Consider the following 72,089-nt stretch of genomic DNA (forward strand, 5'->3'; position numbering starts at 1 on the left):
GGATGAAAGACACCAAATCCCAGAATGCACTTGCTTCGCTGCTTTAGACTCCACTCCCAAGCCACGCCTACCGTTTACAGACAGACAGTGATACGGTCAACTCAATTCAATTGTGTTTTATTGTCATTTCAACCATATACATGAAACATTTCACCATGGCTCAAGTGGTGTTACACATTTAAAATATATAAAAACAACATACGAAACACATTATGTGCGCCGTAAAGTTCAGCTAACACATACTAGCACTAGCGCTTGGTAGGCTGTAAACAGAGTATAAACACAGCTGTACATTTGCGTGGAATGTAGAATGGTCTCATCTAACAGTCACAAACTCCACCAGCAGTTAGCAGTTAGTTGGATACAAGCAGCTCATTTCTGCAACAGTCCGTGTTAACACAGCCCACCTCCACTAGCTAGTCTTACCCGGTGACAGAGCAGCACTGTTGTTCAGCCATGTTTCCACAACAACAAAAACACTGCAGTCTCTGAACTCGCGTTGGGAGTTTCGTTGAAGTTGGATGTAGTCCAGTTTGTTGTCCAAAGAGACACTTCAAGCAGGATTGATGGGACAGGTGGCCGGCTAGCGTTAGCTTTCCACCTAGCTCATACTCCTGCCTATGAGCTAGGAGTATGAGCTAGGGACATCCTCCGCATTTCACCGCTGAGGATACCCCCTTACCGGTTAGTGTCATCGAGCAACACCGCAGACTGATGTGCTGGTCTCCGTAGCAGGCGAAGCCTGTCAAGTACTCCGGCTGGCAGCACCGCAGGCTGAGGTGCTCCGTAGCAGGTAAAGCCTGGCACAGGTGGCTGGCTAGCGTTTGCTTTCCACCTAGCTCCAACTCCTACCCTCGTCCCGCTTTCCGCACACCGCTGAGGATGTCAAGCAATGTATCCCGGTGGAACATGTGTGCGGTAGTTTGAATGTACATCATTTTTGTTCCAAAATTTCCTTCGGGATGAATAAATCTTTTTCTTTTCTGCTCTCTGGAAAAATGTATACCGATGACGTAAAACGACGATTTTTGCGTCACCGGTATAAATTTTTCCAGACCCACAATACAAAGATCTCCCCTCTCAGGGGGACATGAGGGAGGGAAGGACGGTCATTCAAAAATACTACCGGGTTTCTACTGATACAACACTTACTGCTAAATCGGTGAAGTATCCCTTTAATACAAAGGCAATATTAGCACAGCATGTCACAAACATTTTTATGAGTCTAATAAAAAAATAAACATTTTTCAAAGATCCAGATGCGTTATGATTCCAAGTGTAGTGCTTGCTGCAGCTGGCGGTCCGGCAGCTCTCCCTCTGTAATGGCGTGCTTCAGTGTTTGAAGCGGCGGCTCCAGACTTATGGAGGAGTGCTGTCGCCTCGTACCCAATCACTGTGAATTCATTTGGGGGAGATGGAGGAAGTCTAATCAGCCTCGCAGGATCACCCGTGGATCCTGCTCTATTCACTACAGCGCATCTGCTCCAGCTGCGTGAAGCATGGCGGCGCTCCCCACTCTCAGGGCACAATGACGAACACTATCTGTGCCCTCTCTTCCTCTCCTCCCTGTCAAACACTATGTAATTATGTTGAAAGTTGCAATTTCAGAGAACAGGCCCGTGTTTCTTTCTGTCTTTCAAGTCCCAGCTGCTCTGCTGATGCCTTGCAAAACTCATGAATTACCACCATAAATAATCCCTTAAATGATGCTTAAAGTACGCAAGACTAAGCCTTAGAAAATAGTTGCAGGCTCAAGTCCATTTTTGGTCTCAAATCTGAAATGCATTTGTTTTACTTTTATTTTTTTTGCATTTTTAGGCCTTTATTTTTGACAGGACAGCTTAGACATGAAAGGGGAGAGAGAGAGAGGAAGTAACATGCAGCAAAGGGGTGCAGGTCGGAACCAAACCCGTGGCCGCTGAGTCGGGGACTCTGTATATGGGCGCGCGCGCTACCAGGTGAGCCAAGCAGGTGCCCTGAAATGCATAGGTTTTCACATTTGAAAACCTGTATTACCTGTAATATATCTTGAATGATTTATTACCTGTAATATGTCTTTCACCTTTTAATTTATTAGGGGTCCAAGCCCGAGTCTGCAAGAACGGGCAATAGCAAAGCTATGCCGTTCTTACAGCAGGGCTGTAGAACCCTATTGTTTTTCTACTGATTATTATTCTTCTCCGCCTAAAACTCCGACTACAGCCTAAACCGTACATGGAGGGGGGTTGGCATTTTCAGGAATGTCATTTTTACTCTATGTTACTGCCATATTTGCAATGGGAACGTACCACAGACCTTGCAGCTCACACTTCTCAATATTTACTGATGTTTGCCTCCTACCGTTAGGTTTTGGTTTTCACTTTTGCGTGCTCCTCTGGTTTTTTACAATAAACAAACTTCTTAAGCCACCTGACAAAGTTTCTACAACCTTCACAGTGGACGAATGCAACTCTTTTCTCTCACTTTTTCAATCCAAAATCAACACCATTCATAGGCGCCGATGAAAATACTGAGCACCCCCGTGTGCCAGACTGCCAGTAGGCTACATTCATTTTTCAGTTAAACATTGCAGTTGGTGCTAAGTGGAGAGTCTGTCATAGTGTGATTGGTTATGTTGGTACATTGATTTTTAATTTCCCACGATCGCGGTAACGTGTCCGTTGAACTTTTCATCTCCAATCCTATCTGTATATCGTTGTTAAAGGTAGTCTGTATATGCATGGAGGTGAACTGTTGACTGCTACGTTTGCAACGGCGACATACCGCAGACGTCCCAGCCACCCGGCTTCGTGTTCCGCTTTCGCACGCTCCCCGGGGTGTCGGGGGCGACTGGTGTGGGTGGCTTGGGCCCCGTCATAACTGCTTGCAGTTCTAGTTTTTATTTTGCTTTTCTTCTCGTTTTGTCTTCGTCTGATATTCAACATGGTTAAAAGAAATGATAGCAAGCATTCTCTCCATGTTCATCTTTACAACATTGGTGGAAGGGGATTGTACTGTTTTACAATGCATCATATCTATTATATGTTCATTATAATTTATTAAAATCTGTATCTACAAAGTGGTTAGAGCTGTGTGATTTCACCACTTGTATTCATTTTATACAAATGAGTTCCAGAGCAGTCATGTATCCAGGTTTGTGCGATGCCTCTGAAGGTGAGTCTCCTGCAGGGTGAGGAGAGGAGCGAGATCATGACCCAGGCTTGATCAAACAGTTAACTGGTGTGACCAGTGTTTCCTCCAAAGAAATGTGAACTGATTCTCAGTGAAGGCCCTGCACCGAGCCCCTGGCAGCAGTGCAGCAGGTATTTGGGCACTATTAGACCACTGGCTTACATTTGATGTTAATACAGATGCAATGTGATACGGAAAATAAATGGTTGTTTTTTTGCGAAGTATTGATGTTGACATGACTCTGAAATGTTTTATCTTATTGAGTCTGTCCTTTCTTTTTCTGTATTCTTTTTCATATTCCCATGGAACCAGTATAACCATCTCTCCAAAGGTAGCACTAACAGACAATGATTGGCCTTTGTTCAGTCTCATAATTGCCATGTAGGAGATATGAATCTTGTGCTGTGTTGTGTATTATCAGGGTTTCCCCTAGAAAAGTATCTTTTTTCTAGCTGGGGCCAGTCCCAGACTGATGGCAGCATTAATGTATAGCCCAGTAGTTTCTGTGATAACAGAATCACTGAAGTAATTATGAAATTGAGAATTTAAAAAAAGCTATAAGACAGATTCCATAGGGCCCTACAGTAGATTAGGTCAGTGCTAAAAGCTAACTAGAGATTTGTAATGTACCTGTAGTTTAAAAAACGTCTTAAAAGTATATTAAAAAATAATTCCCAGTGGTTTAGGCCTGATGGGCCACCAGGCTTGCAATACACCAGGGGAAACCCTGATCATGCGTTGCATTGTGTTGGAGTGCTGTCTGCAAAGCAAATTGCCCCTTGGGGACATCCAAGTTTTGAATCTTGAATATTAACTAACAACAAGTGTTGAACAATAGTAGTGGAGAACAGGGTGCAATATTTACTTCGGAAATGTTGTGAAGAAGAAGTATAGAGTAGCATAACGTGTAATAGCTCAAAATTGTGCTTAAAGCTGCATTTGAGTTTTGAGGAAAACTCTGCAGCAAGCCTAAAATTACACACGCTTGACATATGGTGGCAAAAAAAACTTTCTGGTTGTTTGCATTTCTTTAAACCAATCACAATGGTCTTGGGTGGCGCTAAGCTCCAGACGCAGAGACAGTGGCTCTGCTAAATAATCTCAGGAAGGAACTTGTTGGTGTTGCAATAGAAAACACCACATCCAATATTAAATGAAGTCAACTGTTGACACAAAACAGTAAGGTGAGATATTTAAAAGAGCTGATACATGGTTAAACCTCATTATCTCTTACCAGTGTATCTCTGTGTGTACTTTGTCCACAGCAATCCCACCAATCAGTCCCAAAAATCTTTCCAATCATTCCCTGAAAGAACCAAGCAGGTCTGCCTTGTTACACCGTCCACATCTTCTTCTAAACTTGACATGGTCAGCGTGCAGCTCGCTAGCTACAAGGTTGTACACAGAGCTTTGCAAGGCGAGAACATCTGGCGCCGGCGGATTATCCAATCGTCGATCCATACAACTGTATATATAACAAAAAGCTGGAACAACTGAATAAGAATACATACAGTACCTTCAGCTATTATATATTACACCTCTTGTCACGCCCCGGTGACTCTCTGGGCTGGTGTGACTGTGTTTTGGTTTTATTTCCTCGTTTGGTTGCTTGCAGTTTGGCTGCTGTGTTTTTGTTTTGTCCCTTTCCCTAACGTCATTCTCCAGTGTGTGGACACGCCTCGTCCTGCTGCTTTCTCCCCGCACCTGGTTCTTATTCACTAATCAACTCACCTGCTACTCATCAGCTCATCTACCTCCTTTAAAGATCAGTGTGACCTTCTGCTCAACACCAGATTGTTACTTACCTTGAGTATGAGTTCTTTGCTGCTCTCGCTAGTTTTTTTCCTCGATCTAACTTGTCTGTTTCCATGTCCTAGAAGGAATACTCATCTTCAGCAACCACCAGATCTTGGACCTAGTCAGCTCCATTCCAGTCTCCTGCTTCTACAACCTTCATCTCCTCACCACACTCCGCTACCAGCTCCTACCACTACGGACCAGTTCGTCTCCTACCACAAGTTATTTTTGACAAATAAATACTTTTTCTTTTTTCACTACTTCAGTGTCCACGTCTGAGTTCTGTCCCCCAAACCTGACACCTCTGGTATTTTATACAGTGATTATTCAATTAAAATCTGCAAAGTATTTGTAATACTCTGATAAAATACCTCAGAATTGCACTTTAGTACAAGTCCCTGTCCACCACTGTTCATAGCGTTGTGTCCTGGATTAAACTCAGTCAAAGCCTGGACTTGTCCCCATTTGCTTATGGTCTTTGCACAGCACTCATTTTAGGCACAAAGCTATGTACACATAACTTATTTTAAACTTGATTAAATGGATTGCTTTTCTAAGATCCGCACTGCAGCACTGAAGTGTCCCCTTTGAGCAGCTTATCTAAAAAAGTTTTTTTTCTCGTTGTTTGCTGGAAAATGGATGTAGGGAGAAACTTTGACTGAGTCTGCCACTAGCACCCAGGTTAGGTGAGTAGATTTCCACCAGAATAAAATGGGCAATCATCTGGTGTGTGCCCATGATATTTTTCACAGAGATAGTGTTTTGATTGCCCAGGGGGAGGAAATGGTATTATTTACTCCAAAATTGCATTGCTTGATCCGTGTTGGGTGAACTAGCAAGCTGAGACTAAATATGTCTCCTCTCTTCTGCGTCTCGTATCCTCGACACAAGCTCCCCTGTCTGCAGTGCTGAGGAGTATATACAGCCGAAGCAGTTGTTAAAGGGCTTAGTGGGAATACTCGAACACAGCAGGGCCTGAACAACATGTCTCCTTCAATCAGTTCTTCTTATCGGGATGAGCTGGATGTCAGTGGCTCCAATTAGAACAAAAAGGAAAAAGCCTGTCTACTTTGAAACTCTCCTTCACCTTTGATGATGTCCACATGCAAAAAAAACTAGTGGACTTTCTGTTCTGCTGTTTTTCTCTTTTCTGTGGTCATCACTGGCACCAAGAAGCGGCTGCGCTCGTGTCTAGTGTGGGCAAAGTGTAAAAAATGAAGCAGTCGGATGGCAGGTGCGAGATGAATCACAGATGCTGTGAAGGCAATGAGGGAAGATAAAATTATCGCATCACACATTTCCTGGAATGAATACTTGGGCATATGCAGCAGTCTGGATGAAAAACAGAACAGAAAAGGCCTTGAGGGGCACCTGTTTAGATCACCTGGTAGAGCAGGCGCCCACATATAGAGATTTTCTCCTCGACGCAGCGGCCGCAGCCTTTTGCTGCATGTCATTCCCCCTCTCTCTCTCCCCTTTCATGTCATCAGCTGTCCAATAGAAATAAAGGCCTTAAATGCCCCAAAAAAAATCTTAAAACAAAATTAAAAAGGCCTTGAGGCAAGTTCTTGCCATCGCAGCAACCACAGCGAATACATTCCAAAAATGGATTTGACATGCTGTTTTGGATTTGGATTTCAACAGAAGTTCACTTAAAATGGCATGCGCATTGAGCTGGGAAACATCACTATAATCAAGCAGCAAAACACCCTATAAGAAGCAGTGGAGGCAGAGGTTGAGCCTTCTCGATCAGCTCAATCACTGTGCTAATCAATGGCAATAAGCTTGGGGCAATATGGGAACATCCCTGCTCCTTAACACTCTACCCTTACATATCAAATGGCAATTAATTTCTAATATGTGTTAGAAATTGTCTAATTACCGCATATGCCCGATACTCTCAGTCGCCATTTGGTTTAAACAGGGGGCGAGTGAGCTGTTAATGATGCTCAGCGCACTGTCACAGTCTGCCGCGACCCAGACACTGTTCCTAATTACAAGCCTGCACACTGTACACGCCGCCATCATTATTGCTGCGAGAGGGAGGACTCATTGGCTCCCACTGCAGCCACCATCAGCACTCTTCTGTCCACAAACCAAAAACCGCTACTACTACAAGTACTGCACACAGTTTTTTTTATTTCACTTTTTACATGTTTTGCAGATAGTCCATATGATTTGCAAAATATGTCATATTGACATGAATAGGGCCAGATTATTGCTGAGGGCAAACATTATCATTGGGCACCACATTGTAATAAGTCACCCTTAATAAAAGGTTATAAATGGCAATTAGTCTCGCAGATCACAACAATCAACAATCAGACTTAGGATTCAGAATTTCTATTCCATTTTATTTATAGTGTAAAAACTCAAACAGAAGTTATCTGAGGACACTTTATAAATAGAGTAGGTCTAGACCACACTCTAGAATAGGGATGCACCGAATCCAGATTTGTGGGGTTCGGCCGAATACCGAATCCAGTGGTTAAGATTCTGCTGAATCCGAAACCGAATACTGAATCCTACTCCCATCCTCAGTCCATTAACATAGTAGGCCCACTCTTTGTTCAGTATAGGGCTAGCAAAGCTGGTGATGGTCGTCTGGTTAACACCAGTTTTTAGCTGTGACTGTCCTTCCTTTGCCGTACCTGAAGTTGCTGCATTCTGGCTGCTGTCTGTAGATTCCTTCATGCTCAGCTCGTATTCTTCCAGATGTTTCATACCAGATGTTGTAACAGCGGTGATGTTGTGTATTGTTTAGGGTCCTCGCCACCACCAGACTAATCAGCATTGCAGATTGAACATGTAGCTGGACTTGAATGGCCTTCTTTTGACTGAAAGTACTGCCAAACAACACTTTTTCTGCTCACCAGTTCCATTTCCACTTCCTCTCAGCCTACTGCATTGAACGCTCCACCTACGTAAACACCTTCCCGTAATCAACGGCGCCGTCATTACGTCGACCAGCGTAGCGCTCGGAGTGCAAGCGTAGGGTTCGGTTCGGTGGGAAAAAATGGTTCGGCAGAAACCGAACCCCGTCAAAAAGCCGAATATTCAGCCGAATCAGAAGCCAAATCCTGGATTCGGTGCATCCCTGCTCTAGAATCTGCCCAACATCATCAAAACATCATCCATCTTTAACAGAACTCAATATCACTGACAACGGGAACTAGTAAGATATTATTCATGAGGATTTGCTTCCCTGTGATATCATTTTCACTGATCATTTAAGAGTAAAAAGAGAGGCTCATTCTTGATTGCCTTCTATGATTCAGCCAAAAGACTACTGTAAAACTACAGGAGGCTTTCCTCAGAGCTGTCACTCACTGGTGTTCTCATTAAAATGAAAATGGATTTTGAGCGTGACATTGCATGCAGGTGGCATCATAGGGCCGTTTCAAGTGAATGCGAGGTCATGTTTGGGTTCCTTTCATGTGCTGATACCAGAGGAGTGGTGAGAACCCTCTGTCTCCATCTCCACTGCTCTCCTTTCAGCTGCCTTTGTAGCTGCATAATGAAAAAGTCTCTTCACACTGTGAAATTTGAAACGTTACAAACAAAGTCGCCCCGTCTCCTTTCTTGGTACACTTTCTGCTAGCTAAAGGCAAAACAAACGATGGATTACCCTTTTTTACATCAATTTAAACAGCAGTGTTTAAACAGCGATTCTTTATATACAAACAGGAAGATGTTCTGATTTTATCTTGCCTCTTCTCGGCTCTGGCTAATGCATTTTTTCCTGTTCAAAAGCAGCTCAGGGTAGTATGTTTTTTTTTATAGAATGTCAGAAGTGGTTAAAATCCTAATAACGGCATATGTAATTTTGTGGGCGCAGGTAACCAACTATGAGAATGCTTACACATTTAGAATGAGTGTCCTCAATGATATCAGCAATGACAATCCGTTCCCTATGAGTCAGTCGGTGTTTGTTACACGCTCTGTGCATGTATCCATGTGGGACCACACAGTTAAATACATCTGAAGACATGGAAAATCACAAGGAGAGCGTGATTTAGCTTAACCTGCAAGTAATACATTCACAGACAGTGTGAAGCGGCGAGATAAATTAAGTGAGTCTGAGGTTTAAAGTCTTGGCTCAGGTCTGCAGCATGCACAAGCACCAGTGGGAGATCTCTGCTGTCGCTTATCAGTGAAGGAATCACAATTCTTTTCCAGTGATATGGTGTTTATAATAGTCATACACTATGACTCGCTGTGGGTATGGCATGTTTCGCGTAGAGATAAGCGCGTTGGTCATACCTATCTGCGCTCATGATCATGTTATCAAGTAAATACACACGCTGACACAATATGCTCGCTTCCATTCTGGGCCTCGGCGACAGAAGGCCCATTGAGACGCTGCCATTTTAATAGGCAAATCCAAACAGCTCCATGCTTGGAGAAAACACAGGCAGCAAGGCAACTTCACGTCAGAGGATGTGGCATTCAGGAAATTGTCTAACACTGATTTATGTGCTCTATGCTCCTCGACACAAGCCCTAGAATAATTAGAGGACATTTTTCTCTAAAACACAAGCGGTCTGAGAGTGTGCTGCACCGTGCAAACGCACTTGCAGGAGGGAATAATTGGACCCAGCTAGCTGTGAATTGGGCTTGGGCAAACTATGTGCAAATGTGTTGAATTTTGAGTCTGAGACTGGTGATTGATAGATATATACAGTGTGCCTTGGGCCATTGGATATATTCTATTCAGTGTATCTGGCTCCAGTAGCTATGGTTCACAACTATGTATTTAGATGCCACAGTGGGGGATGGGGGGGTGCTGCTATGCTGGTCTAGAGTCTGTCATCTGGCAGACAAAGGGAAATGATGTTGTGTGTCAGCATAAACCAAATGCTGGACCAGAGCCTTTGTTTAAATATCAGGTTCTTCCATATATGTTATATATATTTTAATTTGCCAGATTAAAAGATCAATATCAATCTCTTGCCATGTGTTACGGAGGGGGAGCCTAGAAGTGATTTGTCTAAGTTAGCATAAATACTGGAAGATGTCAAATAAACATTTTGTGGTTTTAAAGACTTACATGCAAGTAGCCTTTTTCTATATTATCAGCCCAGTATTTTGCGATCCTTCGCATCATTCGTTGATTCGTTGTTTTTTTTGGTTTTGTTTTTTTAAGAAAACCAAATGGGAACGAAGGAACAAGTCCCGCACTCTGCTCTTGCTTTAGCATCAACGTTTATTTACAAAAATATAACGTTTCGGTCCCTTTGGACCTTCATCAAAAGTATTTCAAACAACAAACAACGGGGCTTAAACACATTTCACCCCTCCCATTGTGCAGCATTTGACACTCATACAGGCAATCAACCTCCCAATTCAATTGCAGTACTACATACACCAATGTCATATACATATCAGGAATATACAGTAAATCAAAAAAATGTTTTAACTAGGGCTGTCAGTGTTAACGCGTTAATCGCGATGCAATTAAGGGCCAACGTGATGCGATACATTTTTTTTTAATCTCATTAATCGCATGTGATAACACAAGGGTGTAACAAAAGACCATGTCATTTTAACATTTTTTTTAACCCCCAAACCCAACCCTGCATTGCTCAGGAAAGGAAATAAAGACCGAGTAGTGATGGCAATTGCAGTTATAACACAACACCCAAACAAATAGTAATAATTATATGTAATGACAGTAGTATTACTAGTAACAATGATAATGCTGATACATGCATTTATTCATTTATTTTACACTTCACTGGGCTTGGCGTGGGGCCTAACAGCTACTATTTTGACCCTTTGCAGCACCGTTACTTCTCATCAAGCTGCCACTTCCTCCTAACACATCCTGCTGCTGCAGGCTGCAGCATGATGGAGAAACACAGCAGCAATAACTCTGAATGGAGCTTTCTATTTTCCAAAACTCCCAGACTGCTCGTAGACAAGTCTAAAGCCATATGCACGTTGTGTAAAGCTGAATTAAAATATCACGAAGCACGTCAAGCTGGAGCTACCAGCTACGAGCTAAGCATAGTAGTACAGTTAACGTGATGCTACCTGCTAGCATGCTACCCACTCAGGCTAAGCAGTATTTTGGAGAATGCTACTTGCTGACCTGTGGATGAAACCAAATCCAAAAAAATTACTACAGCTCTACAGCGAAATGGGTGGCAACTAACTGCAGACCTGTCAGCATGGTAGAGGACTCGGGTCTTAAAGACGTACTATGGTTGGTATGTTCTGACCCGTCTCGTTGCCGTCGAGGGGGACAGTAGTTTTCACGGATACACAGCCTGTACCACACGGAGAAAGCAGCCACACTGGAACTGCTGCAAGGTGCTGCAAACGCTGTCTCATTAACCGCTGATCACTGGACGTCAGTGAGGAATCTACATTATTTAGGAGTTACTGCACACTAGATTGACTCTAGTAAGGATAGGGATTTTTAGTTTTTAGTTAGGTACTTGTAGGAATTGTGCAATAATGACAGAGTCACACATTTTTCTTTTGTTTACAGTAAATAAATAATTACAAATCTTAAAATCAAGTTCATAAAGTAACTTTCTTTGCATTCATTTGATTCCCAGTCAATATACACTGGTAAGAATGGCTTTCAATTGTTAATATGGACTTAAAAACAGTTTGAAATGCAAAATAATAGAATTTTAATCATGTGATAAAATTCATCGTTTGACAGCCCTAGTTTTAACTTGTTGCAACTTAACCTCTAAAAATACTTGGATTCATGTTTCCATGTGTACAAATACATACATCCATTCCATTTCCCTTGCTATAATACATATTCATTTAATTTCTACATACTCACATTTGTTTCAATTACAATACATATTTAGATTTAAATCCATTAGCCTACGTAATACATCTTCAGATAAATATCCATTTCAATAACACATCTCAAATTTGTGTCAATTATTGTAATGTATAGTGGTCAGCAACATAATCTTTGCATTGCAAAGCTGTCTTCTTTTTGTACAGTGCTCTGCAACTCCTGTTGTTGCAGACTAGCCAAAATAATATTTTTTAATAATGCAGTAAAACAAGCACCGTACTCAACTTATGAAAACAAGTAAGAATATCTTAGATATACTGCATGCAGTCGGCCATGTTCTCCAGATGACTTTAGAGTTGCCCACAAGCTTCAGTTTTGTGATTGAATCGGATGAAATGAAAAATGTGATTAAAGCTGTGCAGAATTCAGGTAAAGTAAGTTTTCATTTCATTGTTTATACTATAGCGACATGCAGGAAATGAAAAAGGAGAATAAAAAAATGCTGACTTGAGCATTGGAGGCAAAATATCAAGGAAAACTCTAACTCAATAATGTTCTGCCTGTGGAGTATAAAATATACATTGACTTGGGTTGAAAGAGTTCCATGTTTAATCAGTGTAATCATATAAGGCTGACTGTGGCACCAAACTGAGATGTGGATAAGAAACAGCTGAAACATGGATAGTTGTGTCCAATGAGCCGAGAGGGAGTCACTCTGAAGAACAGATGAAGCCTCTTTCAGCTCATCAAGGAGGGAAGAATACGTTGTTGGGAAATTTCAGATTAATTATTATTGTGTGTATGAGTGTGATTTTTGTGTGTGTGTGTGTGTGTGTGTGTGTGTGTGTGTGTGTGTGTGTGTGTGTGTGTGTGTGTGTGTGTGTGTGTGTGTGTGTGTGTGTGTGTGTGTGTGTGTGTGTGTGTGTGTGTGTGTCCCGCATGCGCAGTACAACAGCGGTGGACGGGGAGTTGCTACACCAACAGAGCCCAAGCATGTCTTCGCAGTGGAGTGTCATGTCAAAAAGTGATCATCCGCTAAAAACTGATGGCTGTCTACCCTACACGTAAATGATGAAATGAATCATTCACAAACACATGTTAGATGAACGTCTACCTGGTCCCCCCGCCCGGGCCACATCGCTACCTGCATGGATGTGTACGGCTAGACGTAAAAATGAACATGCTGAAGCATGCAGCCAAGCCACGCCTGAGTGAACCGTGTGTTATGGGAGAAGCGAGCGAGAATGGCGGTGCATTGAGTGAGTGACGTCAGTGACTGTGTGCTCAAGCAAGGACAGCGAGCGGTGTCAGAGTGAGAGTAACTGTAAGTATGAGTGCAGCTGTGTAAAGGTGCGGATATACTTGCTTTTTAACAATGCGTACGCGTAGACAAGCAGCGGCGATGCAAACAGTATTATTCACATACCTGCCTGCGTACTTTGCGTGTAGCTGGAGGATTAAACGTATATCCACTAGGGGGCAGGTCAGGGCCGTGTCATCCCTGGCCGACACAGGAAGATATTCCTGGGCTGGAGTGTGGAACAGCCAAGGGGGTAAGCTTCGCTTCAGCGCTCGAACCTCCTATGGCGCCATTTTGATGCTACAAAGCCATCACCCGAGGTTAGCATCCATTGACTGCCATTCATTCTGACGTCACTTTGACAGAGAATACCTTTACATCTGAAGCGTTTAAAGACTCTATTTGTCCGTTGTTAATGTATAAAAGGCTCCGTTACCTTGTACCTCACGTTATGGCTCCGTAGCAGACGTTTTTATAACAATAGGCTAACGATTGGGTCATAACCACGAGACTTCCTGTCTCATAGTAGAGGAATTACCGTATAGTACAGGAGAAGCTCTCAGGCAGTTTGGACTTCCATTAGCTGTTTACGTTTATAAGGAAATTCTTTATTAGGAATAACCCCTTGAGATGTAGCATCTCGTTTTCAAGGGGGTCCTTAAAGGCAAACATATACAATACATTCACAATTAGACAAAACAGTTAACAAACAACTTGAGGAGACCTCAAGAAAAACATCAGACACACAGACATACTGACAAACAAAAGCAAAGCTCTCCTTCACACCAAAACCACCCATATCCTCCCCATTCAAACCATTAAATATTAGACAATATACAGTTGGAAAAAAAAAAAAATGAAGAAGAGCCATCTTAAACTGGTGAAAAGAGGAGATAGATCTAAAAGACCTAGGTAAACCATTCCAATCGGAAGACGCTTTAAATTTAAAGGCTCTCCTCCCAATTTCTTTGGATATATGTGATACAGAGAAACAAGGTGGTCAGTATCTCTTAAACTATAGGATGATTGATATAAAATCAAGTATTGTTTCAGAAAGGATGGGTAGTTTGAAAAAATGCATTTATGAACAAACTGCAACCAGTGAAATTGACATCTAGCAGTTAGTGAAAGAAGATTCAATGACTGATACATTTGACAGTGATGGGTCCTAAATGGACACCTCAGAACAAATCTGCAGAGATTTATTTATATATTTTATATTATAAATCACATTCAAAGGTTGAAGATTGATTTCGGCTGTGTTCTGATAAACAACATCCACATAATCAATTATAGGCAATAATAGTTGAGTAATCATTTTTAATCTAATCTGTTTTGTAAAACAATTAATTTATTAATTAATATATTGTATAACATTCTTAAGCTACAGTTTATTTTTTTCACAATGTAGTCAATATGAGGTCTGAATGTAAGTCGGGAGTAATGTAAGATATTTAAACTCATCAACGTTCTCTAGAGGTATACCATCCAGGAATGTAACCTCAAGAGAGTTATTTTGCTAACTAGCATTTTAGTTAGCAGTAATTAGCCTGTGCCTATGTTATCTCCTTACATATACCTACGCTCTCCGTCTCTGCTAGATTGGGAATGATTGAGATTTCTCTTGGCACAGCTACCAGAAGACTTCCAACTTTCAGACAGGTTGCTCACGTCACATCTACGTCTTCAAGCTCAGTTGGAGGCTGCTCAGTAACGCTCAGCCATCATCACTGGAAAAGTGCTTCTAATATCTTTCACTGGTCTCCGTCCAGAGACACGGGGTCTGTTGGTCCATTCTTATATACTGTCTATGGGAACAGCTTCTGACCTGCCTGTCAGACGATGTAGCCTACTGCCCACACGGTCATGTGCTGAATTGCATCTTGCAGACGCATAGCATTCATTTCTGAAGAAGTGCACAACCTACGCACCAAAGGAACGCAGGGTACGCATGGCAGCCATCTGACGTACACCAAAGCATAGTTAAAAGCAAGTATAACGGCACTTTAAGGGAAAAGCGAGAGGGAAAAGAGATAGCAAAGATAATGTAAAGTGAGTTAACAGTGAACAATAAAACAACAAGCTTCTCCAGACACGGTGGCTTCATCTGTTCTTAATACTACCAGTAACATGAAGGGTGTTACCCCAGAAAGAGAATCGGCCCTGGAGGAAACATCTCCCCTGTACTTCCTGACCCCGGTCTGGGAGCCTGAAACAGGAAAGGTTTAACACAGGCTTATAGTTGGATAAAGTTGTGGAGAAAGAAATCTGGGATCAGCCCATTCCGAACAGGCACGTGCGCCAAAGTACTGCACTAGCACTAGGGATGACCTAATCCAAAAGAGTGAAAACTACAAGCTACAGTTTACAACACAGTAAAGGGTCAGGTTTCCTATGGCGATCTGTAAAGAAAAAACACATTTTAGCTGGCATAGCAGAGATGTTTGATTGATGCTCTGTGCGCTATCAGAGTGATGTTTCTATGTTTGGCTATAGTGTATCAGCTCTTTCACCAAACTCCAAAGTAGCAAGCCCTGACAAGCTCTGGTAAAAGCGCTGATCTATTGCTTTTACATAGGAATAAGTGTCTGCTGCTGGCCATAGAGAAGACTACATCCTGTTGGAGCTGTAAAATAAGCAATTTTATACTTGGCTTAGGGCCTTCCTCCATAGGAAGCATGGTTATATATGTGACCTCTGCTTGACAGTTTTGCTGATGTGCCTGCTGAGGCCGGCATGTATAAATGAATCTCAATTTCCTTTATTAATTTCAAACGTCACTATAAATTTGCCTCTAAGTGGACCTGACCCAACGTTTCAGCTCACTACCACACAAGAAGAGGTGACTCCCATCACATCACACACACTACATTTTACAGATGACACTGAACGTTACCTTTGACTCCCCACAGTGGAAGAAAGAAACACGTGGTTCAACTGTACAGATTAGGCTGTACTGATGGTCACAAGGGGAAAAAAACTGAGTTTTTAAAAGAGACTTTAAAAAAAGAGCAGAAAAGGCCCGATCACCTTTAGTTTTGAGATTTTACCTAGCAGAGGATCTCAGGTTACCTTTAGGCTCGTATGGGGTAAGATACTGTAGATGTAGGGGGAAGAATGTAAACCCCCGAATGTAACACAAGTAGACAGTTCTTGTTTTCCGTACATGTTTTGAGTCCCCTGAACAGTTATTTTTATGTATTTTGGGGCGTGGGGCGTCTTTCATATTTTTTAAGGGGGGACAAATCTACCTCTTCTTAATATTGGGGAGGACATATCCCCTGCAACCCCCCTGACACCTATGCACACACACACACAACACACACACACACACACACACACACACACACACACACACACAATTCAGTGAATAAGATACAATGTTGGAATTTGTATGTAAACTTAGTTTGTTGGGACATATTGAATCGTTTTACCTGTGTTTGTATTTTAGTGTGTGTTGTGTGTACAGTGAACAGTAACAACAGTGTTAAAATGTAATTTCCCCTTGGAGGATTAATAAAGCGTCTTCTTCTTCTTAATTCTCAAAATATTACAACATCCCTTGAGTAATTTTGGCTTGATGACTAGCGCACACACACATTACAAACAAGGAGCGTGGAGTTTGAAAGACATGAAAAACGACCCCATAGGTCGTTTGTACAAGCAATTTCGACCCATATTTATGTTTATTATTAAGGTGCGCCCTCCAGTAGCTGTAGTAATTATGCCGGGGGCAAAGCAAGTGGTGTAACATGGTATTAAGACCCAGAAAGTCTGTGAAGGTTGGGCGGGGGGTGGGTGGATGGGTCAAACGAACACAGGACTTTTACCAAGGACTTTTACTTAAACACAAAAGTAAATTGAGAAGTAACTATGTTATGTTCTGCGTCATGTGCGTATTACGTCATATGGTTTTTGGAGCTTGACCAAACAACTAGGGGCTAAAAGCCAGGACATCTCAGCCTCTGCTGCATCGATTCTGATAATTCTTTTTAATTTAATCTGTCTCTCATGTGTTCCCCAACTGTATGGAAATGCAAAATAGCTGAAGTAGCCCTTTAAACCTTTTAAATTGTAACCTCTACAAGTCCTGCGATCTGCAGCAGTGACAGGTCTGCACTTCAGAAGCTTGGTGTTTGAATCAGCCATTGCAAAATTTGGAACACGTCTAGCTAACTGTGATACTAGGGTGTATGCTTACATTTCAATGCACGAAAATACAAAATTGGCATGAGAATGGAGAGAGTCTCCAACCACAGAAAAGTTGCTCATGTGTTAGTTTTATACAGATGGATGCATTAATGATTACTAATTAAAAACGTTAGTCATTCTAGCTTTAACATAGCTGAGTAACCTTCAACCCGTGGGAAATGTAGCTTTTCAATTAGGACTCCAAGTACACCTCCAGCCAAGACTGATTCCTATTGTTGTCTAAATCAACACAATCTGGCTCTGAGTCTCACTTTGGCCTGTTTCATCCACAGGCAGCTGGCCAAAGCGAGACAGGAGGCCAGATTCTGCATTTTCTATGAAGCTATATGTGTAGAGGCACATTTTCACACGTGTAGGTAGGGCCAAGATATTTGCTTCTCCCCCTCTGCTCAGACACAACGTGATCTCAGAATAACCCACCACGTGACAGCCACCAGCACATTGAGCCTGCCAGAGCCAGTACAGCCCGGCAGAGTAGGGGAATAACTTTATCTGAAATATGATGGCATCTGTCTCTCAAGCAGCAGACTCCTCATTATAGGCAGTTTCTTTGACTGGTTGTTCAGACATCAGCTGTCACAGTTCATCAGCCATGCCAAGGTAGGGGCAAAATAAGCAGCTGCCACAAGTCTCCTCTGCTGCTGAGGGGCCACGTGGAGATAAATGCTGGGCCACAGAGCTCTGGAAAATCTCCAAAGCCCTCAGTCACTCTGATGTCTGTGCACTGGAACTCATTTGAATTCACGTCAGAAAATGAGATGGTAACTGGAAGTTGAGAGAAGCGATGAACATAAAGTGTTTAGTGTTAATATTTCAATGGACTGCTCTTACACTATTTTGCCATGTAGCCTAATTACAGTGTATAAGAGGTGCACACAACAGAGATTTAAGCTTGGTGACTGGATGTTTTTTTTTTTTTTTTAACAAAAAGCACCTTGGGAAAGGTAGTTAACTTCTCTCCTTGCATTTTAATATAGCCTTGTCCCTTGGACCTTTTATCAACAAATCCGACACAGTTATGATTCTTACTCTCCTATTTTATGATTTCAATAATGAACACTGATGGCACCAACATTAACCCTAAAGTGTTGTTAAATGATTACCCATCACGCTATTGGTTTCAAAACATCTTCCCAAAAGACCACAGTTGACGATTAGCCAGCTGGCTAACACAGGCACATATACAGAAATGTTGATTTATGTTTTTTCTTAAATACACAATGTCTCCTAACATTGTCTGTGCAGAAAATGAACTTTCTCCTGGACACTCCCTGGTGTTGCACAGTGTGATAGTCTGTGGTGAGGCAGAGTGACGGTGCTGAGCGGTGACCATAATCCCCCTAAATCCCTGAAAGGTTGTACGCCTGACCCAGTGGCACTGAAAAGAAATGAGTTCCTTGCACTGTAACAATTTCTTATGGGGCTTCTGAGTTGAGAAGGAGTGTCTCTTAAACGCTGTCCACTTTCCCTTGCTGTTTCTTATCACCTTCAAAAGCAGTCCTGCAGATACCAGGAGGAATAATCACAACAAGAACGCCCTTGATCTCTGTCTGCCCCCCCTCTGGAGACCACCACACTCTGCTCCTCTGTGTTCTCGCCTCCATACTGACCGCCGGCTCAAGGGTACGGACATTACCTTATCCCACTCCTCCAGGCGTTCTGATGCAGACACTGATGTGCTGCTGCACTGGCAAAGGGCTCTGTCTTTATCACAGCTGCAGACTCTTGACTGGGTTAGCTGTCAGAGTACCAAAGGAGAAGAAGCCAGGAATAACTGATTGTATTAACTTGTCTCTGATGTGGAAAGCAGCTGTATGTGTAAAGTCTGCAAACCACAACAAAAAGCTGAAAAACATCTTATCTTTCAATGAGCCCTTTTGGGTGCAGTGTCGAGGACACGGGAGTATTTATCAGACACTCTGTGGGAGCAGTCGTTGCTTCATTTTAAGACTTGGCTACCAGACACTCTTTGAGATGATGCCATGGGCTATATGAGTCCTGTGATAACCTCTTATGTTTCCAATAAAAACACCAAGGTTCGAAATGAGGCGCTTCAGCTTTGAACCACTGTACCAGTGATTTATTTCCTCAATCATATACTCCAAAGCCAAAACAAATCCGCAGACAGCCCTGTCAAGCTGGTGGCTCCGGATGAAATGTACTGTTTACTGAGACAGATCCCATGGGAGCTCTTTGGAGAACTACTCTACAACTCTTGATACTATCCAACAGTTTTGCAATTTGTTTAAATATGATTGATTCCTCTTGGAAATATGTATACTGGTGCACTGAGCTAAATGCAAAAAAAACAAAGGCTTTCAAGGATGAATTGGCTGATATGGTCAATGTTGTTACATTTTTTCAGCCTCAGACACATATAAAGCTGAATGCTAGATATTCAAGAAACCATCTGTTAGTTATAGGATGTTTGTTAGATAGTAGTCTGGATGGAGAGAGCATTGCATGAAATGACACAACTAGAATGTTGGGATAGAAAGGCTAACATAATTATTGAGGGAAGTTAACTGTTTTTGGATGTTTAGCTACTAAATTGCAGATAGTTGAAGAATATTTAAAGATAAATGACAGATCTCCCAGAATTAGGTTAAACCAATCTTATTGCCAGATAAAAACACAGTTATGGGATGATTCCACAAATCCCCAGTATACGTTCATTGACTACCAGCATGTGTTTTAAATTCTTGCTTTGTAGACTATAACTCTAGTCTCCTGCAAAGTTGAACACACTACACAGGCAACAGAGCACAGGCAGATTTAGTTTTTTTAAACAGTAGGACACACACACACACATACACACACACCTGCTAAGGCACATCCACTCATACAGGGTCGCAGAGACAGCAGCATAGTCCAGTTTAGTGGGTTCTGTTTCAGTCTGTGTGTCACCACTGATGCCAGGTTTGATCTGATTCACAGTTTGTAGTCACATTAGAAAACAGAAATTGGCATTATTGGCATACATTCCTTAGGATTTGGCCCCATGCGTGTTTGCAGCACTGTGATTGGATGGGCCTGAGCTCCAAGTGCTTACGTGTATGGTGGTTACCTCTGCTCACAGCAGTATTTCATATTTACAACAGCAGAGCCCCAGAGATCCAACATGGATACTTATTCTTATTCTTTAAGGTTCTGTGGTGCCAGGAATTTAAATAAGCAACATTAGTATATAAAAAACAATCAGTAAGCAACACAACACTTTTTAAAAGTTGAGTCCTTTAATGTGTTTGCTATTTGATCTAAAGTGATTTTATTGAAAATAAATCTGAATTAATTGAAATGGTTTGTTGATGTAGTATGATGTGCCTAGTCATCTGCAGTCATGCATATTCCTCTCTGGAAGTCAATGTAAATAGATCTAGGACATTATCATTGATAATTTGTAGGTGTGTGACATAATGTCTCCCCTCTTAAAATGTCAAAAAAAACTACAAAAGAACGTCTCCATAATCTCTTAGGAGGATACTTTCAGTCCAAACCTGCATAAGTACAATATCTGTTTTAGACTAAATGCGAGCAATAATTTTACCTCATTGAATATTAGGTGAAAACATTCTAATATTATTGCACAACGTTCATGTTAATCCACCTGGCAGGTGTCTTGTCCAAGACATTAACTCCTGCTCTAAAAATCACCCAAAGGTAGCATTAGTGTTGAAAATGAAAAGGTCAGCCACTCCCCTCAGATACGCCTGAGTGGATAAATCATCCCACATGAGAAACAAGGGAGGGTTCATGGCCCTGATGTTTGTGTGTGTGTGTGGGGGGGAGTTTAGGATGGGAGGCCCCCCCACCCTGCCCTCTCAAGGCCACTTATCAAGTGTGCATTCCCCCCCAGTCAGCCTGTACAGTGCTACAGCCAGCACCAGCTGTGATGGACTGGAGCTGCTTTGTCACCTGGTGAAGGGGAGTGAAAGTAGGTTGGGGTGGCAATCTGATTCAAATCAGCTCTTCAAGGAGAACAGAGAGGCAAATAATGCATCAATTGCTACCAGGGCTTTGAGCATGCCTTGGCTGTAATAGTCCCATTGCTACAGTCTTTGCAGAGCCTTCTATAGGATTTCTCTTTCAGGTGTAGCTCTTTGATTCACACTGTGACTCTATTTGGGCATTCAGCCGTGTGCACTCTGCAGAAACTCAGACTAATATTAATTAGCCTATGGGATTATTTTTCAGGTGATGTATTTCATCTGTCAAATAAATTCAGTGTAAGTGAACGGAGCATTTAGATGAAGTTAAAATGATTTTGCATAATGACTTTGCAGTGGTCCCCAGTGTCTGCAGTGTTTACTTGGCGGTGGGGTGCAGCCGTTGCTCCACTTATAGAAAATTATTTGGGTGAATATTTGCAAACAGTGGTCTTTTTTCCCTCCACTCTAATTAAACAATGTAAGTCCTATCGAGGACAGGGATATCTATAACGCCAACCTGGAGTGTGTATGGCACTTAAAAGCCATAAACACAAGACAAATGTTCATCAGCTGCACGAGTGAACCGTAATCAATCATACGACTTAGCTGAGGAAACAGATTATTTCCTATGTAGGAGAGTGCTGATGCTGACATAAGAATATAAATGAATGCATTCTAATTGTGGGAAATTCCAGTATATAGAGGTATGCAAACAGATAAAACATACTGGTGTTATATAAGTGGAGAAAAAGAGGGGACTGTGATTGATCACTATCAGACTCATCCGAAGGAGAGGCCAGCTGTTGGAAGTACAACAGCAACACCCTGTGGCCATGGAAACACATAACACACTGATTCATCCTGTGCAGGAGACCTCATGAAGGTTTCTAGAAAGTAGGAGTTTTAGGTATATAGCACCTTTCTGGAGCAGAAATATTGATATACAATAAAAAAATAAATATAAAGCAAAGGCAAGGCTAAAATGGTAGACTTAGAGCTGCTTTTTAAAAGTGTCCACATTTCTGAAGTACAAAAGGAAAGAGCTCCAAAGATAGCAGACCTGCTGGTGATTTAGGGCTGCAGCAGTTCAGTAGTAGGGCTGCACGATATGAGGAAAATATGCTATATGCGATAATGTTGTTGAATATCGCAATGACGATATTACTTGCGATAAATAAACAGATATTTAAGTGTACTCAGTTCTGCCTTCTTTCAGTATTCTTCTAAAATACAACAAATTGCTTGTTGAATTTAAAACGAATAAAAGGAAATAATTTCCAACATTATTTTATTGAACAAAATGTACATTGAATTAAACATAAAAGCCAAGCTTAAAAAAGAATGACGGTTACATTTAAATTTGCAGTTTTCTACTGATATTTTCTTTCAACTAACACAAAAAAAATCTCATAGTGTCTATCGCGATATGTCACAGCCTTTCGCAATATGAATATTGCGCTAGTTGATATTGCAATGACGATAAAAAAACCGATATATTGTGCAGCCCTATTCAGTAGTGCAGTTAGCCTAGTTCAACTTTCAGAGGAGGAGGTACAGTTACCAACGGTGACTAAAAAACTAGCTCCTGACCGAGAGGTATATCGATATCAGTATCGTCCTCAAATATCCAGTATCGATCGGGCTATGGTACAAACTACTTCAATCCTACTGGATGCTTTAGTCTCTCAGGTTACACACTGTCAAACGCCACAGTGAGACCCCACAGTACCAGAACATTCTGTCATGGAGAACAAGGACGGTGACCTGCAGAAACCAGACTGAAATGTATCAAGAATAGTGTCAGGCAACTGTAGGCTGCTTGGCAACCACTTTGAAGACTTTCACTTTAAAAAGGCATCTTGGAATGGCTTATAAATGTCATCCTTGTGCATTCAATGTCAGGATCTCCTGAATGCATTGTACAGCCCTGATCACAGCTGTATTTGGTCCTCTCGAAGATCACATTAAACTCCATCCCCAGATGGAAAAAAGTCACTTTGGTATTGCAGGATATTACTCAGTAACCTCGTGTTGCTGCCTGATGATGCCGCACGGCTGCAAGGATGCCTCCTTTGCAAGCAGTGAAAGTCACCTGTCCAAGGTGAGCAGTCCATCAGGTCTGGTTCTTCAAAGATTTTAGGCAGCCAAGAGTAAGTAAACATGCAACTTCCTGTTGATCTTAGGTCCCAAACCATGTGTATAGTCCCAGAAAAACTGCCAGGTAAGAGCATTTTAATCACCTCTGAAATGAGCGATTAGAATAATTATTTCAGGGGAGAGGGATGGCTCCTGCTATTAACAACCCTCTGTTCAATATCACAACAAATTAGTTCATGCTCATTAGTATGAGTTGTGCTTGCCTAGTGGTTTAGAAAGCCTCCACTGGGAACGAGCTTTATTACTCCCTGTGAGTGGAGCATGCAATTAACATTCATCAAGTGCTGTGTAAGTAACATCCCTCCTCACAAATGTAATTTTGACATTACATAAGTTGCCTGATCAAGGATGGTTTGCAAGGCTAAATTCTTACATCAAATGAACTCACAGTCCGAAGACGGACGGAAATTCTCCAAACCAACAAGTTGTATTTCCCACAATGTGTAAGGCCAAAAGTTTATTGGCCTTTATCACATATTTATAGGCCCACTGAGACATGCAACAATTCTAGATGAGCCAGCCTGGGAGATTTACAATAAAAAAAAAAAAAATTTAAAAAAAAGAGCACATAAGGAAAACAAATGATCTCTCCCCTGAGGGTTAGGTGGCAATTACGAAAAATGGAAAGATACGCTCACTCAAATACTTTAACATTGCACTGCTGTGCACAAGTTTTTTTCTTTTTACTATAACATTGGACATACTGCTTTCCTTTTTTAAAGATTGGAACGAGTTCTCCTGTTCGGTGTGCAGGGGACACATTTGCAGAGCGCACACGCTTCCTGATGGAGCTGCTCCTGCGAAGAAGAAAAATACACTCCTAGCGAGCCAGCTAGACGAGTTGTGAAAAAGTTATGTCTGGCTGTCAAGTGCATAGAGAAGAAGTGTTTTTAAAAGGACGTTATTCCTCGGTTTTTCCGTACAATAATAGCAGAAAGTCTCCCCATGTCCAGAGAGCCGGCGGCTGCACCGGGGACAAGTCAACTGCGAAGGGTTGTTGAAGCTAATAAGTCCCAGTAGCTAGCGTTAGCAGGCAGGCCGGCCAGCTAATACACTGTAGGCCCGGAGAAGCTTGTTTTTACTTAATATTGTAGTGTACCTATGTTAAATTATGGTCAGCACTGGTCTACGGTTATGCTGTAAACCTGTATTACGTATGCCAAGAGCTAATGTCGGTGACAGCTACAGTTCGCTCTGCTAGTTAAGCTCCGCTGTTAGCCAGCTGGTTGACTGCATCACACTAACTTAGCTGACAGCACACTATAGTGTATATAGCTAGCTAACGTTATTTATTTGTTGCTTACCATGTACCTGGTTAATGACAGGTTTATCATACAACTGTGCCATTGTGATAGATGTCTTTAAACAAGTATGCGCATCCTTGTGCTCAATTTAACTGAATAACGTCAGGCGTTAACATTGGTGTTGTTTTCCTCTGCGATGTGCTCTCTTTCAGTAAGTGACTAGCTGACGTTAGCAAGTAATGTCTCTTACGTTACCATCCGCCGATATACTTGAAACACCTCCGGGATATCCGTTTGAAGAAATCAACTATGAGGATATTGAAGTTGAGGAGGTAAGTCCCAGACTGACAACACGTCCAGGAGACCAGGTGCACACCATAGACTGTACATGGTGCAGACCATGGACTATATGGTGCAGACCATAGACTGTATATGGTGCAGACCATGGACTGTATATGGTGCAGACCATAGACTGTATATGGTGCAGACCATGGACTACATGGTGCAGACCATAGACTGTATATGGTGCAAACCGAGGATTACTTTTCTTGTTCACTGTCCATTTTCAGGTGGTGGGGAGAGGAGCTTTTGGGGTTGTTTGCAAAGCCAAATGGAAAGGCAAAGATGTTGCAATCAAGACCATTGAGAGTGAATCAGAGAGGAAAGCCTTTAGTGTTGAGGTATTGTTGTGATTGTCCTTAATGGAGTTTGTCTCACTACTGCAACATGTTTAGTTGACACACACTGTCAAGATCTAGCTAATATTACAGTTTAATTTGTTTCGCTTGATATCAGTGCCATCATTAGTACTAGGTAATACATATGTGTGTACTTCTAAAGTATTGAATAGCATGTATGTAGATGAAATGGTGTGTAACGTTTTCTCTTTGTCTCTAGCTCCGACAGCTTTCACGTGTGAATCACCCCAACATTGTGAAGTTGTATGGCTCTTGCAATAATCCAGTAAGTTAACTGGAATGCTATAATATGTTATGCTCTCCTAACCACAGTAATGGTATGTTTTAATACAGCCCTAAATGTTTGGATTGTCAGTCTGGTGGAATTTCTAATGATTTTCTTTCCCACTCAGGTCTGCCTTGTGATGGAATACGCTGAAGGCGGGTCATTGTACAATGGTGAGTCTCCATGTGGGCATTCGTTCACTTTGCTAGTAGTGAAATGAACACAGCCTTGCACGGACGTGAGAAGCAGCCCAGTTCAGTTGACCCTTCCACTGTTTGCATGTTCAGTCATTTGTCCACTTCCTTAATAAACTAGTCTTTGCACAGTGACATGCAGTAAATATCCAAATGGACCTGAGAAATGGTGAAGTGTAACAAACACTCTGCAGTAATACTATATGTCTAAATAAAGATACATATGTGCCAGTGTTTCAGCAAAATTCTGCATCATAGAACTACTGTGAATACACATTTTAAGACTGTTAATTTATGTTTAATACGTAGGGCATACACTGGTGAAAGAAAAGTCTGACTTAGTGGATATGGACCACTAAAGGTTACCAGAAAAATCAAATTTATACCCAAATTGTTTGTAGGAAACATCTAGCACAGCCAACAGACAGACGCCCTGCATGAACCCTGACCTACTATACTTACAGTAGTTGCAGGCACAGCCGTTTCCTGTACAGTGAGGGATCAAGGGAATACAGTGCTTTTTATACAGCCTGGATAAACTGTTGGTCTGTTTACAACCTGCCTGATCATCCGACTTCTCGTGCTTCTTGCCACATTGGACTTTAATGTAGCGATGTTGCCGTGTTTCCAGATCTCAGCAAATACTTTGGTGAGCACAATGTGATTGAAGTGATGGACCAAACTACAAAAATAGGGACGAAGTGTTAATTAACTGGAATTAATCATTTAAATTGTATTGTTTATACAAGCCGTTAGAGGCTTCTCGGCTCTAAAAGAATCATTGCGGGTAATTAATGTAAGCGAGAGTTTCATACTGTGCATAGGCCTTTTGCCTGTTTTCCCAAGATATCAGTGTTTTCAACAGCTTTCATTCCCTAGAGGTTATGATTGGCCAGTTTCTGTTTTTCCAGGATGTGAATCCCACAGTACGGGACTCTCTGCTGTGCTTTGCACTTCACAATTACTGTACCTTTCTGCATTATTTACTGAATCACTATCAACATGACTCCTGGGAGCTACACTATGGCACCATGACTTTGATGTCATTCAGTTGAGTTGTGAGTACTGTTTTTGAAATAAGTTTATTTCCCTTTTGAAATAAACTTGTTGTTGAAGATGCTAAGGAAAAGATAGTCAGCCCTGTGTGTTAGGCGTGCGTGCATAAGAGTGTCTTGAAACACACTTTTTGTTGAGTTCCTGTGTAGGTTTCTTGTCTGTGGTGGTGGTTGTGACTGTGCTCTCTTGTCCACAGTGCTGCATGGTGCTGAACCCCTCCCCTATTACACTGCTTCCCACGCCATGAGCTGGTGTTTTCAGTGTTCCCAGGGCGTGGCCTATCTCCATGGCATGAAACCAAAGGCTCTCATTCACAGGGACCTGAAGCCACCCAAGTATGCTCCTCCTCACCTCACTCTCTTCTTGTCTCCTGTTTCACTATGCCAACAAAATGTCTGGTGGTTTCCTTTGAATTAGTTTTGATTTACTTCATGTTGTTCAACAAATATACTTTGAAATAGGTCAGATTGTCTTTTTCTACGGCATTGCAAGCCACTCAAAAATGTGTTTTTTCTCATGTGTTATGCAAGATCTTTATATCTTTACATGCAAGGTTATTGTGTTCTCTCTCAAGATCTTTTTTTAAAGAGTGTTTCCATGTTTATTTTAAACTGGAGCAACCACTTTTTTAGTACGAGACCAGTTTAGTAAGACCACTTCCTTTCTCTTTTGTTGTATGTATGCAAATTCATAGCACTGCATTACATGGACTCCCTTCCGTTACCTGTAATGGTTCTTTCTATATTCAAATTGTTATTTGAAAATTATTTCTTTCGCAATTTAAAACATAACTACTATTAACTTGTTCCAACAACATGTCAAACCATGAAGGTTGGGAAAAAGGGGTCTAGTGGATCAGGCATGGCAAAACTCAATGTATAACACCCTAAATGCCTTAAGACACCAAACTTGATCCTATTCAGATGCAAAAACTCTGTTTGTAGACAAGAAAACATGCCTGAGAAACCACACAGTTTTGGCTTAGTGGCTTTTGACAACACAGCAGTCCTTTTAAGCAAAGCTTCCGTTACTCCCTTTTCAATTTCTCTATGTTTCATATTGACAAATACATTTTTAAGCTGTTTCAGACTGACATTGGCACTGTCTCAAGGAACTCAGCCCCCTCATTCATTTCAGTGAGATCACTGCAGTGCACATTGGGGGTTCAGACACAGAGAGGTTGTGCAAAAACAAAGTTGAAACTAAAAATGCACTGCTATGGCGAGTAAGCATAGTTGTTGTTCCAGCTTTTGTAGTGAAATCCTTCCTCATAGTGTTCTAAATGCTGTGCAGCGTTCTGGCATATGATGGATGGATCTGGTACTCAAACTGGACTCAGAAGATCGTATCCCATTTTGTCAAAAGTACCTGAAGCAACATGCGACCACCAATGCAGCCCTTTCTATTTCTGTAATGCTCTGCTGTGTTATCCGTTTGAACACCCAGTGGCGTGGTGTTACTGAAGGTGTAGATCCCAGAGGTGTTTCTACTCTGGGACAAAGAAGTCTCCTTGCAGGGCTCTGGGAGTTTCCAGCTGGTCTGCTTCCTAGAGAACTGTTGTGGAGCTTCTAGGAATAACAAGGTCATGCATTCTGACAAGTTGTCAACTTTGGCTTGGGTTGTTTGCCAGGAATTTCTTTCTGTGCTCTTTTTAATGTCCAGACCCAGAGTTACTTACTAGCCTTAACCTGACGTTGTGTCGAACGCTGATGTATTGCATGTACATAGATGACACTATTAAGCTACCATCTGATGTAGATGTAGAATATATATATTATGTCAGTGCTTCCTAACTTGGGGGTAAACCCCCCTCAAAGTTAAATCTGTGTTCACAAGACACTTAAAGGAATAAGAACAAAAAAACATATTTCTGTTTAAAAAAAAAAGTCAAAAACTTTGCAAACCACTGTACGTTGTACCTGTAACCAAGGGTGTAGGTTCATTTAAATATGGGGGACACACATGAAACGGGGGTCTGGGGGTCCTTCCCAAGAAAACACTTAATTTCCTGCATTCTAGTGAATTTGTATGCACCAATTCATCTTGGAAAGGTTTTATTAATGTCAAGGAAAACATAATTCAGGCGCCAGGTGAAAAATAGTTTCCCAATCTTTTACGATGTTTATCGCGCAAGTTGTGCGATATCTTGTGCAGTTCTAATTCCTATGACTTCTTCTTTCTGTTTTATGGCACATTGCAACCATTGCTTTTGAAGTTGCATACTGCCCCCTTCTTTACCAGAGGCATTGTTGCATCTAGCAGTTCTTTAAAATAAAGTCCCCTTTTTTTTTACTCAAACAAGTCAGACAGTGTTTACTTTTTTATTGATTATTTTAAGGTCAAAGCATGTAATGTTTTTTTTTATTCTTGCTTTCTGTATTTCAGTCTGCTTCTAGTGGCAGGCGGCACTGTGCTGAAGATATGTGACTTTGGAACAGCATGCGATATTCAGACCCACATGACCAACAACAAAGGAAGTGCAGCATGGATGGCCCCAGAGGTATTTGAAGGCAAGTACAAGTGGCATTCCAAGTAGCTGAGGAGCTTTGGAACCCTACCCTGTCAGTTGTTTTTTAACTAAAAAGTATTCAAATGAATGCAGTTACTGTTTGACTTTACCGAATCACCACAGTCCAATGAACCACCTCATCCATCTGCATGTGCTCTTTCTGTGCCCCACCTTTGTTCTGTTACCTTTCACCTTAGTTGCATCTTAGCGCTCCCAGCATGGAGGCATTCATTCTTGATTCGTCATCAGCAGCCTTACTCTCCTGCTTTATTGATGGTAGTCTCCCAAGCATAGTGAGAAGATGAATGGAGTGATGCTTGTGGCTTTATTTCCCTCGGGAGGCGACGTGTAGAATTGGTGTTCTCATTCAGCCAGGAGCCTAATGTATTTCTACATGATGAGACGTGTTCTTGGCGAGGGGGTCAGGAGGAAAGATGAATTAAGCCCTAGGCGTTATCTTGTTTTTGGAGGCAAGTTACACGACTCCAGTGCAATTAAACACCTCACTTTGCCCTCTCTGTGAACTCTTTACAACTCATTAGCATCAGTGTGAGCAGCGCAGCAACTGTGTGATGTGCACTTTCATTTTGTAATAATAGGCCCAGTAATTAAGCAACACAGGAGCTGTTCCTTGGTTTAAAAAAAATTGCTCCCTTATTTTCATCCCCCTCGTCCCTGAAAGCAGAGCTGTGCTCTCCCAGGCACATCCTCGCTCTCATCTCAAATGTGCCACAGAGAATTACCTTATCAGTCGGCGATGTCAAACGGAGCCTATTTTCCCCGTTTGAAAACGACCTAAGTGTTGCTGTGTGTCCTTCTGTACTTACAGGCAGCAATTACAGCGAGAAGTGTGATGTGTTTAGCTGGGGGATCATTCTCTGGGAGGTGATCACTCGCAGGAAGCCCTTTGATGAAATTGGAGGACCAGCTTTTCGCATTATGTGGGCTGTGCACAACGGTGAGTCACTCACTGTGTGTGTGTGTGTGTGTGTGTGTGTGTGTGTGTGTGTGTGTGTGTGTGTGTGTGTTTTCACCTGTTCAGTGCTGGATGGATGGAGGGGAATACTAATAGGACACTAATGATACCTGGGGACAAGTTTAATATTTTTCACCACTGAATCTGCCTGCCTGAGTCATTATGGTTGGAGCAGCAGGAGACGGGGGATTTAGCATACATTTGCAATATTTCTCTGCTTGTCTGATGTGATGCCACATATTATTTGTCCGTTTGACTGTGTGTGAATTACTTTATTACTCTTTTTTTACACATTCAGGCACAAGGCCTCCTTTAATCAAGAATTTGCCGAAGCCCATAGAGAGTCTGATGACTCGCTGCTGGTCTAAAGACCCCTCTCAGCGGCCCTCTATGGAGGAGATAGTGAAGATCATGACTCATCTAATGAAGGTAATCTGTCCTCGCACACGGATTACCCTCTCTTCAAAGCTTTCATTAAACTGGAGTGAAGGAATCAATAAACCTGACCATATAGTTCAATCGCAGAGAGCAGATTGTAACACCATTAGGTAATGGTTTAATGTTACATACAGTATACACTATAATGCCTTACACAGAGAGGTGTTTGTCGTTCAGCCTACCCTCATTGATAGAAATGGGGTGGACAAAGTGATGGAAACACCTGCTATTATAAGGCAATACTATTCAACAGCACCACAAACTACATTCTTCAAAATTACCATACGTGTGAATGAACACATCTTAGTTTTAACAAAAACTGAACATTACACCCTTCATGAAGGAGGAATAGATTGCAGGACTGTTGTATTAGATTGCATTTGTTTTAGCTATGTGTATATACTAAACTGACAACTGAGTGTAAAGTCTTATGAGAACAGTTAACTAAAGAAGGTTTGGAGATGATAAACATTTGAACTTTGATTCAGCATATCATTACCTACATTTCTAACTCATACCGTCGCTTGAGCAGCTTGGTAGGAATGTTTGCTGAACCTGAGTTGTATCATTGTGGAAAGGCAGCCCTGCTCCACATAGCTTTTTGTTATAAGATAGTCATAAATAATGAAGAAAAGTGCTGTACAAGACAGCACTTATGTTTTAACTTGTTTCTAATAACTTCAACATGTCACTTAGGAGATTGTTTTGTTGACAGTTATCAGATCAGCAAATGGATTTAATAGTAGTTTAGTTTTTAAATGTAAGCTAAAATCACACGTCTGCTGTCCAAATCCTTTGGTTGATCTGCTTTGCTTTCACACCAAACTGAAACGACCTTTTCAAGCCATCTCTGCCCAATTATTTGGTCAAGGGCCATCCATAACGATTATTTTTGTCATTGATTAATCTAACGATAATTGTTTTGATTAGTCGATTAATTTAACGATTAATTTGCATCTTATTCTAAAGATTTTTGAACTGAATTTTGGAGAATCAGTATTTTTACTTAAACAATACTAATACAATAACAATAACTAATACAATTTTACTACTTGACATAAAACTTAAAATGACATGGATTTATTTTATCACTGGAGTAATATGCATTTAAGATAATCACTGGCAAATGTATTTTTGCATCAGTGTGGGGCAAGGGAAATAATTGAAACGCAGGGTTCCAGACTTACACTTTTTACTGGGACATCTGTAGTGAAAGTGAGAGACACGAGTGTGGATCACAGCGTTATGCAGTTGACTAATCCCTCACGGACCCTCCCCCTCTCACACATTAGCCAATTTTGGCAGACCCGCTTTCTCCTCCTTTTTCAACATGAAATAAAAAAGAGAATAGCAGGGCAGGCATGTGTGTGGGGAGTGTGTGGGAAAGTGATGGTGATTATCTTCAGAGTGAGTAGTGACTCTAGAGTCCTAGTGAGAGAAACAAAGTGTCTCCCCTGTTCTTTCTGACCACGGTGGGAGATCTGGAGCAGGAGAAGTTAACCCTCTCCTTGATTTCATGTTTATGGAGAAGGAGAACCAGGAAATGAGTTTGGGGGGGGGGAATGCAACGCTACCAAGCCGCAGGCCGAGCGACACAACATATAGTTACGTTTTTGAGAGGTGACGTCAGGCTACGGTCCGTGTCTTCACGTACCTACTACCACGTATTTTTGTAATCGATGACGTTGATGAATCGTCCCAGCGCTAATTTGGTCCACACCGAGTTTAATTGACAACTTTCAAACCAGCCTACACCAACCGAACCAAAACGTGTGTGTGTGTGTGTGTGTGTGTGTGTGTGTGTGTGTGTGTGTGTAAAGTCTGCGTAAATCATTTGCAGTCAGTCATATTGTAATAAGCCTCACTTTTTCATACACACCGAGCTTGGATAGAAAGATGTGGTCACTTTAAAGCAATCAAGGGGTGCATATTTAAAAAATTAAAGTCTTCCTCTTTTTTTTTTGGCAGTACTTCCCAGAATCTGATGAACCCCTACAATATCCCTACCAGTATTCAGATGAGGGACAGAGCAACTCTGCAACTAGTACAGGTTTGAGTCATCCTCAAACCTTTGGGACGCACCAGTAGAGGAAGTTAATGTTAAAGCAGTACATATCATTTAATGCATGGATGTCCTAGATCCAATATCAAAGTGTAGTCAATAGTTATCAACACAGAAGAATGCATAATGTTTCACTCATTTATGTTTAGTTTCCTTTACTGGTGCTAACCCTCTGTCTGGATAGCAAGTAAGTATTACATGGAAAAATCTCCGGATGCATATTTATTGCTCCTCAGCATCCAAGAATGTTATCATGTCTGAAACAACCATTTAGGTCCTCAGTTAGCTTTAATCTCATAATTTACAACTGTTAACAAGGAGTTCACAATGATATGGAAGCACTTGTAGACAGTGTTGCATTTTTGCTATATTGTGGGTGAAATTTTTTCACAGATGAGTGTGTCCGTCAATTACGACTCATTCAATGATTTTACGCCCCAAGGGGTGGGAATCACACTACAGACTTTTTTTTTTAATTTGTCAGTCTAAAGTTTTTGAATTATTTTGAGTTTTTTCAAATGTTTTCAGCGTTACGAGCCATCAAATACAAGCAGTAAATGCAATGTCAAACCTTAGATGAAAGGCACCACAGTTGAGAAAGTATGAAATCTATAAAAACCTGTCTCCTGCCCTGTGTCCCGGGGAATAACAGGTTCATATGTGGACAACACTGGCACAAGCAACAAAAGCGACACAAACATGGAGCACAGTGATTCTCAAGGCAGCAACGACACTATCAAGATAACGCCTCAGTTTGCTCCTTACTTCAAGCCAAAGGTAAACCAACTCTTCATTCAACTTCTTCATTTTGAACAGAGCCATTGGCATTTTATCTGTAATAGAGAAAACAAATATTGTCAAAACAAGCTTCTGTAGTGAAAGTTTTCTGTTGTTCTCTCAGGCAGACCCATTGAGGACTCTGCCTCTGTCCAGGGGGGGCAGTGTTGAGAGCCTGCCTGCAAGAACACAGTGCCTGGCATCATCTGACAGCAAACGAATGAGTACTGACCTGTCAGAGCTGGAGCCAAAGATGCAATTTACACCTGCAGGTAATGCCAGACTTTACACAGCACACAACACATACGAGCAGGAAAAGGAGAGTATCAAGACAAATTAGCATGCTCTTATTTAGAATTTTCTATTAAATAAGAAAAGTTGTACAAGAAAGGCATGCAGTGTTATTGTCAAGGCATGATGCCTCTACAAGTCCACAAGAAACTCCTCCCCTGACACTCCTGTCAGGTTGTGCCTTCATCACTTTGAGGTGAAGATTGATTCCTTATATTAACACATCCACATAATGACCCGTCAGACAAAGCTGTCAAATATCTGCCTCCATTAAAGGCTCTGACAGAAAGCAGCAGACTCACCTCAAGAACTGCGTGCAGAGAGATTTAATTTGAGCACATAGAGTCAGGGTTTTTGTTGTTGCTCTTTTTGTTTTCAGACTTCAATTTACATTTAATGAATATAGTTCCTGTGATTCCAGCATCAACAGCCTCTGTCCTTAGATTGCCTTATTGAAGTTTTAATCCAAACAGCAATAGAGCTGAATGCCTGCTGTTATTTGTGTCTGCCGGCAGTCTACGCAGTACTGCTTCACAGCGTCTGGAATGGAGGGAGTGCATGCTGCCCTTGCACGTACAGTGTATGCTCTGCATGTGTGTGGCCCACATTCAGTCCAGCTGTGGGCCCCTAGTCTGTCTTAGTCTGCATGCTTGTTGTGTTCGCAGCTGTATGTGTGTATGTGTGTGTTTTCGCAGCACGTCCCCCGTATAAACCAGGCCACCGTAAAACGGCATCATACGGCACCATTCTGGATGTCCCCAAGATCGTCGTCACAGGTATCGCTGGACCACTGGGCTTCCTGGTGACCAGGTGGAGCTGGTTTGGCTCAGCTTAGCTGGTGTGGGTTGCTGTGCTCTGACATGGCCCTCTCCTGTGTGTACCTCCACATGATACCAACCACACAATGTTTATTCATATCAAATTTGTCTTCAAGCAGTCTCTATTTAAATATGGATATAAATGAGCTGGTCCTGGAGTAACACACATCAGAGCTGCTTTATGTCTCTGTCTTCTGTTATTTCTAGATGGCGGAATCAGAACATGAGTTAATATTCTCATTTGGTGTCACCTTTTAAGCCGCCTACATATGATAAGCGGCAAAACCACGAGGTAGGGCCCAAAGCACAGTGCAGGAACGTTCTGGAATTAATTGCGCCTTGAAAGGTCAGCGGCAACTAGGTCAAAGTTGAAATAATTTAAACTTTGAGAGCAGCTCAAGGCAGCAGTTCCGCTCTCCCCGTAGGAAAACAATGGAATGGCCTGCATAGAGCGGTTTTACCGCCTATCATGTGTAGGCGGCTTTACAGCCAAAATCAAGTTCCAATTAAAAGTTTCCTGATGAATCTTTCTATCACCTATGTCAAAATCAACACATTTCTAGCTGACTTCAGGGAATGCAATCAGTGCATTGCATCAGATGAGGTGACACGGATGAGATGAGCCTTGTAACTCATGGCCCTGTCCTCTCTGCCAGCGTGCTGGTTTGGCTGCAGCAGTTCAGGCGGAGGACGGGTAAAGCTGTGCTCTGCATTTGAGCTTGCCCTTGCCTTTCATGCATAGAGGACTTAGAGAAAGCCTGGCTAATATTTTTCTCCCCCTCTTGCTCTCTTTACATCCATTAACTTTGAAAAAGTCATTTAGATTAATTTCTTTCACATTGAGGGTCAGAGCTATTATTACAAGCAGAGATACGGATCAAAGGAATGGGGACAGCTCTGGATGTCAGAAAAGACTTCTATTTTGGAGCTATGTGAGACACATTGCATGTGGCTGATTTAATCCAGTGAATAAGGGAGTCGCCTGATGCATGTTGTTCAAGGTAGGGCACTTATCAGTGCATGTGTACACCTGGACATCAGGTCTTTTCCCCTTCACATAAATCTTTGGTGGCCTTTGAGTAGGAGTGTAACGCTATACAAACCTCCCAGTTCGGTATGTACCTCAGGTATGGGGTACAAAATACTTTCAATAGCAGGAAAAAACAAAAGAAACACAGGATTAAAAAAAAAAAGTATAATTTATTTTAAATAATGAAAACACTACATTGCAGTTCATTGGCTAAGGTATATAGTTACAAGAGTGATAGAAATCAAATAGCTCAAAAGTAGGTATGGCTGAGCAAATCCAGAATACGGAGCTGTGCACCGAACTGAAGAAAGTCGCATACCAAACAAAACATGAACGGTGATGGATGAATACATGTAGCATTACACCAATTAAATGTTTATACATATATAATTATATGCATTACAAAATAGACCATCAAACTCAAAAGTGCATAGTCATGAAGTTGAAAACTCCTGACAAGCTGACATTTTGGGCATAAAGATTGAATTACTAATGCTGTATGTTTTAGTTGAGTTGTAGTGTAGTCAACAGACCTACTAATGAGCTCCATGTTCATTGTTGGATTGAATCCCTTAAATTAAACTCACCCGTGTGTTTTGATGTAGGTGTGTGAGACAGATAATTCACAACAGACATCCTGACATGAAGTGGCTGTAAAGTTCTATTAAAGCAGATGGAGCAGGTAATATCTTCTGACTCCATGTTAGTGATGGTCAAATGAAGCTTCGTGAACCACTGTCTTTATTTTCTGAGCTCACTAGATGGCGCTCTCTGTTCAAAGAAAAAGGCTAAAGCGCCCATATTCTGCTCATTTTCAGGTTCATAATTGTATTTTAAGGTTGTACCAGAATAGGTTTACATGGTTTAATTTTCAAAAAACACCATATTGTTGTTGTACTGCACAGCTCTCTCTCACTGCTGCAGATCCTCTTTTCAGCTGGTCTCTGTTTTAGCTACAGAGTGAGACCTCTTTTCTTCTTCTTCTTCTGTACTATCTTTGATTGCACTCGCACATGCTCAGTAGCTCAGATGTAGATCATGTCAGCTAGCTAGCTCCATAGACAGTAAAAGAAAGGCTGTTTCTCCACCTTCAGTCAGTTACAAGGCAGGATTAGCTGGGAGACTTCTAAATGAGGGCGCACATGGAATTAGTTCTTTTGTGGATTATGGTGAACTTGTGTGTGTTGTAGCAGTGCTTTGCTATTGAGAACGAGGTAGCATGCTAACGCTACGAGCTAACGGTTGCGGTTAGCCAGCTCATTTCGGCATGTGACGTCACAAGCCGTGCCGATGTTTAACAGCTCACCCAGAGACTGAAGGCAGGACACATTCAGAAACCGTATCTCACTCAGAACAGCATGGATGGATTTTTTTTCAAAGTTGGTATGCGTGTGGAAGCACCAGAGACACAAAAGAACACCCCAAATCCCAGAAAAAGTGCACTTTAAAGGAATAGCAATTCAGTGTGTTTTCAACCCTTTGTTGAACAGAGAGCGCCATCTAGTGAGCTCAGAAAATAAAGACAGTGGTTCACGAAGCTTCATTTGACCATCACTACTGCATGTACTCCACAGGTGAGACCTCAGGGATGTTAGTTTTAATATGGTGTGAATCTGGCCATCAGATGAATGAGTGATGACTAAAGAGTGCCGTACCTAGCAGTTCCGCTGGGCCTCCAACCAGCCAGTCAGTGCAAACCTGTCACATAAGTAGCCTCAGCTGTTCTTGTGGATAGGTTTGTTATATAGTGATGTGTGTGTTTGCTGTGCACTGTCAGTGGGGCTGGGTGCTTTTAGCGCTGGTCACATTCTAGCCATGCCACAGCCCATAGTGACAGGCCAGAACATGGAGGATTGAATCAGTGCAGCTGTCCCTGTGTCGCTCTGTGGCCCTGGATATCCCTCAAGCAAGCACAAGCACCAATCTTCCACTGCCACTGTCTGCAACTCTACTGGCTCTCATTCTTTCTCCTCTGTCCATCCCGTCCACAGCCACATGCGAGTCTCAGAGACGTCGATCTGTGCAGGATCTGCCAGGCATCGGCACAGAGTCCAGCCAGGTAAGACACAGACTGACACTGGAATGGCAGGGGTCTGTGGAGTTCCATTCATTGATGATTAGAGTCATGGCTACAGCTAGCTGCGACAACTGAAGTCTATAGGAGCTTTCCGACCGGAGGGATTTTTGCAGTTCTTAGAACTAAACGTTCATAGAACACTTTTTTCGTTGTGTTCCGACAGGAAAAATTTGGGGATTTTTAAGATCCTCTGGCCTCAGTAGCGTACTTTTTTAGCTCCTACTCCAGAGCAGGGTCTTTTCCCTTTTCCTAGGTGGACTTGATTGGTCGAACTTATAAGTCACGCCCACTGCCAACTCAGAACTTGCAGTCAGAGCAACAACCAACAACGGGACATTTTTACCCCTCCTACCAGTCCCTATGGCCACTTGGCCAGTGGGAATGCAAACGGAAAAAAAAGATTTTGGGGGAAAGTAGTTCTTAGAAGTGTACTTTTCCTCTAAAAAGTACAAGTACTATCCGGTCGGAAAGCACCTAATGGTTGTTTCTGTACACACCTTAGCTTTTTTGTCGTTTTCAAAATGTTCTTTTGCGCACATGTTTTATGGTTAGGATTCATCGTCTAGCTGGTTGGCTTGGTTCCAGGCTTATAAACTAATCTGCTGCAGCATATTGTTATTGATATTATCAAAAACAGTCAACATATTAACATCGGTCAGTTTACATCAGTGATTCTCAACAAACCTGTTTGGGTTGGTCGTGTACAGCTGGTCAAAAATTTGAGGCTATTTCTGAAAAATAAATTAGCTTGGTTTGAAATATATAAAGGTGGTTAAGACTTAATGACCATGGAAAATGTGGGTCACAGGGTGAGACCAGTTTAGATGCTAAATGTTGTGGTCTTTATTGTTCGTCACCACTGCTAAGCAGATGTTCTCTGTCCTTAGCTTGTAAACTACAGTTAGCAGCAGTTTGTTCACGATGTCTCTCAGTGATCCTGCCAGGGTCAATCAAACCCATATGCAGCCTGCACACTCAGCGGCTTATGGGGCATTCAGACCAAAACAAAACAATCCGGCGATTTTACGCAGGGTGGTACGGCAGGAGGAGTGTCAATAAAACGGCTCATTTTTGTGACGTCCTGTTATGTTCCTTAACCCCCCAACAAAGCACAAGTAGACTTTTTATATTTCACAATACTGTTTTCCGTCAGATCGTTTATAGATCTCAACGTTTACGGCCGCACTTGAAGGCAGCTTTATTTCACAGGAGAGAGAGAAAGAGACTAGCGAGTGCTTTGTTGTTGCAGGAAACATTCCATTATTACACAAACTTCCAGGCAGTTCAGTTCAAGTCTGATCTCCGTTACATGATTGGCCACCGCAGCGTGACCTGGGGTTTGCATTTCTCGAAAAGTTGAGTTGGTCTCAACTTTTTTTGAGTGTCCCCCCTGCTGCAACCCCCGCCGCAGCCTAAACGCACTACCCCCATTCAACAAGAATGGAAAGACCTGCGTTTTTGCCAAACCAGCCGACGCAGGCTGTCAGAACGTGGCCTTAGAGAGTAAAGGAGCATTTCTGATTTTTTTTTATTTTTTATTATTTATTTATTTTCAATTTCCTTTCAAAAACAATCAGTTTGACTGAAAAGGGAAGACAGGGGATTTCAGTTGGACCTGAATATTCTTAACATGGAAGCTAATGAACACCCATGATTTAAAGCTGGCTATGTTTTCTGTTTAGATGTAAGATTAATGATGCACAGATGGTCAGTTACAGACAGTGCTTTATCTTTACGTAATAAAATGAAAAGTTGAACTCTACCAGAACCCAACCGTGGGTTTATTTCTTGTTTGCCGCTCTCCTCATTCCTCTCCTCCTGTGAAGCATTGTGGATGTTTGACTGATGGCGTCGTTAAAAAGCATTTGATGCATTCTTTGTCAAGAGAGAGAAATTCTTTGGGAGAAAAGTGCTTGGAATATGACGTGTGTGTGATATATCAACATTAGTGCTCCCTCCTCAAACACACACTGCTGCAAATAAGCTCCTTGGTTGGAGCAGCTCTCCTGCTTTCCCAAACATTTGTCTCCATTTGTTTGGTAGTAAACCCACAGCTCTGTGCAGTCAAAAGTTCATTAGGAGTTCACTATAAGACTTTGTACAGAAATACTGTTGCTAAAGAAGATACATTGTGCTGTGGTGCCTGTGGGATTCCCAGTGCTGTAACAGTGCCATTGATCATGGAGTTGTTTGTGTGAATTTGCTTTTTTGATCCCATGTTGGGATCTAAAGACGCTCTGAAACCACACCATGCTGGAAACATTGGATGGGACGTGTTGTTATAGCACTGCATACAAAATAATTCTGTTGCATTTTGATTAATGTTCACAGTTTGGACTCAGTTATTTTAACACAATATTTTTCCTGAATCATCATTTTTATTTGAATGGCATTAATTTGGCAAAATGTAATTCATTGTAAAGAATGTAAAGGACAATAACTGACCAGGTGTACATTCCATGGTTGTTCAAACCTGCAGGCTACATTTTAACATGTAATGTCCAAAGTCATCCCTCTCCTCCTGCCACTGATTTGGATGTCCAGATTCACCCAAATATCAAACACATTTGAAATATAATTTGTGTGGTTCTCTGCAAACCAACACCAGTATCAGAGGTGTTATGGTTATTCCTCTGGTTACTACAAATTAACCCACACAGGCCAGCCAGTCAGAATAAAAAAAAAATCTTAGAGACCATGGTTAGATTTGTCCAATAAACGGAATACTGAAGGCAGTAACTGAGGAAATAAATGTTACAGAAACAAGAAATGTAGATCAATGCAATCACTTGCAGTGCAGGGCAGTTTCAACAGCCAGCTATGTAATGACAAGTGGCACTTTAACCTCAGAAGGCTATTAGAAATGAGATATTGTATATATCTCAGTCAAATGGCTCAGCCCAACAACATCACTTTGCTGGCTGCATGTATGTCAGGTATTTTGCAAGCGGACAAAATCAAACCCGTAAATTTAGAATGTTCTTCAATAAACTTCATTTGGCATATCCCTCCAAATGTGCATGATAAGCAGATTGCTTTTTGTTTATTTGGTGATCCAGATCACATTTTGCCACTCAAACATTAGTGATGTGTGACTGGCTTCCCAGATGATTGACGGTGTGTGTGTCCTGTTGCAGGGGAGCAGGAACAGCAGCCGCTCCTCCAGTCCCAGTGTGAGGATGATGCCGCCTGATAAGACCAGCAGAGCTTACTTCTCTCCCGATGAAGCCACAGGTACTCACGCCAACTCTTTCACTAAAGCTACTTTACACAACACCATGCATGATGAAATATCACAATTGCACCTAAACGCCACATGAATGCAGCACAAACGCCCTATCTGGCAATGTTGACGAAAGAGAAAAATAATGTGTGTGTCCACCCTGTGACTCCCCCCTCCAAAATGTAACGGGTTCTTCCTCGGTCCTACAGCCTTCCACCAAGTTTCATGAAAATCGGGCCAGAAGTATTTCTGTAATCCTGATAACTGACCGACACACACACAAACAAACCCATGTTCCCCCAGTGTACTGCAAGCCTGGTGGCCCACCTGACCTAAGTTTCCCCCCACCAGGCCTAAGCCACATTATTTTGTAATGTATTTTTTAGAAGTTTTTTACAGTTGGAGTGGGGCGGTTCGGTTGGAAACTTGTTTTCAAATCTCCAGTTAGCTTTTAGTACTGACTTAATGTAGGGCCCTATGGAATCTGTCTTATAGCTTTTTTTAAATGATCAATTTTGCGATTCCGTTCATGATTCTGTGATCACAGAAACTATTGGGCTCTACATTAATGCTGCCATCAGTCTGGGACTGGCCCCAGCCGGGACACTTGCCACAGGGCTAAATAACTTTTCTGGGGGAAACCCTTCAAACGGAACTGAAAACATCCTCCTGGCCAGAGGTGAAGATTTCTATAGATATGCGTTTCCCCTTTGTCTTCTCAGACACCAACGGCTCAGACAACTCCATCCCCATGGCTTATCTGACCCTGGATCACCAGCTGCAGGTACACCAGCAAACTGTGCTACCTACGTGTTTTTGTTTCGTTTAGTCAGATAGAAGCTGCATTAAATCAGCTTTGACTATGTTTTGGCGCAGCCTTTCAAAGATGAATTGAAGGACAGTGTAAATGACATCATCATGAAGGGATTATTCCTGAAAACATGATGCTATCTAAAAAGTGAAATGTGAATAGAAATACACATACTCATCAGTGAGATGTTTGTACAGTTGATATAAATACATTCTGCAGTAATGACAACAGCAACATGCCTGTTTATTTCTAGCCTCTTGCTCCCTGTCCCAACTCCAAAGAGTCCATGGCCGTGTTTGAGCAGCACTGCAAGATGGCCCAAGAATACCTGAAGGTGCAAACAGAGATCGCCCTGCTGATCCAGAGAAAGTATGTCTAACTGCACAAAGCGTCCACTTTTCATCTGCTCACATCATTTAGTGCTTAGAAAGGAATTGGTTTGTTGAGGTTATTCAGTGTGTTTATTCTTAATAGGCTGTGTTTGACTAAAAACATCCTGACATCTCATTGTTATAGAGCATGGAGAATGTAAATGTGTTTTTGAAGCACTGTTTCTTTACCCACATGCAGTTAGAAAATGTAAAGTTGACCCTTGTTGTCTCTGATCCTTCACTTGTTTTCAAAGAGAGAGAGAGAGAGAAACTTTCTTGATTATGAAGCCGATTGTTGCTGTACAGTTCAAGTGTCTGAACTCCACTGCAGACTGGATTCTCTACTCACAGAGTGACAGCTGACTCATTATGAACGGCTCCAGCGCGGGTTGAATGCGATTCGGCGGGTCAGCAGCGTTACAAACGTCTCGTTTATGAAACGGGAGTTCTCTTTCCCGGGGAAAACAAAGGACTTTCACCCCGGAAATGAGTGTTCCTTGGGATTGTTTTAATCCAAACCACTATCTTTTTTCCCAAACTTAACTAGTCATTTTGGTGCTTAAACTTAACTGTCGTCGCTGCATAACGCTCACTGTCTCCTAAACTTCAGGTTAATGTCCGTGGAAACGACGGGCAGCTCACGGTGCTCTGTACCCGGCTCAAAGCTCCCTATTGTCGGGTAACACATCTACCAACTGCTGCTGATAGCACGGAGCTCTGTAGCCGGCGTCACAACTTTTCAACTTCTCGGCTCCTCCAGTAGCCATGAGCGTCTCTATCAACTGATTTTAACATGCCCCGTTCACGTGAACAGAAAACTGCGTTGCCTGTATCTTTTCACAGCAATCCTCCCTAGAGATTTATCAGCCTACTTTAAGTACAGTAAAATGTATTTCACACTGGTATTATGGTTAAACTTTGCAATGAATCAACGGTTCACATGCATTCCGAATGGTGAGTGTTGATCTCTACGGTCTACGGATCAACTATGGTCTGTTACACCACTATTCTACACCGCCTATGGCAATATTACCGATAAAGAGAGGTAAAGACAGCGAGGCAGTGGAGGGACTTCGTCTGATGCCTACTATTCACAACCATCCTCAGCAGCCTCTCCAGAAGCTCAGGAGGAGGCTGGATAAGATTTATATGCAACAATATCCAGCATATTGGCATTGTTTCAAATGATTTCCATGTTGACTTTTTGAAAAAGATGACATCCCTAATGTAGCGACATGCCCCAAAGCACAAACAGCTTTCGCTCCGAGAGTGGTGTAAGATTATAGTCTCGCTTCGTCAGACCTTCCTCCATAGCACTGCGGAGGAAGGTCTGGCTAGTCCACACAGCATTCTGGGATGGAAGAAAAACGTGTTCTGGTTTATTGGCATTTCTTTCTAAACCAATCACAATCTTCATGGGCTCCGGATGGAGCCACGGTGCCTCTGCTAAATATTCTCAGGAAGGAACTTGTTTTGGTGGAACATGTGTACGTTCAGAAGTAGTTTTAGTCGTGCAACAGAAAACTCCGATTGGACAGATAGTCTAGCTAGCTGTCTGGATTTACCCTGCAGAGATCTGAGGAGCAGTTAACCATAGTCCTCACAAATCCACCAGAGGTTAGAATGCCAACACAGAGGAAGGGGACGGATAACCAGCCGAAAAGAGGGACATCCAGTGGAATTTCCAGCGGCACTGGAAGTGGAACGTCGTGGATATAGACTAATAAGATTATAATATTGCTTAATATGTGTTTGCAGGAAGGAGCTGATCGCTGAACTGGACCAAGATGAGAAGGACCAGCAGAACACGTCCCGTCTGGTGCAGGAGCACAAGAAGCTGCTGGAGGAGAACAAGAGTCTGTCCACATACTACCAGAAGTGCAAAAAACAGCTGGAGCTGATCCGGGTCCAGCAACAGAAGAGACAGGGCACGTCGTGATGAGAGAGAGAGACATGTGAACTGCGCCACCCCCCATCCTCAGCCCAGCACTAGAACACTACCCCCTCTGATGCTCCACACACACACACACACACACACACACACACACACACACGCGCTCACGCACACACGCTGTTCCCAGTCCAGCTTTGTAAAGAGACCTGCATTCTACTGTGTCCTGCATGTTGCATTGTAGACCCATACTTGTGTCCAGCAGGAAGACGACGTCCTCTGTACGTACCTTGGCACATTGTCACGGGGGATTCTGTGACAGCAGACCAAACAGTCACTGCACCCGGTCCGGATCACACCTGAGCCTGCTGCTGTGCTCCGGGGTGGAGGCCCAGGACTGTGGCTCGGGGGTGTCTAAACATTTGCTGCCTGCTCGGTGTGTCCACTCCTCAGCAACTGTGCAAACCAAGAGAAAAAGTGTGACTCATACGCAGATTTTGGAGATCAAGGAGGATGTTTGAATCCTGTTATGCAAACCACACACCCTTAAATCAACTTCTTTCTCTCTAACCTCTCCCTTTTCTAATTGTGAGCATGAGCCCTTCCACAGACCACATACTTCTTCGAGATGTTTGACGTCTTCAGTTCGGAGAGAAAGGAACAGCGTGTGCTGTGTGTGAACCTGGATGCAAACACACACCTAGCTTCCAGAGCAGATACACAGAGCTGTGGGTGTCCTTTTTATTTTGACTTCAGTATTGTTTTGCGTGTAGGTGTTTTTGTCTTTTCTATTAAGTAGTTCACTTTGTATGATAGCTTTCGTGTCATTTTTGCATTAGGACATATTTTATCTGGTCTGGGAATGCCCTTGTGGACAAAATAGAGGAGCCTGTAGCTCCCTTTACAGTATCTAGTTTGTTTTTAGTTCACATGTTGCCTTAGGAGTTGCCTGCATTTTAAGATCTTGTTTTATGTGACATTTAGCGGGGATAAAAGCTAAGAAAAGAAGATATTTTTAATGTAATGGACATTGAATGAAATTCTAGAGAAGGATCTATGTCAGTAAGCTGATAATGTAAATGTTTCCCACCAGCTTTACATACCAAACACGACATGTACTCTAAAAGAATGTGATCTCTTTCTCGGTCTCGTATCCCTAAAGTACTTTTGCACAATCACTTTTGTTTTCTTTCGTCATGTACAAGTTTTATTTCTCATTTAAACAATTCTGATTTTAAAAGTGCGAGACTTGATGAGTCTATCTTTTAAATGTGTTACTGTACAGGAGTGAATCTTCACCTTCCTCGAGAGTTTTCTGTTCATGAAGAATTCTTTTACCACTCACACACCGCTGTTTATCAAGTGTTTCCTAAGTTCTTGGGAACAAGGCATTATGAAATAAAGTGAATAGTGAACAGATTCTACGTTATCTGCCTAAATGTTTGTGTTTTCAGTAAGAACTGCATGTGATGATCACACAGATGTTTCAGCTGCTGATGAAGACCAGGAGATAGTTAAAAGCCCTGGAGAAAGGCTAATAAGTGGACTTTGAGTTGAGTTAGTTAGTACAGTTTGGGGTTTGATCAAAACAAATCTTTACTCAAGGTCCCCATACTGGAGCTTTCAACTGCATCTTTAGGTTTTCTTCAGTGGGTGGAGTTTGCTCAGTTGTCATGGAGATCACTCAGCTGGTCGGTTCAGTCTGCTGTGAAACAAATCCACACAAAAAGGCCAACAAATATAGTTTTGAGACTAAATGGAACATTATGGATTAATTTAGACTTTTGTGTTCCCTACAGAGACGACTATTTCCTCATGGGTCTCAGTGCTTTGTGGAAACATGAAGGCTAAACTCACTTTATTGACTATAAGGTGAGCAGTGTTGTAGAATGTGTATCGCCCCCTTACTGTAGTACCAGGGTTTCTGCGGGGTCTTAAAAAGTCTGAAATTCGCTGAAGTATTGTGTTCTAGGTCTTAAATAATTTTAAACCGGTATTACATTTTCCTATGTCCATGTAAGGCTACCTCTAATGCTCACTGAAAGGTTGGTTTTTTTATTTCGTGGTGTTGTAGTTCTTTATTTCGCCCGTCCAACTATAATTTTCTGTATATGTACAGATTAGTATTACTCCATGTCGCTTTTATTCAATTTTAATAATTCTTTTTACTTTGCAAGTTCTTTGGTGACTGCATTTCATTGCACTTTTATGTCGTGATATAGGTCTTAAATTTCATTCCTAAAGGTGTAAAAAAAAGTCTTAAATTTGACTTGTTGAAAGCCTGAGTATGTACAGCATCTCCGAACACTTTGGCGCTTCAGATCAGGATCAGTCGTGTAGTGATTTACTGCCTGTCGTGACCTTTAACTGCATGGATCTGGCTGATAGTTTTAGGACAAAAAAACGAGACATTTTGTAGACTAAATGTTCTGATGTCCACATACTTTTGACTATTTAGCGCATTTCCCCAAAACGGTATGTTACGTGTCCCATTTGCTTTTGCATTTGTTTTACGCGTTACCCATATTCTCTGTGCATGTGGAGGACAGTACACGCAAAGTGGCAGCAGGTGGTGCTAAACATCCGGTCTCTGTCACCATCAGGAGCTGTGGAGCTGTTTTTTCACAGACAAAGAAGTGCACATGTTCAGTGTATCAATGGCCAGGATCAAAGTGAATCCTTCTCATGTCAGCCCGACCTACTTTATTGATTGTGTGAACAGCCACTCTTGAAATGAGCCGATTTATCTCATATATAGAAATAGCTTGAGTGACGTAAGCCGTGTCTGGCCTTTGATAGCGTGGAGCCTGAATATGAGCTGTTTGTCTATTAGCAGGCTCTGGTTTACATTTCAGGTTGAAATTATCTGAACATTTTGCTGACCAAGACTTCTGTTTGGTTGCTGTCTGCGTTTGAAGCCGATAGCTAAATAGGGAACAATGAGTCATTTCATTGTGGAGGAATGATGTCATCGTCCTTCTCCAGCCAGGTATTGTGTATGTGCTCCTGCTCGCCCTCACTGAACTGCTGGAAATAAGGAAGACTGCGTATTGTTGCCAGCTTTGTTCTGGGCTCTTTTGTTCTCAGAAGGACGCAGTGTTTGGCCCACTGTGGGCTGCTAGGAAATCCAGGGCGATGTTCTGTTTGTGTGTGTGACCGAGGAAGGAAGGCTACTGTCCATTTGTGGCGGTTTGACTGTGCATGTAAGATTTTATTTTCACAGGACAGATGAAACCCCAGTGTCACATTTCTAAGACTGCTTAGGACGTGCATCTTTAAATCCCTGTGTGTAGAGTAGTTTGAATTTCCCTCTAATACTTTTTAATTGATCCAGGTCAGGTTTGTGTACTCTGGACTAGAGAGACATTTTGGTCAGTACTGAAAAAGTATTGACATTGAAAACCCTACGTGAGTGCAGCAGCACCAAAACCTGGTCTAGCGTATTAACTCAAAGGTACTTGGAGCCTTAAACCTGCAACCAATAACCAGGCATCCCAGCAAAAGATGCTTTCCTCCCCTTTTAAATCTTTGAATTAGCCTTTGTTCAAGTGCAATAATGACTGTAAGGTGGTGATGTCATCCCTCTTCCCTCTTTGCAGGGCAAAGTTGATGATGCACTTGAAAACCTGCGTGTGCTTTAGATTGTATCTATGGCATGGTAGCCATGGAAACTGGGTGACTTAAATAGGCTAGCAGTGGCAGAGAGAGATGTTGCCGTTTTTAATAATGGACAGAATTTGGGTCATAATATTTTGCATGTTGGTCTATAAATTGCAGCGTGTGCCAGTTAGGATTCCATTAATCTGCATGATTCCCTGGTTGGTCTTCAAAGTGGCTGCAGACGATTATTTAAGAACTGGAAACGGAGTCAAATATGTCAGAGGAGCACGCTCTAGCATCGGATTCTTTGTTTACTCCACTTCATGCATTATGTAATTACACACTGCATTTTAGCTACAGTAACAGTGTAAGTGTGCTAATTGGGATCTTGAATTAATTAGTTATTTGGAACAGCACTGAACTCTGTTTCTCCATTCATAATTTCACTGGGGGTTATTTAGAGGGGCACTAATGAGGGTGAGGGGTGGGGGAGTGTGAGCCGCTGCTCCTTTTCTGATGCTTTTTTTTTTTTTTCTTTCATTTTTATTGACTTGGCATATCAGTGGTCTGAAGAGAGCCTGTGTGTGCAGCTCAGGCTGTTGTGTCACCCTTCCTACTGCTAGGCCTACCTACCAAACATAATGCATTATTCATTTGTAGTCGTGAGCCAGGACGTGCAGGGCTGCCTATAGGAAGATGTCAGGCGATGTAGTATAAAGAGCGCCAAAGTCTGCGTGGGGAGGAGGTCGGGGTGAATGGCTAGTCAAACAAACAAAGTCAAATGTAACACCATGTATGTAAGTTACATAACCGTCAAACCAGGATCTCTTCCTGAAACTAACCAAGTTGTTTTGTTGTGTGCACTGTAGGCACACTGATCGCTCACGTTGCTGGACATTTGTAGGATAACTCACAAAAAATATTGCATAACTTTTTAGAAAATATATGAATCGTATGAGGATATGTTGCACTTTTCACTCCCCACACTGTGTGAAGGGTGACAAGGCACAGACTCAGAACCAGCTGGAGAAAAACTCCCATAACCTTAAAAACTGCAGTGGAAACATTTGAAATTGCTTCAGTATCTGACAACGTGGGATCTGTGTTCTTGTATTGAAGCACCCAGAGAAGTTGAAGTGGCAGTTGAAACAGAAACACTGACATAAGTGGAGGGGCAGGAAAGCAGTGCTTCACTCCCCTCTCTTATTGGAGGATCAAGTCTGTAACCACAGTGATGTCATGGAGTATACAACCACATCACTGCAGCCAACGACTGGAAGGCAGCACGAACAAGACCATTAGCTCGCACTGAAGGAAGTTGAAGAGTTAGTTCAAGTTAGCTGAAGTGAACATTCTGAAATGTATTTATCTTTGTTCTGTCCTTTGCCTGCAATCATGTGAAGTCATGCCATATATTGGACTTTCCTATGTAGGTGTGTTGCACACAGGAAGCAGGAAACAGGAAGTAGGAAATAGGTCATTTTTAAAAGCCTCCCATCCTCGTGCTTCTGTGTTTGCCAGAAATGCACCAGCACCAGAAGCAGTCACTTTCCATCCTCGGCTGTAATGCTTAAGAAAGCAAAGGCTTTTCACACTCATTCACAAATGAGATCAATGTGATGCCAACATGGAAGACATTAGAGAGCTCTGATGCTAACTTCCCAACTCCCATCGTTATTGGATGGAGTTTGGCTGGCTGTCACTCTACGTACCATTATCCATTAACACAGAGTCTGGTTAGCTGTCACCAGGACAACTCTAGAGAAACATGAATGACTACAACAACATACACATACATACATAAATACAGTGCATACAACAGGTAACTGAAGAATAACACAAGGCACAGTACTAGTTTACAATACACTCAATGAAAAGGTCAAAGTACATGTACACTGACCAGCACAAGACATACCCTTTATAAACACGAAAAATGAACATCTCAATGGAAATGTGTAACTTCAGAGTGTGTGCCTCATGTATTTGTACTAAAGGATGACAGACATGTATGGCTTAAAGCATGCTCAAGTATACTGTAGGTGAAGTGCAAAGTTCAACAGGTGTGATGCTTGTTTCAACATTCTGCTCATTGACTTCCATTAAACAATCGTTCCACAATCCTATGGAAGCTGAAGCTTTTCAACTTTCTCTAAGTCTGAGTTGTTCAGTTGCAAAATAACATCCATGAAAACAAGAGGAATAAAGAAATGAATACGAGTTTTTGGGACAACAGATGAGTTGCATTGCTGTAAGTGCTGCCTGTGGTGTGTTGAATGCTGCAGACAGCGTGCTGCTGAGGCATCGGTGCATCACGGTGAGATGAACATCTTGTTCCCAGATGCCCTCGGGTTCACGATAGAATGAGTGGGGAGGGATGAGAGCAGCTAGAAAAGGAAGTAAAATGCCTATTGTACACTGCGTCAGCAAATTCCTCACACCTTGACATGACTGTAGGGCTTTAGAGCAGCAGGTGGAACTGACTGTGGGAGGCATCAACCCGCACACTTTTCCACCAGCAAAGGTCAAATGTCAGAGGGCTTTATTTACTGGCTGGTTGGCTGAGCTTTGCTGGTCTGGAGGCGTAATTTGTGCATTTTGTTATATAATAATATTAATGACTGATACATGTATTCGTTTGTTTTTAGATATACTGTATGAATATATACTGCCTGAAAGCTGCACTCATTTATGTATGTATTCTTCTTGTTGGCCTTTTCTTCAGTACAACAAGCTATAAACCACGGTCTGTATCTAAAGATGGCCGCCGTGTCTCCACTTCCTCTCGCTGTACAAAGTGAAGCCCAAGTCTCAGGAAGGAACTAGTTTTGGTGGAACATGTGGACGTTCAAAAGTAGTTTTAGTCGTGCAACAGAAAACTCCGATTGGACAGATAGTCTAGCTAGCTGTCTGGATTTACCCTGCAGAGATCTGAGGAGCAGTTAACCATAGTCCTCACAAATCCACCAGAGGTTAGAACGCCAACACAAAGAAAGAGGAAGGGGACGGACATCCAGCTGAAAAGAGGGACATCCCGCGGAATTTCCGGCGGCAACGGAGCAATCCCGGAAGTGGAACGTCACGGATGTAGCCTACCACAAGTTTACAAACACGCCTCTGCTGATTGGCTATCACCTGTGACACAGCCAATAAACGAGAGACACGCCTACCAAAAGAGAGAAAACATAACTCAAAGCTGTTGCACACCATTCCGAGAAAACATGTCGTTCAACACGGAAACCATAGCAACACAGTGCACACTGTTTTGAGATTAAACGTGCCCTAGCATCCGTGTCCTGCCCATACACCCGCCTGACCAATCCCAAGCAAATCCCAGCTGTCAATCATGAGGTTTTCACCCCATTTTAATAGCATCAAATAAGTAATAAAAACCAGAGTGATCAGGAGGATGAACACTTGAACAAACATCAGCGTGATCAGAACTACCTAAAGTTCATTCGATGTGTGACGCAGCCACTAGGGGGCGATCTACATGGTTTTGCTTCACTTTTGTGGAGCTATCAAGCCGTCTATCTTTAAATACAGTCTGCTATAAACACACATGACATATCACCTTATGAATGTGTTAGCTATTTCCACGTGCAGCAGATACAGACACGGTAATCATTTATTTGGAGACATATTTGTGTCCACATGATGAATGTCCAGTAGTGTCCCTACTTTTAGCTGCTTGGCTCGTAGTGTACAGTGGTTTATCAGAGCTTTGGCACCCAAAACTGCTGCTTGGACAAAACAATAATGACCTATGTGGTAGAAAAAGTACACTCTTATTGTAAATATTTTATTAGATGTTGTTTTGTTAAGTTTAAGTCTTGTAATGTCTGTCATATAATCAATTATAATCAAGAAATCAGAGAAATGTAACCTCACTATGTAATTATACTTTGGGATCTAGATATTTTACAGGTCTGAAACATATACTCACTTTTCTTTCTAAGTAACATAAGTTTAGCAAGATTCACTATCAATCGTGTATCAATATGGGTGAAAAAAAACAAAAAATAAGAGGCCATAACGCTGCAGAGCAAAAGATAATTCTCTGTGAACATTACACATAGTCATTTGATCTTTGTTCATCCATTTAGAATTATTAGAATTGTATTATTTATTTATTTATTATTTATTTATTTACAGCTTTAAATTGATTAACATTTTAACTGAAAAAAAGAAGAAAGAAAACAAATAGCTCTTGATTGTCAGCCTGAAATCTGTCGACCTAATATCACCGTGTTTGTGTGTGTGTGTGTGTGTGTGTGGACAGTAGCCTGTTATTACGGCCCATGTGACTGACAGCGTGTGGGCGAGGAGGTAATTGCTGGAGTATGCCTGCGGTGACGATGCCTTCAGGGGAGCGGATGTTCAGCAGACTGAGGCACGCACAGCGCACAACTTGATGACTCATCTCTCACACCCAACTCACTCCTGTTTGTTTACTTCGGCCTGAGCCACAGGGCCGGCATACAGGGAACTGTCACCCAATGATTGGGCCATCTTAAAGGATTGCACCTGTTTAGACTTCAGAAAAAGCGGCTTAGTTAGATCTAGGTCCATCTACTTCCCATGTAAACAGCCTCCTGAGCTGGCAGACTGTAAGCTTCTGTTTACTGGACCGAGTCCAGCCAGACAGCTCTAAATTTACTAACTGCACTCCAGACCATGGATGGGATTAGACTGCTAGACACTATACCTTTATTTATTACATTTATTCATTTGTTTTATATAGATTCAAAGTTGAGGAAAAAATGATGCAGCTAAAGTATTTCTATTTGCTGGAATGGTGCAGCTGTAAAAAAAAAAAATAATAATAATAATAATGCTGAATATTCCTCTGTAAACAATGGAACCAGGGTTTGATTGGTGCAGGTTTTGAGATATCTGTCTCTGAGATTTCAGCCTACACCCCCGATACAATGAAGGCAAATGGAATTTGGTTTGTGCTGCTCACAGCTTTGGAAACTGTGTGAAATGTCTAATGTGAAAATATCAACAGCAGCATGTCATCCAGAAACAGTGTCCCTGTGTGAGGATAAGCCACAGATAGCACTATAGAAGACAGTTCAATGATGGAGGTGAATGGAGTTCATTTTGCGCTGTCACTATTTGTTGGTTATGATACAACACTTGCAGGATGTGCATGCATGAGCCGGATTCAACAGGCGTGGTGAGACGACAGTTTCAGTGTGAAAAAACTCAGATCAGCATCTGTTTGAATGTCGTGACCTAATCACCACCTTTCCATTATACATTTGTACATGTGTTTAGTTCCGCTCAGATTCCCTGCCGAGGTTCAAACTGTAGCTCAGATTAGCAGAGCCCAGTTGCACTTCTGGTTTGTAAACCAAACTATGATTGTTGTGTTTATGTGCCAGGAAACTGACTTTCCACCCATGATGTGAACTCTGCAACTCACCGCCCACACCCATGCATGCCACGCACACTCGTACACGCATGACAACCACAAAGACGACCTGTCATCGAAGGAGGTTCAGGCTTTTACCTTTTAGTCTCTGAAGTATGGAGAGTCTGTCAGATGGATGGTGCAGTAAGCCGGAGGCAGGGATTGACTCTACACTTCCTTCCACTCAGCCAGCCAAACAGTAGTTCCTTAGAGAACACACAGTGGGAGCTGGCTTCTTCTGTCTGCTAACCTCTCTGACCCCGTCAAAGCCAGCACTGGCTTCATTATCACAATGTACAGTATGCTGTGCACTCAAGCATTGTTCAGAACTTTATTTCAAAATCCACTTACTTTGCAAAGTTTCCAAAGATACCAAAAGTCTATAATGATGTATAAAACATTTAGACTAATTCTATTTGAGGCTATATTGGCATATAGACACAGAGAACAAGCTCTTTGTTGGCTGTCCTCTCTGATTGCCACTCAAAGAACAAATACTGAGGGTTAATAAATCCTCTTCAACCTCACTGGCCCACCGAAGACCAACTGCATTACACACTCAGGCTGTCCAACTTTGCTTCAACCAGAACTTGTTTTTTAATTATTGTGAGTACCCAGAGTTTCCAAAGATACCATATATGTCAGATGAATGGATGAATTCTGGGGAAACATCCATTTAACGGAATGATGCAGCCGTAAAACATGGAGTCCTTTGTTTCAATATCAGTTAGAACAAGTGTATTTAAGATTTACAATGCCTAAATGAATACAAAAATCAAACCAAGGCATAAAGCGTAATAAAATACACACTGTTATGTATGCATTTACTGTATTGTAATTAAATGAATAAAATATAAAAATGACAAACCTGTACAATGTGCACTTCTGTTTGCAGCTTGCATTTAAATATAAATATACAGTAGCCTATACATTAAGCAGCATAGCATATTTTAGTGACATGTAAAAAAAAAAAAAAAAAACATGAATCAGAGTTCAGTGTGTGTGCATGCATGCGTGCGTGCATGCATTTGTTGACACAGTAATAACACGTGCATGTGCATTGCTTTTGTGTTTTCTTGCATATGTGACATTGTGTGTGTGATTGTATGTTTTTCTGTCCTGAAGCATACCTGAGCCTGATAGGTCAGTCTGTGCCAGCCGCTGTTCTGAATGGCGGTTGGATGGCTCCCTGAGGCCCCATCAGGCTCGCAGTAATTTATGTAATCAAAGGCATTTGTCTTTGGGTCACATGGCGGCTCGCTGGCTGACAACAGCGCTGCATTTACATCTTTGTGCATCTGCCTGGACTTGCCTCTCTCCTTAGCCAGCGAATTCGTAAGTTCTTTTTGGCTGGCGGGTCTATCTGTGTGACCGCAAACCCTGATGAATCATTTGGAAATGAGTCATCCTTGCTCTCCAAGTGATGACTCTTTGACCGACGTGTCTCTTGTTTTTTATGCTTTTGGATTTGCTTTGAACGCTTTTCCTATGAGTCACTGCTTTGAGAAGATGCAGGACTATACTTGTGCCTGTTTTGCTCACAGTGCAAGTTTACTGAACAGCTATGGATATAAAGTGTGCTGCTGTTATTGAATGAAAAGCCTTGTGTTATCCCCAAACTGTTGAATAAATAAAAAAAGAGTTATTAAAACCTGTCACACACTGTAGTTCCACAATATGTTGCCAATGGCTCTCATGGGTGCTGTGACAATGAATGTCTGTGTGCAAATCTGTGTTTTTGTGCAAATAGTACAACATCTGATATTGTAACTAATAGCTTCATAATGAAGCCATTGGAAATGGAATATTTTGAGACCAACTACCTCAATCTACTGTCCAGCTGTTGGACACCATGTTGGACATAGTCTATATCCACGATGTTCTACCATTCCACCGGATGTCCTTCTTTTTCAGCCGGATGTCCGTCCCCTTCCTCTTCCTTTGTGTTGGCGTTCATGGTTATCTGACTATGGTTAACTGCTCCTCAGATCTCTGCAGGGTAAATCCAGACAGCTAGCTAGACTATCTGTCCAATCGGAGTTTTCTGTTGCACGACTAAAACTACTTTTGAACGTCCACATGTTCCACCAAAACAAGTTCCTTCCTGAGACTATTTAGCAGAGGCACCGTGGCTCCATCCGGAGCTTAGCACCACCCAAGACGATTGTGATTGGTTTAAAGAAATGCCAATAAACCAGAGCACGTTTTTCTCCCATCCAGGAATGCTGTGTGGACTAGCCAGACCCTCCTCCGCAGCGCTGTGGAGGAAGATCTGGTGATGCGAGACTATGTTGGACATAATGTGTCTGAGAGCGGGACTAACCCAATGTAGACATGGACATGCTACATATATCATCGGTTGCTTCTCAGTTATGCATGCATGACAGGGCTCATATTCTTCTGACAACTATCACCCAAACAATAACATTCCACACATGTTGCCCAATCACCAGCTTTGCCTTGTCCTCAAGCTGCTGAGGGTTCCAGAGTTTCCTCTGCATGGAGCTTCCTCTCTCTGTCATGGAGCGATGGCAGACGTTTCACATGCTGCTTTTATTAAGTCTAATTAGACTTCCTGACTTGAGAACACAGTGTTTGTCACCATATGGGCGCTGGGCGGGAAGGCTAGTCCAATACCATCGCTCTGTCGACTCTTTCACCCCCCCACCACCTCCATTACCTCATTCATACCCGACACCTTCCCCCCTTTTCCGCCACCCAACTTAAGTCAGTGGCTCTCTGGAAAGGCCTGGAGGAGAGAGAGGTCAGTGAGTGCAGGAATGCCACTGTGCATGTGTGTGTGGTCAGGGAGTCTATACTCTGTAATTAAATTCCCCTCATGCATTTAGTGCATTGGGAGCCTGAGCAAGATGTTGACTGTGAATGCCCCGCACTGAGACAAAGAGCTGGAGGCTTTTCTCGCAGCCCCTTTAGACACGGTGCCGCTGCTGCCTGCTGAAGGCCCCCGTCCCAGCTTTGCAGCTCCACTTTAGCTTTTAGAATTAAAAACCCTCAGATGTCTCCGAGGTTTCTGTATGGATGGATATGAATATGAATACCTTCACTAATCTAGGGGATTAGCTGCTGGATTGTCAAACTGTTTCTCTGGACCCCAAAAATCAGCCCCTGACAGATTGTAATTCTCCTTTGGTGCCATACTTTTTATTTAACATTTAGCTTCTTATTCCAGGGCACCTCTGAGTTCTTTTCTCTCACATTTCACTTTTAAATTATTAGTAATGCATACTAATTTCAAATGACAGTATGTGCAGCCTGAAATGAAATATCATCATCTGAGTTCTTGGAGGAAAACTGACTTTGCACATAAAGAGGGATTTCGCAAATGGCCCCTCTGGTTGTTGTAGTTAAACATGTCTCCAGAGGCGGTCGAGAAGCAGCACGTCTAAAGTCTAACTGAAATGTGAATTCTCTTCACTTTTTGTGTAAGGAAATATAAACGATAATGATACTGCAGCTATTTTGCAGATTTTTCAAAAAACTTTGGTGGAAAGCTGATTTTTCCCCCATTTGTCGGTCCACATACAGTTAGCTATCAACAGTTAGCAAAGCTGTGGTACAGTGATAAGAGAATGGCCATTGTGCAGATGTATGTACTGTCTGTTATTACAGTGACACATCAAATGAGGCCACAAAGAGTTCATGTTTAGTCTTATACAGAACCTAAGGAGGTGACTGAGACAGCAGTGGTACTGTAGTACTAAACTACTGCTGAAACTAGAGACCATCAGACAGACACACACACACACACACACACACACACACACACACACACACACACACACACACACACACACACACACACACACACACACAGACAGACAGAGAGACAGACAGAGAGACAGACAGACAGACAGACAGACAGACAGACAGATAGACAGACACACAGACAGACAGACACACACACACACACACACACACACACAGACAGACAGACAGACAGAGAGACAGATAGACAGATACACAGACAGATAGACAGACACACAGACAGACAGACGGAGAGACAGAGAGACAGACAGACAGACAGACAGATAGACAGACAGATGATCATCATCATCATCATCATCGCCTCCCTTTGCATACAGTATGCACAAGTCTAATTCCTGAACCTCCCTCACTTTAATGCTTTGTGCATGCCAGTAACCAGCGCCGGGGGGTGGAGTATGCTGTGGAAAGTGACGGCTGCTGTGAAGAGGGGGCTGTCTGCTGTACTCTGATAATTCATAATTACATGCAAACTCCCCGGGGGTAGTTTTTACATTAGAAATTAAAACATCTCCAGTGAGTGTTCGCTTGTCCAAATAGGATGTGAGCTCCTTCCAGAACAAACAGCCTGCCCCCTCACATGGCTGCTGTTTGAGCCGAGCAGCGCTGAGCATCATGCAACTGCATTTCTGTTTGTTTGCTCGGTCTGTTTTCACTTCTGGAAACTTAAGCCCCTACGTAACTGGTTTTCTTATTAAATACAATAGTCATCAGACAATATTCTAACATATTACCAACAAAACATTTCTATAGAACCCTGCATTGTATCTGTGGAACTTAATACTTAGTTCATAGTGACTTTGGCATTCACATCATCAAGGGCGTAACTTTGGGTTCAACATTGGGGGGGTTGATATTTCCGCTTTTAAGCTAAATTGAAATCTTGAACGTCAAACACTTCATTTTCTGCATTCTGGTGATTTGTTCTGCAACAATCTGTGCCTTTTCTGCATCAAAAGTCTTCATTTATGTAAAGACAATTATTATAGGTTTTCGGGGAAAGGTTGCACTGGCCAGTTTTGATTATTGGGGGGGTGGCCTATGCACATCATTACGTAAGTACCACAAAAACATGTCCTTCTGAAATGTATTCTGCCGTACAATTCACCACTGCTGTCCAATCTTTTTGGCTTGTAACCTTTTATAGGCAAGACATACGTGAGCCCCCGACCCTATAGGGCCCCAACCGCTTTACCCAGAGTTACTGTAGGGCACATGGGTTTGGTCATATTTGTACCATTAAAGCATAACATCAACTAACTGGAATACTTTAATGACACTGGTCATTTTTTGTGTGTTTTATTATTATTATTATTGAAATTTATTGAAAAGGTTTCTGGTACAGGATATACAATCCTCTATCCCAGACTCTAAAAGACACAAAACAAATATATATACATATACATACACACATGCATATACACATACATACATACATATATATACACACACATATACACATACACACATACATATACATCTATAAAAACACATTCATTTCATAATTGAAGTTTTCTAAAAGTTCATAAATAAATTACATAAATGAATTACATAAATGACTGACAAGCTTTATATTTATACATTACACCTTTTGACAAGCTAAATGCATCCAGCCTATTCTTAAAGGAATTAATAGAAGGGGAACGCACAACTTCTTCTGGAAGGTCATTCCATGACTTTACTGCACGGAGGGTGAAAAGGTCTTTCTCTGTCCAGACAGGCATGTTCTCAGGTAACGTTTGACAGACTTCCCTCGTGTCTCGTACCTATTGTTCCAAAACTGAAAGACAGGCTCAACTGTTACATCATATATTCCCTGTACAAGCTTATACACCTGAATCATATCTCCTCTGTATCGATGTATGAGAGTCGGTAAACTTAATTTCCTCAATCTATCTTCATAAGACATGTTTTTCATTCCTGGAACTCATTTAGTAGCTCTTCTCTGGACCCTTTCAATTTTTTCTACATATTTTAATTTATATGGACACCAGACGGAGCTTGCATATTCAAGGTGAGATCTTACCAGGGATTTGTATTATGGGATTATTATTAAGTAGTTTTTTGACAGAAATGAAACATCCCCATCTAAGAGTTTTAAGGTGATGGCTCAAAAACACCTTTAACAGCTTTATTTGCATATTTTCACAAATATGTGATACAAACAATTGTAGAACAATTCGGCATCATACTTAAATATATATATATATATATAAAGCAGTGATTTCCATTCAATGAGCATTACAACCATACATCATGATGACATAACATGAGTAAACTTCAGAAGAAGAAAGGTAGGCTACTTAAACACACAGTACGAAAAGAAGGGAGTCAAAAATAAAACAACACTAATTATGTTTAAGGTATACAATAACATTTCCTTAAAAAACTCTTGAAGTATGTCAGCTGTATCAATAATGTTCTAGGACTCAGTTGTCTCTGTTGTGAAAAATGCCTTGCGTCATCTTTGGCCGTCATATTCCCGCTGTGTGCACCGAGAGGAGGGGGGGTTAGCGAGCACGAGGGCAGGGCTTTGAGTTTACAGCCCGTAGTGAGATTCTCCAAGCTCCGCTGCGTACGTTACAGGGAGTACGCGCGCGCTTCCCGCGGGCACCAACGCAAAGCCGCCTGGCGCTACGATGTTGTGAATGAGGGGATGGAGTGACGTCAGCGGCCGAATGTCAACAATGTAGCGCGAGAGAGGAGGCGTTCCAGTCGTGTGGAACAAACAGCGGAGACGGAGCGGCACGCCGCGTGGATCGCCACGCACACATTCACACACACATACGCGCGCGCGCAGTCGTCGGCTACACACAGCGGCAACAACAGACCGGCGAGTAAACACACACTCACACACACGGTGTTTGTGTGCAGCAGCGGGAGAAGCAGCGAGCTATGTGCACCCGGAGGCTCGCAGGCACCATGTGAAGAGCTGCTGGGACGGACAAAAGGTTGCGAGACGAGCACCGGAGACGGGAAAAGGTGAGCTGCATGGTCCTTCCTCCCTCTCTGGTAGATATAGAAGCAGATCTAGCTGTGTTCAGTCTGCGGATTCACCGCGTGTCAGCCTCATCTATTGTTGGTGCGCTCACAACCGAGTTGCAAACTTGCATAAGTGTCGCAGGGAGAGCTGCAGCAGCAGATCTGTCTGTCTGTCTGTCTGTCTGTGGGAAAAGTCACTGTGACTGCTGGGAAAACAAAACACGCAAGAAAGAAGAAGAAAGAAGCGCATGCATGACTCTTGAAAGCTTGGCGGGGCTGCGAATATTAAAGGCTGTGAAGAATGAAGTGTTCAGGAGTGAAACACAACTCTGAACCGCATCCTGTTGTGCTCTGAGTCACTCTTGCACCGTGTGCGCTCCCTTCCCTCGGTGTACGGTGGAAGCTGGAGATCCAGCGTGCACGCGCTGCTTCTGCGAGGAGAAGAAGACGCTGTCACACACAGCGCATCATTCACTGCATTCATCAAATGAATTAGCAGCTGAATAGAATATAACTTATTATCTTGATTATTATTATTATGCTATACAGTGCACCTCTGCATTTTTCTGCTCTTTCCCAATCTGAAATGATCGGAAATTACACCTACTCATAATCAACATAAAAAAAAGATTTGCTGTGTAAGGACGAGCCAGCCAATGGAATCATCTGAATGGCTCGGCGGTGTCGTTTAACAGTCCACATTGGCATCCCCATTAACCCCTTATAGGCATGTTAGAAAGATCCAATTAACCTGCCCCAAACCAAAGAAGGGTGGGGGGTAAATCCAGCGGTGACTGTATCAAACAGCTGCATTGTCATGTGGGCGGCTGCTGCATCAGTCAGCGCTGAGCGGTGATGATGCTGGGATGATACGCTCCATACTGTATATATACTGTAGGCTATATGGGAATAGAAGGTGATGTGTTGTGGTTAATTAACAAAGCAGTTGGATGACACATGCTGTAACCTATGCATACCAGCCATTAAAGATTCATGTTAGCCTATTTAGGGTTAGGGCTAAGCCTGTTCAATGTGTGTTTAACAAAATGAGAATAAATCCCGTTAGTGTGAGCTGGACTGAGAGGTGTCCGCAGTGTCAGGCAGCCTGCCGCGTCCTGGCTGGCTCAATAAAAAGTCAGTCAGTGTGTTCATTTCGGGATAGGCTACTATTGTTTGATCGCCACGTGTTTGCCTGAAATCATAAATCACATGAATGCGGTGAAACAGCACTTTGAGCGGCAGCGGCAGCGGCCGCGGCAGCTCTTTGTCTGTTTGTGCTGATGCAACGCGCAGATGCCGCTGAGCAGCAGCAGCCTCCAGCACCCATTTCTCCCCGCATGTGTCGCGGTCCTGCTGGTCTGTCTCTGGCATGGTGACAGTGAGTCCGTGCAGCAGGTGAAGCTGAGTGCACGCGGAGAGTGCACGGTGACGGTGTCTTAGTGAGATCTGATCATGGAGCTGAACTGAAAACGTTGTCGTTCACTGACATCGCTCTGCTTGCACAGCACGTGCAAAGCGGCAGCAGCACTCATGCGTACTTTTACGCAGGGAGCCTTTGTTCAGTATAGTAGCCTCCCATGGACAGCAATCCGCTGCTTATTGTAAGGGGAGGGGGAGGGGGGGCACAGTGACTCAGTCAGGCTTAAATGCAACTTCATCACAGCAGCAGCGCTTTATTTATCCTGCTGTTACTCTCATCTGATCTGATATTTATTCCTCTGTTTTCTTTGTCCATCAATCAAGAGAGGGATTACATGATAGTTTCACATTGGTAGCACATTCTGTATATTATAATGATGAATATAATAAGAGGCTACACATCCTGTTATCTTTTATTAGTCTATAATAATAGCTCAGTGATTGAGACATATTTCTCAACAAACATCAGTCACATTTCCCGTTGACTTCTGTTCACTGAGCTGTGCTGCGTGTGCAATGGGTTTAGTCTGCTCTTACTGTTTGGAATAAGATATTTCAGAGAGAGAGAGTGTCTCCCATTTATTTAACTTTATTTAACTTCATTTTCCAACTAGTGCAGTGTTTCATATCATATTTTCTGTATATCTGATGATATGAAGATCCAATGCTGTTGAAGCCTTCTTCTCACTACTAGAAGCATAATTGTTGTGGGTAAATAATTGTATTATATTATTTATTATATTGGCTTAAAATCAGCCAAATGTAAGTAGCGTGTACAGAACCACTGGACTCCGCCTGTGACACACTCCGTGACCTCAGTGTCCCAAAATAGGAGCTACAACTCTATTAGGGGTGTTCACCTCTCTTTGGTTAAAGCATCCGCAGTTTATAACAATGAAAACTCTGCACAAAACATTTTGAATCTTCCTCTTCCTCTACTTTGTGACCCCAGCAGGGGTGATGTTAGCCTTGTTCTAAACTTCATCTCAGCACCCCTAAAAAAGAATTGCTAAAAGAAAAAGAAAAAGGTCTGAGCTAAGGAGTTCTGCTCTAAGAATACCACAGCACCGTGAAACTAAACCCAGAATCGAGATACCTAGATCATTCAGGAACACATTCTGAGCCATTTTCAGAATAGTGCTTGTCAGCCATTAGTCAAAATTGCATACATCTCTAATTTTCCAAAGTTATGGATAATGCATTTTGGAAATGTCTGCTTTTCCATAGATACATATCTGATTTCATTTGTAATACCACCTGACCTTTGTAGTAACAGCCCTGTGGCTCAGCATTTAAGGAAGTTTTCTCAGAATTGTTGGTGTCTTTCTACTTACATATAAGTCAGTGTTTCCCCTACCATGACGGTCCAGAAATGATGTTAAAATGCACATTTAGCCCATTAGTTTTAAAAACTATGTTAAAAAGGGGCCAGGCACCCCTAAAGCTCTGATCCTAGAATCGCCCCTGGACCCCACCATTATGTCACAACTGCAAAACAAATGAAGCAAGACCCCACTGAAGTCCTTAAAAAAAGCAAAGTTATAGTGAAGTTATTAAACATAACGCGGCCAGCATCTCTGAGGGTGAGCCTGGCTTGGGAACATGTCTCAGTCTGAGCCAGGCTGTTTTTGGGGATCTGGACATAATGAGTCCCTCAGGGAACCACAGCGTCCAGGGCTAGCTCCTGCAGCCTTCTGCTGAGCCTGAAGTAATCATGTTCTCTTACTGAAGTTCCTATCCAGCTAATTAAAATGCTGATGACAAAAGAAGCTGCCTGTGTTCAAAAGTAACCGAGCACTTATAGGTTAATGATTCATGAAATTGCAGTTGGAGTATAGTGATAGAGGAATCTCTTTGTGTGATCGTAGAAAGCAATCCCAGCAGCCCCTTGAGGTGCTAAAGTGGCATCATTTCTGATTCTTATGAATCATAGCAGAAGAGCGGTTTCGAAAATAAAAGCAGATCCTCCTCTGTCTCTCACATAGATGTTTTTCTCTCTGCATCGTTAAAGGATCGTTTGCATCACTCAGGATATTTGAGTAACCCCCACCAGCTCAGCTTAACATCTCAAGTCAGCGCCTCGGCCAGAAAAGAAAAAAGAAAAAAAAACATGTTCCCATAGCTCTCCCACGTCAGCACAAAGGCATGTTTGACTGGGCTGCTGCCAGTGTGAGGCGTCGATGGAACAGCAGAAATCTAAGATCCTGCACTTTACACTCAGGGCTATTGTTTCCCCTCTCTCTGTCTCTCTCTCTCTCTCTCTCTCTCTCTCTCTCTCTCTCTCTCTCTCTCTCTCTGTCTTTCTCTCTCTTTCTCTCTCTCTCTCTCTCCCTCTCTTGTGAGCCCTTCTTCTCTCTGTCATATCATGGCTGCTCATTCTTCTCCTCCCAGCGTTGGTTCACAGCAGCGATGTGCACTGCCACTGTGGCTCACCATGTGAAATCAGATTGCATTATGGTGCCAGTGCTGCTCAGCGGAGACTTGCCAAGAAGCTATCAAATCTAAAACACCCCCGGCAGATTTCTGATTGTTCTGGTTTGTTTTGGGTCCTTTTTTTGTCTTGTGTTGCCTGTAAGAAAGCATCAAGACCCGTAAATCAGCCTGATGCTTGCGTCCAAACTATTTGCTGATCTCACAGACGGCCTCCAGCCGAGAGCTTCACCTTCTGAACTCTTGAGTTAATCCTCTTTAGGAACCCATCCTGTGGTCATCTGTACGTTTCCAACTATGCAAAACATATTGAGCTGATAAAATGATGCACATCTGGTCCTAATAGCTTTGGAAAATAAAATATTGGAAGGGTGGAAGAGAGGGGGCAGGAGGTTCAGTAGTTATTGAAGCAGTTTAGAAGAATGAGCTGTGTGTGAAGTGGAGTTCAGTGAATGTAATGACCTGTTAGTGTTGGATTAGTACTACTACTGCTGCTGCCAAGGGACCAGAGAGCACTGCCTCTGCTCTGTTTACACATGCATTCATATTCATGCTCAATTAATCTAATTACTACTATTATTATAACCATATCTAATTTTTTTGTTTAAAAAAAGCAGAAATCATGAATTAATTTGACTAATAGTTAAGATCAGAGGATGTTGATGGATAATCCCAGACTGGTTTATGTCTAAGTTTAGTCAGGATACTGTTTTAAAACCATCTCAACTTAAAAAAAAAAAAATGCTAATAAATTGAATAAAACACCCAGAATTCAATGGAAGTAATCATTAATTTGACCTGCGACGATGTGCATGCATGCATCCAAGTTATTTTGGTTGGTTTGGGAGGACAACACAAGGGTTAATACTACGGTGGCCCTGGGGGCTCAAAGACTGCAAATACCAGAAAGAAAAGCCATGTAAACAGACCCAACACACCACATCTAGATCTCAGCAACTCTCAACACACTGGGGACTCTTAACAGTGATGCACAAGTCAGTCAGTGGTGTTGGGAAATGTTGAAAAGAAAACCAACTGTTCCCCTTATTTTAACATTATGAAGGCATGATTCAGATATTATTGCACATATCTGCTGTTAGCTTAACGTTATCCTTTTGATTATTATTATAATATCTAAATCATGTGATCACAATGACGGATAGCAGACAATAACAAGCATGTCCCAGCCGTGTGCGTCACTTTTTAGTGTCCCCTGGAAAGAGTTCCTGTAGCTCCTGAATGCTGTGTGCGGCTGACGAGCTTGTGTCGGGTCTTTTTCATCTTTCTTCATTTGCAGAGCGCTGAGCTCTCAGAGCCATCGTTAATATTTAGAATTAAGTAGTTAAAATTCTGAAGATTAAGTGTTTTTCCCTCTAATAATAATAATAATAATAATAATAATAGTAATATGTTTGTTCTTGGAATTGTTTTAAAATCACGATTGGATTTAAGTTTGAAATCTTTTTTTTTTTTGAATAAATCTTTTTATTTTTATTTAGGGGAATAAACATAGACAGTACAGCCATTGAGCACAACGTAATATATTATTCACAATAAAATATAACATAACGGCTCATATCTGCCACCCCCCAAAATAAATGAGAATTCAGTTCAATTCAATTTTATTTCTAGTATCAAATCATAACAGGAGTTATCTCAGGACACTCTACAGACAGAGGAGGTCTAGACCACACTCTATCATTTATAAAGGCAAATAAAAATAATAAATACAAATCAAATACGAGAGGGAGGGGGGCAGATCTACATGTCAGGAACTAACAGGCTAGTTCAAAACTATATGTATAAAACATGAGAGTTTAGGAATCACATACTGATTATTATTATTATTCTTATTATTATTATGATCTGATGTGCATAGAGTAATACTGGTGCGCTAACAATTTGAGTTTTAAAACAACATGTTATGTGTCTGTATAGGGCGGCATGATATGAGGAAAATATACGATAACGTTGTTGAATATGGCGATAACGATATAACTTGTGATAAATAACCAGATATTAAAGTTTTCTCAGTTCTGCTGCTTTCAGTATTCTTCTAAAATACAACAAACTGCTTGTTGGATTTTAAACAAAAGAAAGAAAATAATTTCCAACATTCTGTTATTGATTAAATTGAACATTGAATTGAACATAAAAGGCAGCATTAAATCAGTTACATTTGAAAGTTTTTTACTAATGAAAAAGTCGGAGTGTCCTTGGTGATATGTCGCAGCCTTTCTTCCATATGTGTACTGCACCAGTTCATATTGTGATGGCGATAAATAAAACAATACATTGTGCAGCCCTTGTCTGTGTATACATGTCTAAAGTGATTCATTGTAGCTTTTTAAAAAGCTAAATATACAGCTTTAATTTGCACCCCCCCATGCCATGCAGAGCTTTGCTTGAGTCTGGCTCTTCCCCTGCTAACAGGACCGGAGCCATTACCGGCTCCTCCTTATATTCATGTTGGATGATATTCGGGATGCTGAGGTTATTCATAGTAAACAGTGTTGGTCCGTCTGTGTGGTCTCCTGCTGCCACCATAGAAATGATATGCATACCATAATAAGTAAGAGCAGTTTGCTGTGTGTGTCTCCTGGGGAACACTGAAGCACACCGTAGTACCGTCCCATTTCAGGTCCTCCTGTCAGCAGTTTGCTCTTTTTGTTGTTGGTGGAGTTATGCACCGTCATATATATTATGAGATAAATATACTTCCATACCTCCACCAACCTATCAAAATGTTCTAAGTATTAGAATAATATAAAAATATATAAATATGTTCCAGATAGTTTTAATTCAGAATAAAGCTAATATTGTAAGAAAGGTATAATGAAATACTCCACCAACTTTTATTGATATTTTGAGATATTAATAAATACAGAGACACAAATGTAACTTCATTCAGAATGAGCTTATTGCTCAGTAGCCTTTCATAAACATGCACATAGCTTTGACGTTTTGGTGCTTATGCACATAAACAGCAGATGAGATTACAAATAAAAGCACGTATTGCACAAATCCAGAAACATAAATATTGAAAAAAAGACACCATACATATATGGAGAAATGTTAATCATCAATGTTAATATTAAAATGAAAGGGCAGTGGTAGTTTTGTGGAGAACATTGTCCAAGGTTCACAGTACCAAGTCTAAACAGAATATTCATAAATGTTTATGTAAAGCATTTAGACAGATGTGAAGATGTTAATGTAATGAGGGGAAATATTAATGAAATGAATTTACCAACAAAGTAATATAGCATTAATGGCATGCTTTTATTAAGACTTAAAATGAATGAATCTGCCCAAATAGTTGAGTGAAGTAAAGTCAAAGGAAGTATAAGATCAGATAAAATAAGCCTGTTTGGTTCCCCAGAGGGCAGATTCAAGGACAGAAATAAGTAAAGATAGAGAAGAGTTTCAAATAAATAATTAGAAGCATATTAAATAAAAATAAGAATAGAAACAAAAATAAAAATAGAAACTATACACACTTTAAAAAAGACTCCTATACCACCAGATACACCAGGTTGAAGTGATAGATGACATCATTTTACTCCTAGCTAAGACTGCAAAGAGTAGCATGTTTTAGAAAACTTCCTGATTTATGCTTCTTCTACTTTTCGGCTTGACACATCTGTGAATAGAAGAGCATGTGACAGAATCAAGGTATTCTACAGGTTGTTGGTCACCAACATTTGTGTTTCTAAATATAAAGATGTCTAAAGTGTAAATTACGTTTGAATTAAAAGGTGTAAGTTTTGACACACAGGATGCTTGCTTTGAGCTCATATCCTTATGTGACACCCTGTTGTTCTGTTCACTGACATCGTAGCGCACGCTGCAGTTCTGAAAATCTTGCAATCATCACTGTTCTCTGTGTTATCACAGTGTGTGCACACGACTGTTACATACTGTGCTGCGGAGGAAACATATTGTGGGCTAGTAAGTAAGGGCTGGCTGTCAAATCAATATGATATCAAAGTATATTTGTGAGCTGAGCTCTTTGGAATCCTGTCATCTGCAGCCATGCTGGAGGGATACGCTGTCCAGTCTAGGGCTCAACCATTTGGGGGGGAAATCTAATTGCGATTTTTCTGCCAGATATTGCAGTTACGAATGGATTTGCGATTATTTTTTTTTTCTTCTTAAAAGTTTAGCTAAAGTTCAATATTCCCTGTGTATCAGATAAAACCTGCCATGGAGCATTATAACATGAGACACCGTCAAAACTGCTCTGTATTTTTATACAGGGATGAGAACATAGACATGAACTGCCAGCAATACGTGTGTTTATGGAACACTGAACAGTCAAACACAGAACATTTATCACAAAAGATAAAGTTATAAACAATAATAAAATAAACATTTCCAATAAAAAATATCAGTTCTTTCCTGTAAACTGAAATGTGTGATCTGCCTCAGTTCAGCAGCAGCAGCTACATATTACACCTTCTACAGTCATTAAATAAAGTTATACAAAATAAATGAAAAAGCCACAGAAAATAGGACATTTCTGTAAACCATCTGTGTTATGTAACATTATACCAGCATTGATCTTTTGAAAAAACAGTCAAAAAAACCCAAAAAAAACCAGTAATATATATTTTTTAAACCAAATATTACACCAAACAGTCTTCACAATTAGCTAATCACATTCTTTCAAATCTGGATTTGGATTTGAAAACCATTGATGGTTCAGCCCTTCTGTCCAGTCTTTTCTTCTGAGAGCGTCTGTTCTAATGTAAAATGATCTTGGATTACAACAGATATATATCGCTAATGGTGTGTGTGTCGGCAGAAACTCAAACAGGAATTCCAAATCAGTAAACTGCACTTTTATAATAGCAGAATTTTAGTATATTTAAAGGTTTTCTCAATTCAAGTTTAAAAGGTTGACAACTGAAGGTTTACTTGTTCTGGCTTAAAGGTTCAATATGTTAAACCAACATGGGTTCGAAGTCTGTTGTTGAAGACCATGCTATGGTTGAAAGGTCCTGAATAAGTGGACCTTGAGTGGAATGAATGGTCAAGCTCAGGTTTGATACAGTTTTCTTATGTCTTGATAATGGCTGGGTGTCATTCAAAATCTTTAGGAACTGGTGTTCATGCTATTTATTTTATTTATGTATCGCCATTTGCGATTGAGTTTTTAATTTCAGAAATATGAATATGGTTTTCTTTAAAAGCCTTTTGTTTAATTTAACAAAAGAACGTTCTAAACAGTCTAAAAACAAACCCTCGTATAAGAACATAACAAAATAAAATAGTCCTAAAGACATACAGTACATGTCTTCATCTAGCATCTTCATAACAGTACAGACTGTTATCCATAATCAGTGCCGTGGACACATTTCAGTCCAGCACTGCTCCTTTTTACAGTTTATATATTAGTTCAAATGATTTGAGTTCCAGTGGTTTTTCCCATTTCAAATGGTGACTCTGCTGTTGCTGTCCAAAGAGGTTGTCTGTGTTTTCCGATGAGTGTCACTGAGAGTCACTGACTGTAATTGAAACCGTTTGATGTAAGAGGCCAAATGCAGTGAGTTCCCGTCCTGCTGGAGGGCTGGACGTTTCCTGCCAAGCTCGTTTATTTCCCCCCCCCCCCCACCTCTCTCTCCATCCTCCGGGTCGATGGGAAAAAGAAGTGGCACTCAGTCAAGCATAGTGGAAGGTATTTCAAACAATCAGCGGATTCCTAGTACAGGAGTGAGATCATTGTTTTAGTGAGGGGGGGGGAGGCTGGTCTGACCTGTGGCGGGACGCTCAGTGTGAAGGGGGGGGGTTTGAGTCATCCAGTCATGACTCACTGTTTCCGCTACATAGCGTACTTGATAGTAAGATAGAAACATTCAATTATATTGTTTTATATTTACAGCAACATTCAAACTTATTGGAATACACACAAGTCATCCGAGTCAGCATGCCTCAAGTCAAGTCTCGCTCGTATCTGTCCAAATCGAGTCTCAAGTCATTTATTTATTGTCTTGTCAAGTCGCAAGTCATAAAAAAGGAGACTGGATTTGACTCCAGGGGTTTTCCTGCATAGAGAAAGAGGTTTTCAGCCAGCGCCAAAGGAAAATCACAAGCGCCAAAACGTTACGTAAGACATTACACTTCATAATGTTTTGTATTCATAACAGGATTGTATTATTGTACAGATTAGCTACAACAGTGATAGCAGTGACCTTATGTAAGTCACTCTACATTTTTGAACTTAGGAGTAAAACATGCTTATTAAGGAAAAAAGTTACCGTAAAGCCCTGTTCATATTAATAAATAAAACTGAACTTTGGGGTAAACCCGGGCCCATTATATTCCATTATATTTAGAATGTTTTCCTACCACCAGAATTTTATGTTTTCTTTGACATAAATATGTATCAGAATGCAGGAAATTAAGTCTTTGACCCCCATACCCGCCACTCAATATGTCCCACCAAAGGCCCATTCTGAGCCAGGAAAACCCTGGACTCGAGTCCAAGTCACCAAGTCTCAAGTCCACATCTCTGCTCAATTAACACAACAATTTGATCTCTGACATATGAGATGACGATGAGGAATGCTCGATGGCCAGCTGAGGAGAAAATAAGATCATGAACTGCACAACAGACATTTTTTAAGTGACCGATCACTCAAAGTACAACAAACCCTGGTCCTTCATGGTATCTCTGCATGCTGATAGGTTTTGATCTGTCCTGGTTTCGAGTTATCTGTCTCTAAAGCTACGTTCACACCGCAAGTCTTAATGCCTAATTCAGATTTTTTGCTCAGATGCAATTTTGTTTTTGGCTGTTCACATGACCTTTTAAAATGTGGCCTATATCAGATTCCAGTGTGGATGGACCGGTGGTGCGCCCGACCCCGAGGGACCGGGATCCCACCTCACCCTGACTTTCATTGCACCACGGGGCAACCCTCTGACTCGCGCGAGCGTTAAACTCCTTGGTCTGTGTTTCACGACGGGTCGGTGGGTTGCCAACATCGCCTTTTTACGTGAGCCGATCCCTGCCCTGGCGACTCGACGCGGTTGGGGCACACTGAGTCCGCCCCGTCACTAGTTAAGGTGAAGCCACCCTGGCAGTAAACAGCCCATTACTCAGCTGTCACAGCTGGTTTGTCTTCCCGTCGACCTCGCAACTTTTAGTTTTTTGGACAAAATTAAAACTTATTTTCCGCTGTTTTTGTCACTTTTCCCGATGTTAATTTTTTTTCAAAAGCTATTAAACTGAATAAAACACTTTGATGAAAGTAGTGAACTGATCATGTATTTGACATGAATAAAGAAGAGCGTTGTAGGGAACCATCCACCTTACTTTTTTTGGACAATTTGGTTGCAAGAAACCCAAATTTCTGATTTACAAACTTTTTGAAAACGGGTCAAATTTGACCCGAGGACAACAGGAGGGTTAAACCCATCATACAAGTGTTTTAGCTCTTCATATTAATAGAACATCTTTCCACAAACAGTGTTCCTATTATTATTATTATTATTATTATTATTATTATTATAGAAAACTTCTACCCTTCTTCTTTATAAAGTAATTCCAACCAACACTATCTGCATGTCTTGATACCATAAATGGATCTCTTTTCTTGTTTTTCAGTTTTTTTTAAGGCAGTTTACAGTAAACCGAATCCTCTTCATTGACGTTGAAGCAGTGGAGTGTAAAACAACAAAGTGTTTGAGTGTGCGGTTTGGTAAAGAAGTGCAGCTGTAAAGGAGTTAGTGTGAGGGAGGAGGGTGGGGTGGGGTGGGGGGGGCATCCTGTGAGACCAGCACAGGTGGTTGGGAGGGGGTTGGTGTAGTGGTGGTAGAGGGAGGGGAGGGGGAGGTTGTGGGCGTGGAAGTGCAGTAATGTGCCCACTTCCTGCACCGATCCCCCCTGTGCTCTGCTGTAAAACAGTGAGCTTACAGCGAGATCAGCAGGATTTGCCGGCGGTGGCTTCCTGCCATCTCACAGCAGGCAGCCATAGGTGGAGATCCTGTATGTGCACTCTAGTGCCTCGTACTTTTCCTTATGATGGTTTTTTTCTAATCATGCACAGGAAAAGGAGCAAGAAAAGGAACATTCATTCTACAGCAAGAAAAAGCTGTGAAATGAAAGCATTAAAAACTGAGAGCATGACGTTTACCACGATGGCTTTTCCATTTGTTGCACACAGATGTGGAATGGAAAACATGAAAGTCTATGTGTTGGGTTACATCCATGTATACAGCCCTTCCTGTGGGGGAGTAATCTGTGTGGATAGCCAGCTTTATGCTGATTTCATCCTGTAATTTCAATCAGATGAGCCTGTACTAAGGTGATAAGGATCCCAAGTCCTCCCAGGGTGTTGACACCATCTTGTTTGGAGCCGTTGACTCTTTCTCTGGAGAGTTCACTC

The 72,089-nt window shown here is 41.8% G+C and overlaps 2 protein-coding genes across 4 annotated transcripts in view; both read left to right on the forward strand.

Annotated features, from left to right (window-relative positions):
* The first annotated feature begins 24,092 nt into the window (after window positions 1–24,092).
* map3k7 (mitogen-activated protein kinase kinase kinase 7) lies at window positions 24,093–45,486 on the forward strand. 3 transcript variants are annotated; one of them, XM_078274204.1, is made up of 18 exons: window positions 24,093–24,391; window positions 24,792–24,911; window positions 25,149–25,259; window positions 25,477–25,542; window positions 25,670–25,715; window positions 26,989–27,127; window positions 29,178–29,306; window positions 30,135–30,259; window positions 30,576–30,706; window positions 32,684–32,765; window positions 33,430–33,554; window positions 33,679–33,826; window positions 34,541–34,621; window positions 37,685–37,752; window positions 40,908–41,004; window positions 41,716–41,777; window positions 42,058–42,173; window positions 43,934–45,486. In XM_078274204.1, exons 2-18 carry the CDS (start codon window positions 24,819–24,821, stop codon window positions 44,112–44,114), a joined length of 1,800 nt encoding a protein of 599 aa, XP_078130330.1. In that variant the 5' UTR covers window positions 24,093–24,391; window positions 24,792–24,818; the 3' UTR covers window positions 44,115–45,486. The 3 variants fall into 3 exon arrangements, with proteins under 3 accessions (XP_078130330.1, XP_078130328.1, XP_078130331.1); XM_078274202.1 differs by having other exon boundaries at window positions 24,094–24,328; XM_078274205.1 differs by lacking the exon at window positions 34,541–34,621 and having other exon boundaries at window positions 24,094–24,328.
* Window positions 45,487–59,429: 13,943 nt separating this feature from the next.
* Window positions 59,430–72,089, forward strand: part of bach2b (BACH transcriptional regulator 2b) — an 89,683-nt gene continuing 77,023 nt past the window's right edge. Inside the window, exon 1 of the mRNA XM_078274217.1 lies at window positions 59,430–59,847. The gene's annotated coding sequence lies outside the window, so the exon portion shown is untranslated. The remainder of the gene's footprint in view (window positions 59,848–72,089) is intronic.

Source organism: Sander vitreus, chromosome 18 (genome assembly GCF_031162955.1).
Source record: "Sander vitreus isolate 19-12246 chromosome 18, sanVit1, whole genome shotgun sequence".
Classification (NCBI taxonomy): domain Eukaryota; kingdom Metazoa; phylum Chordata; class Actinopteri; order Perciformes; family Percidae; genus Sander; species Sander vitreus.

Excerpts from the sequence above, each read along its gene's own strand:
- map3k7 (XM_078274204.1), top strand. The coding sequence starts at position 24,819 with ATGTCTCTTACGTTACCATCCGCCGATATACTTGAAACACCTCCGGGA. Across the intron at positions 25,543-25,669 it reads ATGGCTCTTGCAATAATCCA|GTCTGCCTTGTGATGGAATA; the intron begins GTAAGTTAACTG and ends TTTCCCACTCAG. Across the intron at positions 27,128-29,177 it reads AGGGACCTGAAGCCACCCAA|TCTGCTTCTAGTGGCAGGCG; the intron begins GTATGCTCCTCC and ends TCTGTATTTCAG.